Source organism: Cydia pomonella, chromosome 10 (genome assembly GCF_033807575.1).
Source record: "Cydia pomonella isolate Wapato2018A chromosome 10, ilCydPomo1, whole genome shotgun sequence".
Taxonomy (NCBI): domain Eukaryota; kingdom Metazoa; phylum Arthropoda; class Insecta; order Lepidoptera; family Tortricidae; genus Cydia; species Cydia pomonella.
In genome coordinates this window covers 8,815,362-8,887,450 of record NC_084712.1, presented here as the reverse complement: position 1 = coordinate 8,887,450, position 72,089 = coordinate 8,815,362, and the positions used below count along the sequence as shown (strand labels likewise).

The 72,089-nt window shown below is 38.1% G+C and overlaps 4 protein-coding genes across 4 annotated transcripts; 1 reads left to right on the top strand and 3 right to left on the bottom strand.

The window, feature by feature from the left end:
• Window positions 1-771: 771 nt before the first annotated feature.
• On the bottom strand, window positions 772-5,554 carry LOC133521746 (uncharacterized). Its single transcript, XM_061856814.1, has 2 exons — window positions 3,906-5,554; window positions 772-821 (listed from the first exon to the last, which is right to left on the bottom strand). The coding sequence occupies exons 1-2, from the start codon at window positions 5,545-5,547 to the stop codon at window positions 772-774; spliced, it is 1,692 nt and encodes a 563-aa protein (XP_061712798.1). The 5' UTR covers window positions 5,548-5,554.
• Window positions 5,555-18,220: 12,666 nt separating this feature from the next.
• Window positions 18,221-27,854, bottom strand: LOC133522017 (hemolymph lipopolysaccharide-binding protein-like). Its single transcript, XM_061857190.1, has 6 exons — window positions 27,232-27,854; window positions 21,170-21,283; window positions 20,713-20,850; window positions 19,901-20,092; window positions 19,348-19,602; window positions 18,221-18,551 (listed from the first exon to the last, which is right to left on the bottom strand). Exons 1-6 carry the CDS (start codon window positions 27,317-27,319, stop codon window positions 18,355-18,357), a joined length of 984 nt encoding a protein of 327 aa, XP_061713174.1. The 5' UTR covers window positions 27,320-27,854; the 3' UTR covers window positions 18,221-18,354.
• Window positions 27,855-28,485: 631 nt separating this feature from the next.
• On the bottom strand, window positions 28,486-44,664 carry LOC133522019 (uncharacterized). Its single transcript, XM_061857192.1, has 4 exons — window positions 43,890-44,664; window positions 31,905-32,022; window positions 30,402-30,570; window positions 28,486-29,852 (listed from the first exon to the last, which is right to left on the bottom strand). Exons 1-4 carry the CDS (start codon window positions 43,943-43,945, stop codon window positions 29,671-29,673), a joined length of 525 nt encoding a protein of 174 aa, XP_061713176.1. The 5' UTR covers window positions 43,946-44,664; the 3' UTR covers window positions 28,486-29,670.
• An 856-nt stretch (window positions 44,665-45,520) lies between these two features.
• LOC133522018 (C-type mannose receptor 2-like) lies at window positions 45,521-56,511 on the top strand. The gene is made up of 8 exons (XM_061857191.1): window positions 45,521-46,020; window positions 46,355-46,468; window positions 47,692-47,832; window positions 47,934-48,128; window positions 48,858-48,991; window positions 49,363-49,483; window positions 50,016-50,781; window positions 56,451-56,511. Exons 1-7 carry the CDS (start codon window positions 45,963-45,965, stop codon window positions 50,195-50,197), a joined length of 945 nt encoding a protein of 314 aa, XP_061713175.1. The 5' UTR covers window positions 45,521-45,962; the 3' UTR covers window positions 50,198-50,781; window positions 56,451-56,511.
• The last annotated feature ends 15,578 nt before the right edge of the window (window positions 56,512-72,089 follow it).

Here is a 72,089-nt window from a genome sequence, read left to right as displayed (position 1 = left end):
CCCGGTCAAGAATGCCCCTCCGCGCCCAGTCACCTCACTCCCGTTATCTTTTTCCGCCATCGGGCATGACGTCACCAGAATAGTCAATGCACTTACTAATTTCGGTTTAGTTTATTTTCCAAATATAATAGAACCTTACACTCGACCATCCTGATGACGTGCATGTCCCCAGGCACGTATCTGGTGAAACCAAAACCTTACACTCGGCGGGCAAGGACATTCCAGACCTAGAAATTGTTTTACATTCAAGATAATTTTATAGAGAACTAAATCAATCAATTCAATTCAAATTTTATATAAACATAAATTCATCATTATATCATTCATATCTAAATAAATGTAACGAATATAAAACTAGTATATATATTTTTTTGACATAATTATCTATAACAATTTATATTGATTTTAATAGCAATTTCCTGTTATATAAAAAAACATTATGTAAGTGATTATCTATTGGAATAATAATTATATTCATTACGATTTACCATGTATCCAAGTATCTATATAATTAGTTAACTCTCTATCATGGAAACTATGCACATGGAACTAAGAAACTGAGTAAACGAGTAACCTTATAACTAAAAGAAATATATATAACTAATTATCCCTGCTGCTTTATTACCAAATATCATATTAACCTTGTAACCAAATATCCTTGTAACCAAAAGCCTTGTAACCTTGTAACCAAATATCCTTGTAACCGTGTAACCAAATAACCTTGTAACCAAATATGCAATCAAACATATATCCAGATTTGTTCATCTCGTTTCAGGTCAAGCTAAGCACGCCAACCATTTCCGCGTCTTCTAGCACTCGACCTGAAACGAGACAAAAAAAATACATTTGCGATAGCTAGTTTTCTGAATCGTCTACCTCTTCTATGTAAGAAACGTCGTTATCGCTTTCGTTATCACTATCGATTTCTAGTGAGGCTATATGTATCCAAGGGCGGATTCTGTCCGCAGCCACTGTAGTTTTTCGTTTGTTTTTCATGCCTTCATATCCAGAAATAGGAGCTACCTTATAACGGTCGTTACCTAGTACCTTAACGACTTTAAAGGGCCCCTCGTATGAAGGCATAAGTTTGGTACTCTTGCCATTATTTTGGAATGCAACTTTAGTAATTTTTACTAAATCGCCATTCTTATAAGAACGCGCAGGACGTCTACCCTGATCATAACGTAGTTTTTGAGCGTCTTGAGCCTTGTCAATTCTATCCTTAACCTCGCTACGAATAGACGTTAGGGACAATTTATTTTGTGTCTTATCTGCAACTTGATTTAAAACAGGATTATATTCGCTTGTCATTTCAACCCCGAACATAACTTCAGCTGGTGCCCTACCGATCGTCTTCTGCACTGTATTGTTTAGTCCCCACTGAATTTTCCCTAATTCCCTATCCCATTCTCTCTCATCCGTTCCAAGGCCCTGAGCTGTCAACGAGTCGAGGATCGTTCTATTGTATCGCTCGACTTGGCCATTTGCTCGCGGGCTGGCCACTGCGTTTAGGACATGTTTGATGCCTCGATCTAAACAAAACCTTCTGAACGCATGAGAAGTGAAGCACGAGCCACGGTCACTAATGATTCGATCAGGCACTCGGAAAGTGTCGAATATGTCCTGCAATACCCTTATAACGTTCTGAGTTTTCGTGTTTTTGACCGGTTTTATGAATAAAAACTTCGTAAATGCATCTACTACGGATAAAATATAAGTGTGTCCCGTTTTTGATCTAATGAAGGGCCCAAGATGGTCTATATGCAGCGTATGAAACGGTTTTTTAATCTTTTCTATAGGATGTAAAAGGCCTTCCTTTGCATTTGTACCCTTTTTGGCATATGCGCACTCAATACAGGCTCCTACATATTTCTTTATAAACTTTTTCATCTTTGCAAACCAGTAATTTCTTCTAACTCTATCTAGTGTTTTTTCAAAACCTACATGACCTATATCATCATGATTACGCTTGCATATTTGCCATCTAGCGCCCTTCGGGACTACCCACCTCAAGCATTCTTTATCACCGCCTATGCATCTAAATACTTTATTGTCCCGTAAAACGTAATTTGATTTAATGTATTCTACGCCTTTGGGGTCTAGATTACTACTGATAGTATCGCGGATGCGGCAGAGTTCCGAATCACCCATTTGTAGCGTAAGAAGCCAGTCATCATCGCAAATTGTCATGACAGAAGGGTATTGTTCGGGACATTCGGTTTCTACATCGGTAATGGGATTCAAATTCAATTCAAATATACTTTATTCATGTAGGCCTAGCAACAAGCACTTATGAATAGTAAGACAGTATTACATATAATTATCTTAATCTAATTATCAGAGCAATTTATTGATGTTGTAAATATTATTCCATATATAATACTAATGAATATAATTCATAGATCAAATTTAATACTAAAACTTTCACAAAATACAGTCATACAAAAAAAAATGTATAAAAATACTTGTCTAGATTGTTTCTAGAATAAATTCTAAATGTCAAACAAATATAATAAAAACAACAAAGGAAATACATGCATTGGAATATCCATTTCATCATCATTATTCAAATATAATAAATAATTAATCATTTCGAATCACAATTAATCCCATGTTGTTTTATCATTCATGTAGTCTTGTGTGGTATAATAAGCTTTAGAAATAAGTTTACGCTTTACATGATTCTTAAATTTATTAATTGGTAACTCAGTAATATGGTTTGGAAGTTTATTATAAAATCTCACACAATTACCCATGAATGATTTTTTAATTTTATGGAGCCGAGTGAAGGGCACGGCGAGCTTATGTTTATTTCTAGTATTAATATTATGAATGTCACAATTTTTCTTAAAATCGGCAATATTTTTATGCACATACAGAATATTCTCATAAATGTATTGACAGTGCACTGTCATGATGTCAATTTCCTTAAATTTATCTCTCAGTGAGTCTCTATGGTTCATTTTATATATTGCTCGAATAGCCCTCTTCTGCAGAACAAAAATGGTATTTATCTCTGAAGCACCACCCCACAGTAAAATACCATATGACATGATTTCTAGATAGCGCATCGACGTGTGCCATTTTGGTTCCTGCCCTATACTCCACCGTGCATTGAAATTCCTGCAGTGCTAACCACCACCTGGCGATCCTAGGTATAAGATCGCGTTTTTCGAACGTGGAGCGGAGAGCACTACAATCGGTGACTATCTTAAATGGCTTACCTAATAAGTACACTCTCAGTTTTTTAAGCGAGCATATCACGGCTAATGTCTCCAATTCATAGGAGTGGAAGTTCCTCTCCTCCGGGGTAGTTTGGCGACTGTAATATGCCACCGGATGAAAAGAGCCCCCACTCCCCGAGGGTCGTTGTAGGAGAATTCCGCCGACGCCTAACCTACTCGCATCTGTGTGCAGTTCCGTTTCTGCAGTAGGATCATAGATTGCCAGTACAGGCCTATCAACTAACTTTTCTTTCAACGTTTTAAACGACTCCTCTTGGTCGTTTCCCCACTCCCATATAGCATTCTTTTTAAGCAATTTTGTTATAGGCTGGGCTAACTGAGCAAAACCTTGTATAAATTTTCTAAAATAACTCACAAGTCCAAGAAATTGTCTAGCATTATGCACATTTTCGGGTCGTGGGAAATCGACCACACTCTGGATTTTTGCTTTTCCCGGCCGCATGCCAGCTGAACTAATTTCAAACCCTAGGTAGTTGATTTCGTTTTGTAGGAAACTGCATTTAGATAAGTTAAGCTTCAAATTAGCCTTTTTTAGCGACAAAAGGATTTCTTCTAACCTACTTAAACAGTCCGCAGAGGTCTTGCCAAAAATTAACAGGTCGTCAATATATACGGTAGCTTTATCGAATCTGGCCGGTCCCAGCACACTGTTCATCATACGTTGGAACACCGCTGGCGCATTTGCCAGGCCGAACGGCATCCGGTTATATTCGTATTGGCCATCCGGCGTGACAAACGCTGTCAAATGCTTACTACCTTCCGAGATTGGTACCTGGTAGTACCCGGACATCAGATCCAACGTGATAAACCATGACTGGCCGGCCAAACGAGCGATCTCGTCTTCTATCACCGGTATTGGGTAGCGTTCCTTTACGGTTATCGAATTGAGTAGTCTGTAATCGACGCAAAGTCTGACGCCACCATCCTTCTTTCGGACGAGTATAATAGGACTAGCGTAATTAGATACGGATTCTCTGATTATACCAGCTTGTAACATATCATCTATCATCGCACGGACCTTCTCACGTTCATGATGTGACAGTCTGTAAGGTCTATATACGACCGGTCGCTCACTATTTAACTCTATATTCATTTCGGTCGTATTAGTGCAACCTAGACTAGCTAAATCAGAAGCAAAGCAATCTTCGTAACAGCTGAGAAGTTTGACGAGCTTGTTTTTATCATCTTCGGTAACATTTTTACCTATATGGAGTTGTTTTTCATCAAACGGTGATGACGCGGTTTCTTCTACAGTTATTTCATTTTCGTACTGGCGTACTGTTGTACCTATATCCGATAACCTATATACCGCCTCTACACGCTCTGCTCGCGCAAATACAAAGTTTTCTTGTAGGTAACAAGACGCAGCACAGGGCATAACCATTACAAAAAGGTTACCCTGCTTCACCTCATAAATCCCGCCACAAACCAAATACTGATCTTGAGGTTTCCCTACCACTTTAGTATTTAACACAACGTTGCCACTAAACTCTGTCCCAGTGGCGGCTCTTACGCTAGCTACCCCATATATCCTGTTACGTGCTACAATTCTTACTCTCTCTAACTTTTCATCGACACGCTCTTGTAAGTTAGGAAGCTCTGTACCTATGTGTAAAAATTGCAACTTATTTGCATCTTTGTAAACCACGATATGTGGTTGTTCAGAGTAAGTCTGACCTATGAGCATCGACTTTTCAAGCAGACTATCATTAACTACCCTACACATAACGGTGGCGGATACGCCATCAATTGTTATGGTCAACTCCGCCGATCCTAAAGACTGTACGAGCTTATCACCGAAACCTATCATCGTAATAGGAATGCAATCATGAGAAAGCCCAAGATGAGAGAAACTGGATTCTCGTATAAGAGTGACTTCGCTTCCTAGGTCGACAAAGGCTCCCACTGTCTCACCATTAACTTGTACTGATTTTCTAAATTTGTCAGACGGGTTAGATCCGTATATGCGCATCACTCTGGGTACAGTGTCAGCCTTTGTCGAACCAGAGTCTGACTTTAGCCTACACATCTCTGGTTTATGGCCCACCTTTTGGCACGTACTACATTTAACTAAAGGCTTAGGACAGCGAGAATAAATATGCCCTTTTTCCTTGCAGTTATAACAAAATATGTTAGGATTTAATTTCGTGCTGGCTCTACTAGACGTCTTCTCATCACCCCCAGTCACGCTCCTATCCTTAGGCAACGACATATTTACGAATGATTCTTTATTATTGCTTAGTAGAAATTTAAGAAGCTGATCGGGTTCTTCACACCGTAAAGCTAAAACACTAGATCGCATAGTTTTATCTGTGATACCATGAATAAGGCAGTCGACTGCTCGCCTACCCGTGATTTCGCACTGATTAAGCAACGCTAATTTCTCGTAAAAGTAAATTTCCATAGATTCTTGGTATTTACTCCTACGTTTCAACATGTCTTCTAGTAATTGCCCGTAGTTTTGTTCTGATGGAAATGCGTTAGCCAATTTAGTTTGCCATTCGTCCCATGAAAACAAAATTGTATTAAGGCTCTCAAACCAAGTCTTAGCTAACCCTGTCAGTTTCTGCATAGCAAAATGTATAACCGTCTTTTCATCCCAGCCGTAAACTTTAGCACACTCGTTGACTTTTTTTAACCACACATCAATCCTTTGATTTTTTTCGGATGGGTTAAATTCTGGAATAATGTTTTTGTAGTCGATATTTCTGATAATCGGAATTTGGCTTTGTGTTGTCGGCTGAGACGGTAAGACATATTTAATTGATTTGATTATTTTGACAATATCATTAGAAGAGAAAGAAGGACTACATGACCTTTTATGCCGTCGATCGATGCTCGTGGAATCCCTTCCTGCCCGATCGCGCGTTGCTCTGGGGCCCCGCTCTCGGCTGCGGCTGCGCGGCTCGTGGCTGATCCCGGCTCTCGGTGGTCGGCTGCGGCTGCGGCGCTCGCGGCTTCGTCTTGACGTCGAATTGCGTTCGCTCCTCCGTGAGCGGCGCTCGGCGTCTTTTTCTTTCTGCAGATCCTCCTCCATCTGCCGAATACGCTCTCGCTCCCTCTTTAGAGCCAGGTCTCGCTCCCTCAAGCGGCGGCGGTGGCTGCGGCTGCGGCTCCTGCGTCGTACATACGTCCCACTGCGCCTCGATCGGGAGCGATCACGCTCTGGAGTCACTAAGCTTCGGCGTTTCCCATATTCTTCATCCATTATCTGAAACTCGTCGCATACAGTAACATTAGTACCTTAACTAGGGAGGTAGGGAGTAATTTTAGATGACTAGAACTTTAAGATTTCTCTTTTCTCTTATATCTCGAAAACGGTGCGTCTTAGCGCAAAACTAATGAAATTTTAGCTCCCCTGTGATACCCCTGTTGACCTTAGGCGCGATGATTGACAAAACAACAATTTAGAAAATCCTAAGTTTTCCAAAAAAAAATTTTAAGTGGTTACAGCATTCATGTAGGTAGTATAGTATCTTGAGGTACACCTATATCTGCGTTTTTTTTTTGTATCACCCGCATATCAGGTGGCAGGCGTAATTCAGATGTTGTATAAAACATGTGTTTTATAAAACACGTGGCTATCACGTGATCGTAATCACTAATAAAAATATGCAGGAACAGGCGATGTCACAACTTAACCCGCAGTTTATCGAAATAAAAGTGTTTGTTCTAGAAATCGGAGTCCTTATTGCATTTAAATATATTTTACACAAAACTATGTAAAATATACCAACCTAACTTTACACTCGTGTCCAAATTACCCTAGCACCTTATTTAGCAAAGACTCCTTATATCATATTTGATATAATATGCATTATTAACAGAATATACATGTGAGCGAGTACTTACGGAATTTCGTTATCCCACTGGCTGACTTGTAAACAACCTCGGAAATAATGAACACTTGTTGTGATGAAGATAAATTATATTTCAAGCTACCACTTGTAAACAACCTCAGAAACAAATCAACACTTTTTGTATTACAAACTATTTTAGTCACAGACGTCCGTTCGGTTCCGTTCCCCGGTCAAGAATGCCCCTCCGCGCCCAGTCACCTCACTCCCGTTATCTTTTTCCGCCATCGGGCATGACGTCACCAGAATAGTCAATGCACTTACTAATTTCGGTTTAATTTATTTTCCAAATATAATAGAACCTTACACAGCAGTAGTGCTCCCTTCTCGTCTCCTCTTGCGCTTCTCCGATTGGATCCGAGCGGTGCCGAATGACTTAAACTGAGTATGGGGAAAGTCCCATACTCAGTTTAAGCCATTTAAATTGAAACCAAATCATTTCGAAAATACAGTTGATTTTCTTGTGTATCACGTTTTAAATTTAAAAAAAAAACGAAGTTTCAATGTAACCTCTGCTAAAAATGGAAATTGTTCTTTAGGAATTACAATGGACAGGACGACGCTAGTCCCAAAATACCCTATATTTATTTAATTTATCCTCAAAATACGTTTCTAAAATAGAGCAGACTAGCATTGTAGGTTAGACATACAATTTTTAATTAAGTGATTGAGTCGGGGATTTATTGGAAAATAACTACTTAAATATTTCGGAACAAATATTTATATTTTATTATACGTCGAACAAAGTCCCTCGACTTTTCTTGATATTTCTGACACAAAAGAATAAGTCGCTCACAAAGTCAATCGACTGTATACAGGTTGTGAATAATAACACCAGCAAAAAAATGAATTGTAGGTTTCACTCCTTAAAGTAACCAACATTTGTTCAGCGACTTCAAAAAATGATGAAGTAATTAGTCGTTTTTGAATTTTTCATACGTATTAAATATTACCTTCAATATACGCTGTCATCAGTGTAATTGACGTTGCTTGATAAAATTCGCAATACATTGCGTCTTAACCTCTCACGTGCTTTTGGCAACTGTAGTTGCCAGCTGTCACCCTTATTTTATTATTATAATAGAAGTCACTGAAAAATATCAAGCACGTGAGTGGTTAGAATAAACTTTATAGTGTTCTAAAAATCAAAATACAAGTTACTTCTAAAAGTTGCTGATTTGCTGAGCATATGTCAGTTAGTTTGAGGAGTACAGCCTACAGTTGAAATTTTTGCTCGTGTTACCGGCCACACCCGGCCTAGAGTATATATAGGAATCTAATAAAGGTATTCAATCTAAATAATACCGTCAGTAGCCCTACCAAAAATTTGTTTAAATCGAGCAACAGATTTCCATGACCAAGTTCCTCTTGAGAGAACTCGTAAATAAACTTCAGAAACCTGCTTCATGGAGTTACTACAAGAACTATTGCATAAAAGAAAAGTAATTAACCGTGATTCCATTTTTCACCTTACGGTAGTGAAACAAGCAATCCTCATATTTTGACTCGGGTGCAGAGGTTGTGAAATTTGGGCTTATAGAGTTAGATTCTTGGCTCTACATGAGATCTGATAACTTTTTGACAGTGCGAGCTTTATGGTCTCATCTTGGCAACATTTTCATGAAAATATTTTTGGTGGTATACATTTACCCAAATATCATTTAAGCTAGTGCAGAAAACCTATAATAGGAGAAAAAGTGTGTCATGAAAGTTATATGAATTTCGCACAAGCAGATCCACCTTTATGACGAAAGATACATAGGTAGGTAATGTAACTAGCTGATTAAAAGTTACCCATATTGCAAATTATACAACAAACTTTGAAAAATATTAAATATTTGAATTCAACATAGCCAGTACAAATAGTAACGACAAATTCCGATATTTTTCTGGGACATTTTGTGCTTCGAACAGGTCAGTCGCTGTCTACGTAGTATACCTACATATCACCTAAAAGCAATTTTCACGTGTCACTCCTCATCAGATATATCGTGATATATTCAATTACAGATATTGAATGCGTGTCATGTTTGGGCTACCGTGCCAGCTAAAAAATAGTTTCAGTATTTTTACAACCTTTATTAGTATGTGTTATTCTGTTACTGTCAAATCTTGGAAGCTAAATGTGACCAACTTCCCTATTTCCGATTGAGCTGAAAATAAGTATACACATATAAGTTGGGTGACAATGCAATATTATGGTACCATGGAGCTGATCCGATGATGGAAACAGGAGGTAGCCATCTGTGATGAAACAACGCATCCTAATTGCGTTAGGGGTTTTTAGAATTATCTTGATGTGTATTAGATTAGTTGCCTATATAAATCGGTGGATCGGTGGGCGGATAGAGTGGAGGCTTCGTGAACTCGGTGTCAGTGAAAACTGGCGTGAAGCCGCGCAGGACCGGGTAAAATGTAGTGCTCTTTTGTTGAAGACTAAGACTCATTTTGGGTCATTGCGCCAAATAAGTATGTAAAGAAAAGTACAATCAGTGACAAAAGCTGCAACTGCAACTGTGAACCGCTAGAATACGTAAACACTTATAAGTATCTAGGTATGCACATTGATCACAACTTTAATTGGAAAACACACATCAATGTGGTTTGTTCAAAATTACGCTCAGTAATGGGCAAAATGTACTACTTACATAAATTAATTAGTAAAAAAACTATGCTTGTAGTATATTATGCACTAGCGGAATCAGTGATATGTTATGGACTTAATGTATATGGCAGAACCTTCCAAACGTATATTGAGGAAATTAAAAAGCTACAGATACGATCACTCAAATACTTATTGGACAGCAAAACTAAAAATAATCTGAATAAAATATTACCTGTGACTCAAAGAGTACAATATTTGATAGCTATAGATAATTACTATAATAATAAATTTAAAGTGTTTAAGAAAAGCAGATATAGAACAAAGAATATTAGAATAAGGAAATATGTACAACATTTTGTCAAAAACTATTATGGTAGAAGAACAGATAAATTTTTGGTCCCAAAAATATATAATGATATAGAATGGTTAAGAGAGGAAAAGAAATATAGCATAATGGAAGTAAAGAACAAATTAAAAAAAATACTTTTAGATAATTTACCTTGACCTCAGCTAACGTGTATTATTATTATTATTAGACTTGTTGTTTTTGCATAGTCTATCTTCTTGTAAAATTATGTACTTGTATAATTTAGGGCATGTAAACATAGAATGATAGCAACTTAATCCCTTAACGTGTCATAAAAAATATAGTTTTAAATTTGAACTCAAATAGCTGTCAATAGAGTAGAAGATTATATCAGCCATATACGAGTATATACGAGTATATAGGTTGCATATGCGGTAAGGGGTTAAGTACGGTACCTTTTTAGGTGCATAAAAATGTAAAAAATGAGCGCTGTCTCGCCAACAAACCGCATAAGCAGTTTGGCGAGTAACTTTAAAATTGATTATGTATATGTGCCTTTGAAAAAAAAATGAAAAAATAAAATGAAATGAAATTTTTGCCAAAACTTTTTTCGCCTAATCCCCCTCCGTCAACCGTCTGATAAGGAACTTTATTCTAATAAATTGTACGGAAAGTCTACTATGAGAAAAAAGTATTACAGGAGCAATTTTAAACAAGGTTTTGATTGTTTGAATTGGTAGCGTAGTGTGCAAACGTATGCCGTACGTCAGGTGCAAACACTAAAACGTGCTACTTCATGTGTGCCACGCTATGATTTAAAAAAAACCCTTATTTGTCTCTAGTCCTGAGATGGCCTCGAATATATATGCAGTGCCTGCGTATACACTTTTGACTCAAAACCATAATTTTGAGTTTCGATGGCGAGTATTTAAAATACCTATTACATTCATACCGACGCCTCATAAATATAGCTAGGATCTAAAAAAGACTTAGGTAATTACTTATGTTCATTGTAAACTTGAAAACGGAAAGTTTTTTCACCTACTTTGTAAACCTACCCTCTCTTCGGCAGTCGGGTCAATTCGCTGATGAGTGATCAAAATTGTTTATTCTTTGGAAAGAGCCCTAGCATTGATCTCATATTAGATAAACATTTCTAAGTGTTTCAGCATTTATTTTAGATGCTTTTATGTTTACCTTGTTAGAATTTAAAACAGAATATTTTATGTAATACATAGATGAAAAAAATTATAAAAATAAATACAAACCCGAAATTACCGAACTTCATTTTTTTATAAAGATAAAGTTTTTATACTTGCGAGAATACTTATGGGTCTCCCCAAACCAGTCGACGCGGAGTCGGCTTTCGCCGAGTGTTTTACACCACACTATTCGCATTTAACTGATCGACCGTCTCCGCGGTTGGACACCTGCGTTTAGCAGTCTCATCCTCCTTGCGGCCGTAGAGAGCTATCGCAACAGTTGTAAGCGACGGTCGGCTCTCCCGTGCTCCGTCCTGCCGTCGAGACGTCAGACAACAGACAACACACGTACAGCCGTTGAGTCCGACGAACAGATGTAAGACAGCGGGTGATCGGCAATCGTAAATCTCATTTTTGGAGACTGGTTGTTAGTAACACCTGAGTTTGAAATTGAACAGACCTGTAAGATTATTTTCCTTGTTATTTGTTACATATTATATAATAACCTGTGATGATGGATATTTTACGTAGACGGGCATGGAAAAAAAAGGCTTACCAGCATTTTTATCGTAGCCTACTTGTTGGAAGAGCTAGAACAGCAGCAAAAGCGGAGGCGACCGTGGGTTGATTCTTTGTGGCAATATAGATCACTATACTTAGAGTCAGACACGGCATATAAACACTTATAATTACCGACTAATATTATTAAATGTTCCTCCGTCATTATTACTTCCGTGTTGTCAGATCTATTGCAGATTTTAATGTGGGTAATAATTCAAATGAACAAATACAAACGCATCAGTAGCTACTTCGGCCGTCATCGGCTCTGTTCGGCCGTCATCGGCTCTGTTCGGCCGTCGTCAGCTATGTTCGGCCGTCGAAGACGCTGAACGGCTTCTGCCACCTCTGACCGGTCCTTATCGTAGGTACTCGGCCGTGATCGGAGCCGTTCAACTCTTTCCGGCACCGTACGGCGGTATAAGGAGATTTATGAATGCGAACGTGTGCGGTAGGCTGCAAACAGCGTCGTACGAATGCGAACAGCTTTACGGCAAAACGCCGTTTTCCCGTCGAAAGACGTCGTTTCGCGTGGGCCCAGCTGATTTACGACTTATTCGCTCTTATTGCGTTGACATAAAGCTTTTTCCGTACGCGATTTGCCGAAACGGCGTCGACTAGTTTGGGGAGACCCTAATTCTAGAATTACATAGGTGTTATTTTATAGTGATAGTGTAGTGGCATAAAACGACATTTTACAAAAATATTATCTACGAGTTATTATAATACATTTAAATAAAATTTAAAAAAGGGTTCCTTCAAAAAACCAACCCACTAAAGAGCACAAAATAATCTATATATCCCACAAATGGCAGAAATTAGCTTTACGACGGGATAGGGACTGGACAAGAATAGGGGTGGTGTTATTTTATTTGTCCTGCGGTGGTGTCATTGTTCCATTTTTATATATCACTTGTCTCTATGCCCCTCACTTCCGCGCCCTACTGTACTAGTTGTCGTTGCTAAATTTATAATACAAGTAACAGATATAGAAATAGGTTACTTGAATGTTCATATCAAATTTCAAGGAGGACAACAACAAACGTGAACATTCTGTATCCTTTTCAAGCAAATAAATGATTTACTTTATGAATTCTAATCTCCATACTAATGTTTAACAGTGTTTGTCTATTCCTTAATTAATATCATATAATATCATTTGTATATTCTCATTTGTATTTGGTCTCGTAATTTCGTTATTTCGACTTTACGAGACCAATTCGAATGAGTTTTTGTGCTCACCAGTTGGCGCTACTGTAGATGGTGTTGCAGAACTGTTCAACCTCTTCTTCCTAGCGTTGTCCCCGCATATTGCGACGGCTCAAATGAGGCCGGGGAGGGGGGGGGGGGGGGGGGGTCCGCTACACCTAATCCCAAGATTTGGCGTAGGCACTAGTTTTTACGAAAGCGACTGCCATCTGACCTTCCAACCCAGAGGGTAAAAAAAACTAGGCCTTTTTGGGATTAGTCTGGTTTGCTCACGATGTTTCCCTTCACCGAAAAGCGACTAGTAAATATCAAACGATATTTCGTACATAAGTTCCGAAAAACTCATTCTCACCTCCGGATGGAAAGTCGCACGCTCTTACCGCTAGGCCACCAGCGCTTTTTTTAGCAGTTGCAGAACTGTTCAACAGCTCTCAAAATTCTGCAAAGCTTATTCAAAACAAATTAAATTAAACAAACGTTATCATACATCACAAAAGTATTTTAACGTAATTTGTCATGATCGAGAAAATAGTAACTTTCTCGTCAGCATTAGAAATGCTTAACTACTTAATATTTATTTATCCACATGCTAAGTGTTTCAAAGTACATACGTTTAAATGATCATATTTTCTAAGCACGTTTGGAATCACGAAGTATAGCCCAAAGCTCATTAATCACGGTTGTTCCTGAATAAGGATATAGTGAAATAAAACACGTTTCTTTCGAAGGTCCAATTATTCAACCAGATCGGTCATTATGGGCCGAGTGCCCGGGCTAATGAGGACCCTTTCAGCAACAAATTCATGGCTTTCACTCTTAAGGGTATGCGAGGTAATACCAAAGGTACCAAATATAATGATCATGTTATTATCGTTGAGAAAAGTGACGAGTAGGGGAGAACAGCCTTACATACGCAAGCATTTCTGCTACAGCTGGAACGGAAACGTTTCGTGCTAGCTCGGTCAGTAAAAATATAGCCTTACATATTTTTACGTTTCTTGCAAATGTAACCCTGCATACGTTTAACATTTAAATTACAATCGTGGTTAAATGGTTACTAAGAATTTATTCAAGTTAGCAACTCAGCAGTAAGTTTAGCGAACTTAGCAAAATAGCGCCTATGAAATTAGCAACTTGAGGTTTGCATAGTTTTGTTTCACACACACTTTCTGAACACAACCGCACGCCGTTTCAAACGAACCAGCATAATTTGATCTTACTTAATTGTATTCAAGCCCGGATAATCAAAAAACCCAACTATTGGTGTTATGAATATAGTGTAATAACTCCTCGGACCTGGCGAAACTAAGTATTTAGAAGCTAAGTAAGTATTTATAAATTTGAATGTAAATGTATAGGTACTATTACTAAATGTATATGTATACTATTAGTAAATGTATACTACTAGTATTATATGATCTGTGCTATATCTAAATAATTCATCTGAAATAGCAACCGAGTGAGTGATTTTGTATTAAATTAGTTATTGTAATTTATTTTCAATATATATATATATACCATCTCTATAAACGTAATATAGTGCTGAATTAACAATATCATTTAGGTTCAAGGGAAAGTTTGTCTGTGAGTGTGACGTCATAAGTAAACAATGTGTTTTATTGTAATCTTTTCGCAAATGTTTTTTAAAGATTTTTGTCAGCACATATTTTATGGTACAATCAATGAAAGTATCTATATATCAATCATGATAAATAGAATCACGATAGAATTGACAAATTTCAAGTAACTGGTTGGTTACCTTCCATATTTATCTCTTACTCGTACATCACTGCAAATGTTTACAAACCCGTGACGTCACAAACGGACGCCATGACAGTAACGAGCGGTTTCGCGCGCGATTTCAAGTAGCTTTAAAAACTCAATTATTATAATATATAATTTAGCTGAAATATTGTGTTTTTTGGAACCAATACAAGTGTAGATACCGACAATCTTAAAAGGGATTTCCAAATTAATCATCATGCCTTTTGTACCCATACGTTACACTTAAGGTCACATTCTAATTGTGGCAGTCTTGAAACGCAGCAATGCTGTGAAACGCTACACTGTTCATTGGAATATTACCTTTGGGTATGCTGGTTCGTTATAAGTAAGACTTACCTATAATTAGACTTGCGCTCGAACAAGAGCCGGCGCAGGATGTCTATCAAAATATTGACACATTAGCTCAATAGTAGCTTATGTGAATTGGCCCATACATTCTAGACAAAATACACGATATTTGTATAGGACAGAGCTAAGCGTCAACTATTAGAAACTAAAACGGTTTGGTAGTTAGCTCGCTTAAACGTCGTCAAATAGTATTTAAATGAAAGGCCACTAACTTAAACCCTTGCACATATCGTGTATTTCCATTGCTTGATAAGAACAGGCGAGTGGAACGTGAGTGTAAATTTATTCAATGCCAAACTGGAAATATATATGCAAGTCTTGCGTAATCTAGTCTTTCCGCACTTTTAGTATGTCAGATTTCAGATTGTCAGGGTTCCGTACCAAAAAGGTACAGAAAGAACCCTTATAGTGCGATTCTCATCGCTTAATATCTTGATAACCACTTAAACTATCTTACCTGGTTATGAATGCTTACCCCGACACATTGAAGGTATTATTTAAATTTATTTTATTTATTAGTATATTTGTAAATATTTTGTAAATATGTTCTATATGATATGATTTGCATGCCTTCTGGCTGAATGCGCTGATACCAATATTGATTATGTCTGACAATAACATCTATTATGTACAGTCAGCATCAAAAGTAGCGGATCAAATAACGTTTCAGAAGTATCTACCATTCTGTAACAACTTAACAAAAAGTGATGTCTTTAATATAGAACAACTAAGACTGTAAAAGATATACTTTTGAGCACGAATTTTAGAAATTTATCAATATTTGGAAAAGTTATCCGGAATATCAGATACTTTTGGCGCGTTGTTTCATCAGCTACTTTTGATGATTCAGATTCAGATTCAGATTTTTATTGGTAATAAAATACAGATTTTTACACGTCAAATAAAAATACCATATTCTTAATTTAAGATAGACTTAAATGTGCGGTAAGTATAGCTATAATTAAATTACAATTTCAAAATGTCAGTTGTTTACTAAATGTCGGGTAAATAATCGTAGAATAATGTTATAAATTGATTTAGAACTAATAACAAAATGTCAAAATATCATCAATTAATTAATTTAAATTCCAAAAGAAGGATGCGTACAACATTTACCTACTACAAATTATCCCATAGGTATTTCGAGTTCGTTTATATCGTAACAGGCTAATTTAATAAGTAAAGCCTTTAATTTATTTTTGAAAATTGCTGCTGTACGTGCATTTTTAGCAAATAAAATTTTGAAGTTGAAGTTATTTTTTTATTAACTATGGAAAATGCTCAAAATTAAGAGCGGGCAAAATTTCAAAGTCTAGTGACAGTAGTGACTAGTTCAAGTGGGGTATCATTTGAAAGAGCTCAAATTGCACATTCCAAAACATTTTTTTTTTTCATAGTGTACTTATCAAAACTGTTTTATGAAGGAAAATGTGAATTAAAAATACCATCCTTCCCCTTATCTCTGAAGTTTTTAAATTAAGATTTTTTAGGATAAATTTTATAGGAAAAATATAACCAGACCTCTATCTTGGTAAATTGTTTATAACAAATACATTTCCGCATTCAGTTTGCAATTTAATCAACTTTACGTGTGTTTGTTGAACTTGAAATTTCTATGAGATTACATTAACGACATCTTGTTTCAATATAAAGTGTTCTTTTATTTGAAATCGGTTCACATGATAAAGAAATTATATACGATAAGATAGGTACGTGCACCAACCACAAGAAGCCATAGATATTTGCCGATAGATAGCGCTGTACACAGTTATACTTAGTATAGTTACCTACTTCTCATAAAAAGTCTTTCGCCTTCATAGTTACGCAGAATAATTCAAAGTTTATATGCAACCCTCGATGCGCGAGTAAAACGAACTCGTACTTGACCGGTTTTTAAGAAAAAAAATGCTTAGTCAAATTTATAGACTTGCTCGTTACCGTTCATTACTACAAACTATCTAATCTGAATTGATTAATCACAGTGTGGGAAAATTCTAGATCTGGATCACTAGGATAGGAAAATCCTAGATCTGAATCACAAGACACAATTAGATAAAGACAATGGTCAAATTATCGTAGTGGAAAACATCGGAAGAGGCCTCTGGCCATCAGAAGGATTTTCGGTTAATACGGCGATGACGACTATGAAATAGCGCATTTCGAATAAAGATAAGATAAAGATAGTTTATTTTTCAAGAATGCATATTACAATAAATTTATTTAAAGCTACGCTGGCTCTAAGCCTACACATCTGACCCGAGAAGATTTAAATCGCTTCTAAATTGTAGGAGGGCATCACAATATGGAACCGACAAGGAACACGGCGGGATACATCTTTTCAAAACATTACGTCTTATAACTTACATTTTTTTTACACTTCGTCGGTGGCAAACAATCATACAGCCTGCCTGATGGCAAGCAGTCTCCGTAGCCTATAACTAACATTTTTAAAATTAAAAAATACAATTTATTTTAATATGGAATAAAAATAACCTAAAATAAGATACAATAGGTACTTTCTTATAGAAATTTGTAGTGCTACATTGCTAATCCAGGACGTTATCATTGCCAAACATCCCTATCCATAATATAACCGTTTATTTTGTAACATTCTTTGGGATATTGTGTAAGTTTTCCTTACAAAAATCATTATTTCAAATGTATACAGCGACAGCAGAGTTAGAATATGTATTTCCTATAATAAGGTATGGTATGTGGTATAAATTTCGCATTTCCCCAATTTGTTTACGGACGTGCTCACTGAAATGGGGGTGCGAAACTTTTTTTGATAAATCTAGTGAAATATGCCGGTTCGCGTCAACATGCTGAGCACGGAGGGACATTATGAATTTCGGTGGGAGCATTTAAATTGCCGTAAGTACACATTTTTTATCGGCCATGTATTTGTATTTAGAGAGCATCGTAGGTATGTTTTTTTATATCTAGCGACCAGTGGCAGGTTTAGTAAAGAGAGTGTGTCTGTGTAAGAGTGTGTATGTGTGTGCGGGCGTGCGTGCATGTGCGTGTTACAATTGCTGGAGTCCACGCAACGTTATAATAATTTGACAGAATGGAATAAACGAATGGAAAAAAGAAAAAAATGATTTATTAATATTGGAATTTTATTGTATCAACCATATTTTCATAAATTATAATAATTCCCGATATGTTCAGTTGAAGATTTTTTTTTACAAATTAAGTTTTAATGATAATGATATATTTGTAGTTTTTCCAATGTTTACTCATAATAATCGTAGTCTTCCAGGCTATCCGGTGTTTTTTCGCAAATAAAAGGTCTAACCATTTCACACTTCGTGTTAGCCAGAAGCCCATCCCTAAACACAGTCCCGCAGGGTCGGTTTAAGTTTGACGTCGTATCTGCTGATGGGTAGCCGTTTACCCACTTATCGTAACCTGCGGCTTTCAGTGTTTCGCCTGTAATCAACATACAATGTAAGTAGCCTGTTGAGGAATATACATGAAACAAAAAAAATCCATTCCTTATAAACGGTGCATTTTATCGAACATTCCCATATATACTTAGGTACGAGTACCTACTAAAATGTTATAAATTTATTTATGTATTTATTTAAGAATGGTATGAGAGACATATTTTATTATGCCAAGGCCAAGAGCAACAGTATGACTTGCCCCGGTGTGCACCTTACCTAGGGTTGCCATACGTCAGGATTTGGGTTGGTCCTTTGTCAAGATTACGAGCAAGCGAGGTCCCTAGTGTCAGGAATTTTTTGAAAACTCAACTAACCACCAGATTTACTAGAAACTAACAAAAAGTTTGGAGTTTGGCAGAGGAGAGGGAAGGTTATACTGTAGCTACAGCCTATGGTGGCGAGTTAAGAGGCTAGTACTTAACCCACGAAAGGTGGCAAAATCGAGTGTTTAATAACGATAAAAGATTTTTAAACATTTTGAAATACAGAGGTCTAGTTAACGAGTCCAATAGGGGAGAGAGATTTTCGAAGAAATGGCCGTCCAGGAATTGTCAGGATTTTTTGGATAACGTCCGACTTATGTCAAGATATTCCGTTTGTTTATTTTACATATCAACCCCATCCTTACCCCACCTGCTTAAAATAAAGATTATTTAAAAGTTAGCACATTCATTTGGTTATGCCCCTAGCATAGATGATTTTACGCACGCATGTGGGGAAGTATTTTTCAACAGGGAGAATTAAAAGAGTGGGTTTTTTTTTTATTCAAAATATCTTACCGTGAATAGTAAACCATAATCCTCGCCGGCCCCAATCAGATACTCCAATATGAGCCATAGACTTTTCAAAGTTCCCTGGCATGACGCTGTCGGGATATTTGACGTACAAATCCCTAATTACTGAAGCTTCCAGGTTGCTATTAATGATGGCAAGGTGTCCACCCTCCCCGGAGCAAGCAGCAAAGGCCTGAGTCCAGTTTTGGGGGAAGCGGTGGAACTTGTAGCAACTGCCAGTTTTTACATTCAAGGCGTAATCTGTGTAATATTAAATTAGATTAAAGGCCTGTTTCACAATGTCCAAGTACAGTATTGGATAGCTAATTGACAAATAAATAAACTGCCTGTAAAGACTTCCTGCAAAACTTACCACTTTATCTACCAGTTAAGCTTATTTGATAATTGTAAAACGCCAAGGATTTTATTCGTCAGATAAGTGGCAAGTAGCTTATTCAGGACTTTACTTGGACATTGTGAAACTCCAGCACAGTTTGACAAATTTGAAGAATTACGAGTAGCAGTGACGAAATATGTAAATAATTAAATTAAATAATACCAGAATCAATTGTGCCGCAAGCATTTGTAACCAGCTTAGTTTTTTTCTTGTAGCAAAGGAAAGGGTAGATTCCATTACAGTCCACATCCGCAAGGGTGCCGTTGTGAAACATAGCGAGGCAGTTCTCTTTGTCTCCAAAATTGTCAGGTTCCCCAGGAGCCCAAGACACGTTGATTTTCGAGAGCGGAGTACCTGAGAGCGCAATCTAGTTAATACGAAGGCCTCTGAACCATAGATTACGACTATCTTCATTTATTTATTATTCGGTCCTCTTTCCATTCTGATTATGATAAAATAAATAATGTGTTTCGTTCTACTCCAAAAATTTAAAAGTCTAAAAATGTCACATTGTTTAGTGGCATATTTGCGGATTCGCGATTGAATTAGACGGAATTAATTAATTATAATTCAAGTTCCAGATTTCACTTGTCTAATTCTTACGTACAGCATATATTAGGTATATTAGACGTTCATTTCCTACAACATTAAATCATTCTGAGTATTCACATTGAGATGAGACCACTTCGTAAAATCGGTATACACTGTGATCGGGGATCCGCCTAGAGATCTGAGCAGATATCTCATTAATTTGTTTAAGATGCTCCGAAAGCAATATAATCTAGTGTTAACATTAAATCGTTTTATGCCAAGGATGGCATTAATGCTCAATTTACTAGCCTTTTTGTCTTTAAACACCGTGGTAGATAACAGCGTTATTTTCGTACGATTCACACGGCATATATCGTATTTAACCGTGATCCGCAGAAGACAGGGAGGGAAAATAACCGTGTCTAAATTATTCTTATACGAACCTTCAATAGTGTAATAGTCTCCTTTAGAAAACGTAGAATGGATTCCTGTATACACGGCGAAGGAATTCTGCAGATTGGCTGACAGGGCCTTCATCGTATTGTTAAGGTTTTCGGTTTCGGGAGAAGCAAGGACAGCACCTAAAATCATTAAGCATTATTGAAATTACTGTTTTTTATTGATAATCCATGTTTAGTACCTAACAAATATACTTACGTACGTGCGTACTTATGCTAATCTGAGTCATAGACTCATGAAGCGTAAATATATAGGTGGTAAGTATTAAATTAAAGCAAACTTTGGAGAAAAAGTATAGTTGTTAACTCGTCGATAAAAAAAAACTATCTTTACCAGCATTATAACTGGTAATTCGTTTTGCCCTTAATCAAGTCTTGCAAACTGCATTTCGCCCAATTTTGGTGATTGAATAAATAAAACTTGTTCAATTCAGATACTAACCTTCACGGAAGCATTTTAACCATGCATTATTCCAATTAGCAGGCACCTCATGCAGCTTGAGCCAACCTCCGGCCTCCGGGTAGTAAGAGTAGTCACTTCGAAATTTTCTGCCATCTACAAGTACAGCAATAACAGTCACTATCGGCCCGATTTGAACTTTAAGTGACGTTTCTTTAAACAAAAACGTCACTTTTTTGTTTAAAGAAGAATCCGATCCATATCGTTGACAGCTGTCACTTGTCACGGTCGAATAAGCTGCGTAAACAAAAAAGTTTTTAAAATGTAACAAATAAATATTTTAGTGTAATTCATGAGCCAGTGTGATCAATGACTACTAACTACGCTCCGTGAGTGTTATTTACTAGACTTGTCTATCGATAAAGGACAATATCGACCGAAATGAAATGTGAACTTGGATTGTTTGTTGTCGGTAAATAAATGTGGAATTCAGTGGATAGTGCCATTGTGGAGTGTGTAGGACCTTTTTACACCCGACTGCTATGTATATAAACAACAAACTGTGAGTAAATTTTTGAAAAAAGAACAAAATTGCTTTGTGTGGGCCGTTTGTTGCTTTGAATATTGACAAGCACACAGCGATCACACGACGGACCTATCAGCTATGACACCTGTAACTCCATCTAGCGACAATCTACAGCACCGAATTACCATAGAACAATAAACTATTTTAAGCGCCATCTAGTACCACAACGATAAACTAGCTACTATCCGTTAAAACGACAGCGCCTACGCACAACGGGTGTTCGCTTATCTACTCTGACAATACATGAACCAAACGCAAGATGGCACCTGCATGCTCTAAATGTCATGAAAGTATACAAAATAATGAATTTCTTGCTTGCAAAAACTGCAAACTAGTTTACGACTTGCTATGTGCACGGAAATCGACAAAGACTTTTAGATATATGTCTACAGAAAGCAAAAAGGCATGGACATGCTTACTATGTCGGACAACACAAAAAACATCTACAATACCTGGCACTAGCAAATCTGATGCGCAAAATGTTACAATACGAAAAAAAGCCTTTCCCAATAACACGAAAAGCACTCCGGTTACAAGCCCCTCATCGGTGAGAAGCAGCCCTTCAGCTACTTCCTTAATAAATACTCCGGCCGTCAGCCCTGTTAACAGCGCCAGAGGAGCATCAGACACAGACGCCTCACTGGCAGCTAAAAACCTTTCGGCTTCTCCTTCATTGAAGCCGGATGACAGCCGTCAGACAAATACTCCAAGTACACCGGTTTCAAGCACCTCGCCGACAAGAAACAACCCTTCAGTTTCTCCCCTAATGTATCTTGACAACAACCCGTCGGAGAAACTCCCAGGTACACTGGTCACATACACCACACCGACAAGAAACAACTCTTCAGGTTCTACCTTAACGGATTCTGACGACAGCACAATAAGTCCACAAGGCTCAAGTACCTTGCCTGGGAGAAACAACTCTTCAAATACTCCAGTGATAAAAACTGACGACAACGCTCAAAACAGCTGCAAATGCATCGCGAGCACCTCACCAGCTGGAAATTGTTCTTCCGTAACACCTCGCCCTCTGAGTTTACTAGTAAAGGCAAAGTCAATTGAATCTCTTATACATCCAGAGTCCATGCACAACTCCTCTATCAAAAGCTCTGAGGATGAGCTGTCAAAAAGCCTGGAAATAACAAATGATCCAAACATCGTAACGGAACAGAAAGAGCAAATCCGAAAACTGAAAGTTAATTTGGCAAGCACTGAGCAAGAACTACATAATTCTATCTTTGAAAAAAATGAGTACATGCGGCAAATAGAGAAGCTAACACGCGAGGTTTGCACACTAAAAAACATATGTAGGAGCCCGTGCAGTTCAAAAAAGGACAAATCGATGTTAGTGTCAAGCTTTACTCAGAGTCCTGTAAAAAATGCTTCCTATATAACACCTAAAAGCCTTGAGAGAATTTTATACTTGGAGTCCCAGGTAAAACAATTAGAAAGTGAGCTTCTTAAGGCACAGCTTGAAACGCGCGCTCTAAATGAAATTATAAGGAAGTTGGAACATGGACTATCTCCTCCAGCTTTGTCAAATAAACAAAAAACAGAGATCTACACGGGTAAAAGTAATAGGCAAGCACAGAGTACAAACAAAAATTACACCAGAGCTAGCAAACAAAACAAACTTTGTATCATATCCAGCTGTAAGAGATATCGGATACTACAAAATATGAAAAATAATCACGTTCTTGAAAAATACCAATGCTGCCATTACATCACGCCAAATGTAGGAATTAACATACTGTTAAAAAGTCTGAATGAAAAACTAATCGGGTACACTCAACGCGATGTCTGCGTAATCTTAATTGGCGAAGTAGATTTCTACAAAACTCATGACTACAACGTCATCATTAAAAATATCCGAGATATATTGCAACCAATCATGAACACAAATATTATAATAGCTGCGCCTACTAACATCCATGGATCACTGCTATACAACCGAAGGGTAGAACTTTTTAACAACCTGCTATGTCATGACATTATGACCTACAAATACGCTACCTTTCTAGACACATGGCTAAATCACGACCAGTTCTTATCTCGATCTGGAAAAGTTAACAATAATGGAGTGCAAAATATTCTCCAAAACATAGCAGATATAATTGTAAATTTACCGTCCAAAAATAGCCCGCAGAAAAGTACCACAAAAAGCTCTGACAATGCAGCTTTTTTTCGAATAAGTCCATCGCACAAACACAACACCCGGCCAACCCTGTCCTGACACGCGCTGCAGTGAGGGCCCCTAGCCAAGCTATCCCCACAATAAGAAATCATAATCACTTAATCAACATATGGCACCAGAACATAAATCGACTTGCGAACAAAACATACAAACTTGAATGCGAGCTCCAGATTAATAAAAATGTTGATGTGCTATGCCTGACCGAACATTGGCTACGAACAAATCAGGTATCATCAGTAAATATAATAAACTACAGCCTACGTGCGTACTACTCAAGACCGACTCGCCATGGAGGAGGAGCCTGTATATATGTGAAGTCAAATATTTTAACCATGGAACGAACTGAAGTAAAGGACCTATCCTACCTCCGAACCTGTAATTCAAATGATAAAGAAGAAAACAAGCTTATATTATTAATTCACTTAATGCGCCTTGATAAAAATTTTAGGAATAATCTACACTCAAAGTTGAATTAAATATTTTTCAAGACGCCGAACCGAAAAACCTTGGGCTAAGATCGAACTATTAGCAAATTCGAACTCTAAGCAAGAAGAATAATTACGTCCGGTCTTTTCCATTATTTATTTTTTAACGTTTGTAACACACAAATGACACGACTGAGCGGTTACTACTATATGGCAAGAGGGGCGGGATGAAATGGCGTCACACATTGTATTGCTAGTGATGTAAAATAACTGCTATTTTGGTAGCAATGGCGATCATACGATCCTACCTTCTATCTGATTTTACCTAGGTATACCTTATGTTATAGTAGTAGGTACTTAGTAATAGTAAACTCTTTATTGTAAAAGAACATGTACTTAATATAAAAACTTTTTACAAAAAAAGTAAACCGACTTCAAAAACTACTTACTACTTTACTTATATGTGGAGTAGCTAATGTATTTTAATTAATATGTTGTAATTTTAATTTCTTTTTTTATGTTATTTGTGCTAGTTATGTAAGTTGACATTATTATTGTGGCAAGTTAATAATAAATGTATCTTCAAAAAGGATAAAATAAAATATTATCCTTTTTTAAGTATAAGCGTTACCAACTGATATGTTTGAAGTCGGCGCCAAGCCAAATTTTAAAGCATACCATGATTTTGGTGCGATTCAATAAGTATGCGGCTATATAAGTATGTACAATATCTTAACCTTTACTTTTTTCGTTACACGACAACACTGCAATGAACATAGTTTCTAATTTTCCAACTGTCCATAGCACGCAAGTGTGGGATTGTGACTGAGTTATTTCCAGTCCCAGAAAATTTCATTTCAAAATATAAAACAATTCAAGGATCGTCTTCAGGGCCTAAACTTTTTACTTTCGTGCCAAATTTTACCTAAATCGATTCAGATGTTTAGCCGTGAAAAGATAACAAAGAGACAGGCAGAATTCATTCCAATTTCCAAGTTCCTTTTACTACAGTTGTCATGAGATTTATAGACATAAAGCTGATTATTTTTACCGGTATTGTTACTATTTGGCTTGGCACCGACTTCAAAGATAACGCATTAACTTATAAAAAGATAATATTTTATTTTATCGTTTTTGAAGTCGGTTTACTTTTTTTGTAATAAGTTTTTATTCTTCCGTTTTTAGTTATAAGACATTGTTAAAAGCGTGTCGTGACGCGTGACGCATGAATGAAAATCACAATCATGTTTAACACTAAACTCGTTAACTTTAATAAATAATCAGGATTTTCCTCGAGTCCGTCCGGGAAGTCATTCCTCTGCCACTACTCTAAATTGATCCTCCGCCCCACCACTGACCCAATCCCTCAACCCTACAATTACTCAACCTCACAGAACATCAACCCCTGATCACTGAAACCCTTGACCCTGAACCACCAAACCTTTAACCACCATTCCCCGACCCCTCAACCCCGGACCATAACTCCTAAACCTAACCCCCAATTCCTTAACTTCCAACCCCCGACCCTCCTACCCGATTCCTCAACTCCCAACCCCTCAGTCCCCGACCTACTCACCGCCCTCTCAACCCCCTAACCTCTCAAACCCTGACTCAAGCCCCAATCCCTCAACCCCCAACGTCAGACCCCCGTCTACCTTCACCACCACCGTCTACCTCACAAACCTCTCACACCTACCCCTCACCTCTTATTTCCAACACTACCTACATTAGAAATCATAATACACCGAATTAAAAGAGGGAAGTTCCACATAATGACCCGTGGTCTTCATAATCAGTAAGTAGCCTTACCACGAGTATGACACTGACATATTCGCTGGCGTAACTTACTTTTTATGCATTCCTATTATTATTATTTTTCCTATTAGTGCGAGCGAGATGTATAGGAAAGTAAGTTACGAACACGTCAGCTAATACTGGCTATTAAATCTATCTATCTATTTCTTTATTTTAATATGTAGAGTCAAAATCGTGGTAAGGCTACAGTTGCACTACATCAAATTAGTAGTTTTCGAGAGGAAATGCTTGAATTGCTTAAAAATATCATCATAAATATCATCAAAAAAATCATCATCATCAGATCCACTTCATCAAATTTATGGTTTTTGTGAGAAAATGCTCGATTTGCTTAAGAAAACACACAAATCACCATACCAGTGCCTTTAAAAAATGAGGAGTTCTCTCAGTTCCTCATGGATCCCATCAAATCAGAACCAAATTAAAATGGAACCAACTTGGAAGTAACTACTTTCAAACAAAAAAAGAATTAAGTACTGAAATCGGACCACGGGTGTCAGAGTAATCAGTGAACATACATACAAAAAATTGCCATAATCGAATACAGAACCTCCTCCTTCTATGAAATTGAACCGGTTAAAAAGTATCTTAAAATTAGGAAAAGCTAAGTACAAAGGCGAATTTATATCCCTTTAAGGAATCTCTATTAGTTAACCTTTGAGTAGAAAGTAAGAAGAGGGCGAGAAATGCAGCAACATGACCTACAGCAAGGTACCGGAAAGAATAAAGTATATAGATACATACAAAATTCATCCGATAAACATACATTAATTATTTATTAATATTTCACAAAAAGGAAAAGGTAAATTACACAAAAAAATTGATAAAAGTGAAAAATAATAATAAGCAATTATACACACCATGATTTATTTAAGTATTAGTTATTTTATTTAATAATTTCCTATAATATTTATTTATTTCAAATTTCGTGTTATTTCAGAATCGTTTTAAATTGTATGAAAACAACTGAAAAAACTATCGTATATAAAAAAAAATGTATATACTAAATAAATACGGAAAATGGTATTATTTTAGGGTTTTAGAGATATTATCTAATCGTAAAATAAAAGAATATTATACTCACCGGTCCCATGCAACAAAAAGACAAAACATAAGTTGACAATAATAAACACTTTCATATTTATTACTGATCTACTGACTAGTGCAGACATAAAATAAAGACACAAACTGTTCCTTTTACACACACTCAAATGAAGTCCAACAGTCTAACTGATAATTTTGGTAAATGTTGACCTGATGCTCGTTATATACTGATTCGTTTTGGAAAAGTTTTTCCCCTTATCGCTGACTGACTGTTTATACTTACTTACTTCAAGGTTAATAGAGATGACATTTGAAAGTAGGGTAAACTCGCCAGTATCTGGCCACTTGAGAGACTGTAAGTTCATGTTTAATTAGTGAGTACCTACTTAATTGTGATACTTTATTTGTTATTTTTGTAATAGTCAAGTATAAATAAAATAAAACTAAAATAAATAAATACTAATTGACTAGGTCGAACGGTAAGCTCAAGAAGGCTTGTGTTGTGGATACTCAGACAACGATATACAAGTATACAGTATGTATCTCACCGTAAAGCAATTGCTCAAACCCGTTAACATTTAGGTCATACTCGGCAACTTTTACTATAGGATTAACCCCGAAATCGCGAAAAATAAATGACTGTCCGATAGGAAATTTCAACATCAGACTAGCAAAATGTATGAAACAGTCAAATCTTTTTCGCGATTTCAGGGTTAGTGCCATAGTAAAAGTTGCTCAGTATGACTTAACCATTAATGGGTTTAAGTACCTAATTGCTTTATGGTACGTTCAGTTACATATGTATACTATACACAGTGTAACACAAGGAATCCGAAAGATTTTAATCACGCACTTCTGAGGCCAAAAGATGGAAAAACTGTTATATGACTTTAAGTACCTAAATTTCGGCAAAAAAAAAATTTTTTTCTAATTTTTTAATGTATTTGTACATGAAAAGTAAATTTTACGGCAAACCTGGCTCGGAAAATGAATTTTTAACTTTTTTTTGTAAAACCTTGGTTTTGCAAAGGTTACTTGTCGCTTTTGGACATCTATCAATACGAATATTTAGACTACGCCCCATAATAGCATCATCGCCATCAAAAAGGCGTTTTGCACTAAGTTGCAGCAAGTTTTTTTTAATTGGTATTAACTCTGTAACTAGGCAAAATCCAGAAAAGTTTATATGACATTTTAGCCTCTAAATGTGATCAGGAATGCACTGTTAAAATCGTTCGGTTTCCTCGTGTTATACCGTGTATAAATACTTAAATGTTAATAAAACACCTATGACTCGGTTATGTTAAAGGTATATTTTGCTGTTCATTCCTCTAGAGCAATTTTATTTACAAAATAAAATATTTTTTTGTGAAAATTAAAAGTAAGTATGCTCTTTCAATAGTAATTAGCCGCATAATTTTGTAAATGGCTACATTTGGCTAAATTTAATAGTATTTCAAAGCTTTCAGCATAAAGTAGTAAGCCACTAAAAATACGTGTATGAAGACCATTCATTACGTTTAAAAAAAATCTTATACAAATTTACACTAGTTATATGATTCCTACTTACAGTTTTATAGTACAGAACCTAAAATGATGGTTATAAATCCTTTCAAAGTATCTGTAGTCTTTGTAAAATATAATGTTTTATCTTTTTCACTTAACTGAGTGAAAGCTAGAAGTGAGATTTCATTAAACGAATGCCACTGTTTTGCATGCGGCCTATAACTGCAATAGTTTAACATTTCTTGAAAAACTTATTTCTATTATTACTTCTTGAAGTAAGCAATTTAAAAGTTATAATTTTGTAGTCTTTTTATTCTTGCATAAATGTAACAATCTTAAGTAAACCGTAGTTAAATAACAGATGGATAACTGTCAATTACCCGTGTTTATGGATTATAACGATAAGATAAGGTGTTTATTCTTTATTTGAACTTGAATTAAGGAACGAAAAGTAAAAAAACTCACATCTCAGTCAAAATCAAAGAAGAGAGGATATGACTAAGTGAGAGTTCAGTTTTTATTATCTCAGTAGTTTTTAGTTTATTTACACAAGTACTTTATTTAGTGTCACCGCATGCTACAATTACTTAAAGTGAACGAAAGAAAAAAAATGTGTGGGTATGTCAGTGTCTATGCCATGGTTAGAGCGATAAAGTAGCAATTTATTTCCAAGTTCTTAAATAGGCTTATAATAGTTATAAATGTTATAATATAACTACCATAGTAGGAACTAGATCGCAATAGTTTAAATAAATGTTACGGACGCGAAGAAAAAGTACATGATCATTTCCATAGATGTATAATACATACGGGTGACTTTCTATTGAAGTTTTCGATTGCTTATTGACTTAGCACTTGTCAATTTAGTTGTAATTTAAATGTTATAATTCGGCAGTAAATTCGGTAGTTATGGTGACAGCCTTATTGGTTATCATAGCGAGATGCGTAAGAAAAGGTCCACTCTGTACGTTCATCAGTCATACATGATGCGCGACTCCTGAAGACCACGTACGCGCCGATCGAATTCGCGCATGTGCACGCGGCGACGAGCAGCGCGTTCCGCGTCTTTCGGCTCGTAGTTTGAGCCGCTGCAGTCGCAACAGGCTCCACAGCTACAGAACGCGCAACAAGTTTTACCGATTAATGGTAGGGCGCCTGTAAAAAAGAAATATAATTACTTTTTGACTAGGGTCAACTCATGAGTCCGTTAGAGGTCAAGGCGTTCTATCAAATTCAAGAGTGTTTATTATTAAGTTTCATATACCAAACCCTAGGAACAAACAAAGGTTTAAGTTAAATACAGAATAAGTATTCGGCCTCTCCACCTGTTATAAAAACTACAAAGACTACAAAGTAAAAGAAGTTTATTCGGTTCTTAACTTCAGATCCGGAAATTTAACTTACGAAAAAACATAAAAGTTTGTTGTATAGGTGTATTATTTAAAACTTTAGCTGTTCTAAAATGGTCTTGACTGTAAAGGTTTCGAATGTCAAAAGCAAGCAAAAGATGATGACGCTGTTCGGCACCATAAAGTTTTTTAGGTAGGTAACTGAATTGTCAAACGTCGGTAACCTAAGTAGCGGATAATGTATACAGCAGTATAGCCCCATCTAAATTAGCCTTTGATTCAGTGAAGTCCTGACCTATCTGTTTTTTTAATTGTGTGGCAATAAATGGTATCTTATTCTTATTATTATTCTAACCAAGTTCAATAGCTTGAGCGACAAAGTCCAGATAAGGCGTCTCCACAACAACGTCCAACGGGGCCTGGCAGATGCGCACGACATTGGGTTTGCGTTCTGCATAGCGCTCCTTAATATTGAGGTGTTTGCTTCGACCGTGGAGGGGGCACGGGCCGTTGGGGAAAACTTCCTGGTAATTTATAACATTTTGATTATTTTTATAAATAACATTCAGATGTCTCTGACCCTATTAACCCTAGAGAGTATACATCTCTGTTATATTGTCACAGTTTATTTTAAGATAAAATGTACCTATTATTTACTCATTGGCTTTTGTATTTATAGCGTTTGCTATGTATGTCACAGTAAATCTTGTATTGGCTTATATTATAAAAAGTTCTTGAGGTCTACTAACAGAATATATTTTTCAGTTTTGAACGAACTATGGCAAACATTTGGTAACTCCAGACCCCAGTCAAATATCTAAGATACTTTACAGGATGAAATAATTTGGAAATCAGAGGAAAATTTATAGACGTACGATGAAACATAATGACGCTCATACTTAATTGAAGAGAGGGCGTTCTAGGAAAGTAAAAGGCTATTAATGAACCTTACCTATATTATGTTTCATGTGAGTAAGGTTGCCAGGGATTTCAATTATCCCTTAGAAATCAAAACCATGGATCGTCAAAATGTTTCATAATATACCGGAAGGTTGAGACGGGAATTTAACAAATCGGGGCATAAGCCGCTCATGCCTCGAAGCGTAAACGTGTAGCTGTATGTGGCTATAATATTTGAAGTGATCCCATAGGTACAATCTCCAGTATCCTATCATGAAATCCTAAATCCAGGATACCCTCGCCTAATGACAATGGGGTCACTATGAATGGCGTTTCAATCAAAACATATTTTTTTATTTCTGTCTAGCCATCTTCGAGAAATTGAAGAACATGTATAAAGAAAAAAAAACAAGAGAACCTCCTTTTTTTAGGGTTCCGTACCCAAAGGGTCTAACGGGGGGCCCGTTTACTGAGACTTCGATAGTTAGCCAGTTCCAATTTCTACATATTATGTATTTCTGTTGCCGCTATAACAACAAATACTAAAAACAGAATAAAATAAATATTTGTCCCATACACCAAACATAATTTTTTTGCCGTTTTTATAAATAATGGTACGGAACCCTTCGTGCGCGAGTCTGACTCGCACTTGCCTGGTTTTTTGTCTGATACTACTGATACTTTGGGTAACCTCAGGCAGCAGATCCTGCAACATGGGCTAGGAAGGGGAAGTAGCACTATATGCTCGCTTGCATTCGCATGGCTCTGCTAATTCAACCAAAGTGGCAGCTAGTCGGTAGAGTATGTCAGCGTCGCATCCCTCCGGGTAAGCCTCAAAATCGAAAAAAACAAAGTACCCTCGCAAACCAGCGTATTACGCAACAACCAGAACCTCCTTTTTATGTCGGTCATAAATAGGTTTTTAATTTTACAATTAAGATGTATAATTGGTTCTCACTCTAGGACGTCGTCGGATGCATTCAGGAATCGGCTTCCTCTCCAGCAGAAGTTCTTCTGAAGTCAATTGGACTTGACCCTTCCATTCTCGTCTTCTATTCTTGCATATAGGGTGGCACCTGTAAATGGAATAGACGCTTCAGTAATATACTATATCATTAGTGTTAACGCGAGGAATGCCGAAGGACCAGAGGAAAAGCGCAGTCCAAGAAATACAGAGGGACTATGGCTATGAGAAAACTAAAAATGAGAATAAAATTAAAAAGATGTTAATTATGAGGCCGACCGTACCTGGGTATAGATTCCGATTTGTTAACGGCGGCCGCCGTATTTAATTTTTGGTTCGTTCTTCTCTCTCCTTACTCCTTCACACTCACGATTATCACTCTCGTTTATAATAATTATTTCATCGTATTATTTTATTCATATTATCAGGAAAAAAGTATATTGATTTTTCACTTCATTGACGTTGTCCAACCATTCACATGTATTTAAATTTTTAGCTTCTTTGTTTTGCGTTTAAGTAGGTCGGCAAAAAGGCGGGTGATATGAGAATAAAAATGAGGTTGAATAGAGTAGATAGTATGAAAGAAAAGCGAGCGAGATGGATGAATATGAATGATAATGAATGAAAAAGGGCGCGAACATTTCCCCCCGACCTTAAAGGGTTCCTTTAAAGGAAAGAAAAACTAAATATAATAAATAATAACCCTTATCATCAAATTAAACGAACATTCACAATAATATAGCGAAATAATGAACTAAAGAAAAAGTATTATTCTAACGAAGTATACTCCTATTAATTATTGGTTAGGCAGAGGGCATAATCGCACGACAGGACGGACGAAACTTCCTTTATTTGTCCTGACAGTGACAACGCGGGTTGAGCCGTCCTTCGAAGGATGTACTGCCTCTACGACGCCTAAAGGCCATGAAAATGGCGGCGCATTATCTACTTTTATGACAACCACTGTACCAGTTACGATAGGAACTGATGGCGTGGTCCATTTAGCTCGAGACTGCAACTGATGCAGATATTCTGCACGCCAACGTTGCCAGAAGGACTGCACTATCTTATCCAGAAGTGCATGTCGGTCACGCAAATTACCTGACTCGACCAATGGAGCAGGTAAGGACAACAGCGGAGCAGTGTTGAGGAAATGAGCCGGGGTGAGAGCTGAAGGCTCAGCGGGATCACTACTCAGAGCTGTCAGTGGTCGCGAATTTACAAGGGCCTCTATCTGCGCAAGCGTAGTCAGAAGCTCCTCATATGACAGTATTTGCGTACCGATTACCTTGAAAAGGTGATTTTTTACTATTTTCACCATGCTTTCCCATGCGCCTCCGAAGTGTGGAGAAGCGGGAGGAATGAACTTCCAATCAATGCGGTTCTCCGCGAGCTCCATCTCCAAATGTGGACGATGACCGTCTAAAAACTTGTAGAGGTCACGCATGTAAGAGTTGGCACCGGTAAAATTAGTCCCATTGTCCGAATATATGCATTGTACGGGGCCACGCCGCGCCAAGAAGCGCTTTAAAGCAGCCAAAAAATTGGCGGTACTCAATTCCGTCGCTATCTCGATATGAAGGCAGCGCGTCGTGAGGCAAGTGAAAATGCATAACCAAGCCTTGCGACTCTTGACTCCTCTGCCTCGAGTAGGAGTGTACTGCAAGGGACCTGCATAATCACACCCCGTATGTGTAAACGGTTTATTCACTTGATTCACGCGACAGCTCGGTAGGTCTGCCATGAGCGGGAGAGACGATTGTGGATTCGCTCTGAAACACGTGTTGCATTTGGCAACGCGGTCGCGAATGACACGACGAGCCGACAGTATCCAATACTGAAGCCTAAGTATAGTCATTAATGACTCAGGACCAGCGTGCAAATGCTTTCTGTGGAAATAGTCGACGATCATATTGACTACATGATCACGTCGTGGAAGCACAATTGGGTGTTTCTGCGAATATTTCATGTCAGCATTTGACAGCCTGCCTCCAACACGAATCAGCCCGTCTTTATCTAAGAATGGTTTAAGCTTTTGCAAGGCAGGTGAGCAATACCTTTTGCTCTTTATTTTATCAATGTCGTCGCTAAAGTGTTCACTTTGCAACGATGAAATAATTTTACCCTCAGCGAACTCTAGGTCATTTCGGGAAAGTGCTGAGAAGCGCGGTTTCGGTTTAAGAATGCGGTACACGTATACCACGATGCGCAATAATCGAGACCACGACGATATTCGCTGAGCGAGTGAATAAAGTGGTGACTCTGACACATCCGTAGTTGCAGCGTGTGCAAGAGGCTTAAGCTCCGGCACTTCACCGATGGACTCTCGATCGAGCTCCCTTAAAGGCCATTCCGATGGATGCTTGGAAGCCCAAGCCGGTCCCGTGAACCACAAAGGATGGTCCACGAGCTTAGAAGGCGTCAGGCCACGGGACAAGCAATCCGCGGGATTTTCTAAGCCCGCCACATGATGGAAGCAGTTGGCCGGAATAGCTTCGATAATCTTAACTACCCGGTTGGCAACAAACGTTTGCCAGCGGTGGGGGGATGACTGAATCCAGCAGAGAGCAACTTTCGAGTCTGTAAACGCGTAGACCTCGTTAATGTTATAACGAGGTTCGAAGTTATCTTGCACCTTCCGCATGAGCTTTGCCAGGAGGACCGCAGCACACAGTTCCAATCTCGCGACGGAGACTGTTTTAAGGGGACAGACCTTTGACTTGGAACACACCAGCCGAACTGCCACTTCGTCTCCCTTTAGAACCTGAAGGTATACGACGCCTCCATATGCACGCTCGGATGCATCACCGAAGCCTAAAAGGTTTATAGTACAACCCTGTGCTACTCCAAGATGGCGCGGTATTTGGATTCCATTGAGCTTTGGCAACTCCGAACAGAATCGTTCCCATAAATCCACAATATGGGGTGGGGGAGTCTCATCCCAGTCGCATTTGATCAACCAAAGCTCCTGGATGAGGAGTTTTGCGTATAAGACAACTGGAGCTACTAAGCCCACGTTATCCCATAGACGTGCCACTGCGGACAAGATCGTCCTTTTAGTGCACGTTGAGTCTGGCTCTGTCACCTTGAAATGAAAGTAATCACCAGATTTATTCCAACATAAGCCAAGGACCTTTTGGGAGACCCCTGGGTCGATTTCAATGTCTACGGAAGCCCGATGCGAAGCAGGTATTTCGCGTAGCACGGCGTCTGAATTGCAGGTCCATTTCACAAGATCAAATTGACCGCATTTGAATAAATCAATCAGCTCCTTAGCCGCGGCGATAGCAACAGACTCATCCTGCTGCTGCGAGTCATCTGACATAATGCTAAAGCATACGTCATCCATGTATGTACAAGAGGACGCGATCGCCGCTGCCGTTGGGTACTTATGCCCGTCGTCTACAATTAGCTGACGGACGACGCGGAGCGCGTGATAGGGACTCGACTTCATACCAAAACACACGCGATTAAATTCGTATGTGGTAATGGGATCTGCCGGGCGGAATCTATATAAGATTCGTTGAAACTTGCGTTCCGCTTCGCGAACACCAATCTGTAAAAACATTTGGCGACAATCGGCCGAAAGCGCTATTTTGAATAAGCGAAAGTTCAGAAGGATTGAAAACAAATCCCCTTGAAGATTGGGCCCTGAGTGCAAAACGTCATTCAGCGACAGACCTGTGCTTGTCTTGCTACTCGAATCCAGGACCATGCGCACTTTGGTCGTTGATTTGTCCTCGCGTATGACAGCATGGTGAGGAATTATGTATGCGACAGCTGGAGAGGCCTTCATGGAGATAGTTACCTCCGATATGTAACCCTTACTGACGTATTCACGAATGATATCGTCATAGGCGGCACGTAACACACTCGATGACTCTAGCTTTCTTTCAAGGCAAAGAAAGCGCCTCTTAGCAGCAGAATGCGACTCTCCGAGCTTGAACACGTCATCTCGGAAAGGCAATGCGACAGTATATCTACCATTAGCGTCGCGCGTAGTGGTGGCGCGAAAATAATCCTCGCATTCAAGGTCATCTTGACTTTGAGCGGGCGGAGCGGATATTTCCTCAAGTTCCCAAAACCTTTTGAGAAGGTTGTCTGTGGAGTCTTGAATGGAAGTACAACATGCTGAAGTATATTTACGCGGTGACTGTAAAGCAGGGACCGAACCCATTAAAATATACCCCAATACTGTCTGAATAGCCGGTGGCAGATAGTCCACATCGCTTTTAACAATGTGCGGCAGTAACAAATGTGGAAATATAGTTGCACCCACCAGTACATCAATTGCGACGGGCGTATCCAACGTGTCGTCAGCCAAAGGGAGGCCATGAACATGTGTGAGGGTTGACATGTCAACCGGCACTGATGGCAAATCGTCGGTGATGCGATCGACCACAAAACTCGAAACGTCAAAGTTGACGTTTTCGTCGAATCGCGAAAATATTTTAATATCTGCGTTACCCTTAACAATTTTTTTAGTTTTTCCAATGCCAAATACAGCGCTTGGCTTTTTATCAAAATTCAAACCTAAGCGCTTACAACACTCCTCAGTAATGAAGTTACTTTGTGACGCGGTGTCAAGTAAACATTTGACGACTTGCGTGCCACCCTTATTATCGCGGACGATAACCTTTGCGGTGGACAGCAATACCGTATCACACGAAGATGTTGAGTTTTGTTTTGACATCTTATTGTTAGAGGCCGCTAGTGCTTGAGTCACGATAGACGTGTTACAAGATGTGCTTTCCGGCGGCGGTGAAGACGACTTAGCTACGGCGCTCGCAGATACACTTGACACATCAGACGTCGTAGCTCTTTCATCCTTGTCTTTGTCAAAATGCAACAGAGTATGATGCTTTTGATGACAAACTCGACATTTCACCTCGGAATTGCACTCGCGGGTGCGGTGTTTGATACTTAGGCAGTTAACACATGCCTTAAGCTCTTTAGCGCGTTTGAAGCGTTCGGAAGGCGTTAAACTGTTGAGGGACGGACATTTAAATAAATGTTCATGAACAATATTGTCACAAATACATTTAGTAGTGCTCGCGCAAGCAACATAACTTTGTAGTTTTGGTGCGGCACTACGCGGCTGAGACGACTTAACACCTTTTTCGCGCGATGGATTTGCTGCGGCGGAGACGACGACGGTGCTTGGTTGCACATTTTGATAAATCCTAAACTGACTCTTCATAAAATCTGTCAAATTGCGGAAGGTAGGCAATTTCGTATCTCGGTGTAACATTTCAAATGCTCGAAGAGTTTCCTGGTCTAGCTTCTTTAATGCCATATGAAGGAGCATGAAATCGCATAAATCATCGAGCTTAAGCGACTTAAGCGCATTCGCAGCTGTGACAAACTTATCGATGAATGTTTGAAAATTAGACGAGGAAGCGGGACCATTAATCTTTAAATTGAGCATTTGATCCATGTAGGTCGAGGCAAGAGTGCGCTTGTCTTGAAATCTGTCAATTAGACTATCGATGATAAGCTGATAGTTTTCAGCGCTCGGAGTTATACCCGCGATGACGGCTTGAGCTTTTGGTGACAATTTCCCAATAAGATAGAAGAGCTTCTCTTCATCAGTTAGCGACAGATTTTCGTGCACTCTGGATTTAAAACTAGCGTAGAAAAGCGGCCAGTTACGTATATCTCCATCGAACGCTACCAGTTCCATCGTTGGCAAAGAAGGTCTGGCTCTCTCCACTATAGAAGGCAGCGAAGAGGCCGGCGGTGCGGCTGGTTGCAGCCGCTTAACCACTCTCCTGATGCGGCAGTACAAATCTTCGAAGGCTATAATCGGCTGATAATTAGGGACAGCAGCCGCCCTAGCTCTTAGCAACGTACGATTATACTCATTAACCACCTCTTTGAACTCTGATCGGAGTTCGTCGATAGTGTCAGCAGCATCAAGGAAACTCTCGCGACTGGCTAAATCGGTATCGACAACTAGCGATTTTTTGTAAATACCCTGGACGAGTTCAAAGAAGATATTGCGTTTTGCTTCAAGCATCGACAGCTCGTCTTCATAATACGCGCTGTCGACGCTTTCGATATTTCTTGTATCTTTCGCCATAATGCAGGAGACGGGTTAAGTAGTTTAATTTTATTTATGCGGTAAAACAATTTATGTTCCTATGAATAAGGATTAACTCTTATAAACGTATACCTAAATTGCGGGTGCGATTAAGAAATTATATTTAGGTAATTAATTTATAAGGGCGGCGCGGCGAATAGTAATACTCATATAAATAAATACCTAAACTGCGGGAGCGATTAATATAGAATAATTTAGGTAATATTTATAAGGGCGGTGCGGTGCGGGAGGAGAACGATTAGCAATGAATGTATGAGGAGAGAAGAGGGAAAAGAAAAGAGAATCCGGTTCGAAGACCAGAAATGTTAACGCGAGGAATGCCGAAGGACCAGAGGAAAAGCGCAGTCCAAGAAATACAGAGGGACTATGGCTATGAGAAAACTAAAAATGAGAATAAAATTAAAAAGATGTTAATTATGAGGCCGACCGTACCTGGGTATAGATTCCGATTTGTTAACGGCGGCCGCCGTATTTAATTTTTGGTTCGTTCTTCTCTCTCCTTACTCCTTCACACTCACGATTATCACTCTCGTTTATAATAATTATTTCATCGTATTATTTTATTCATATTATCAGGAAAAAAGTATATTGATTTTTCACTTCATTGACGTTGTCCAACCATTCACATGTATTTAAATTTTTAGCTTCTTTGTTTTGCGTTTAAGTAGGTCGGCAAAAAGGCGGGTGATATGAGAATAAAAATGAGGTTGAATAGAGTAGATAGTATGAAAGAAAAGCGAGCGAGATGGATGAATATGAATGATAATGAATGAAAAAGGGCGCGAACAATTAGGGTAAATACTATGTAACCAGATTGAAGACTTGCAAGTCCAAGCCTCACCACACACAGCAGCAAGTGACGTCCGAAAACCGTGCCTGTATTTGCAAACTATGTTAATAATAAGTTTAAACTAATTTTCTTATGTCGTACGTATGAGTATGGGTACGACTGTTACATGTCCAGTAAACGTAAAAGTCGTACCCATACTTATGGTATTCCGAAGGGATATGCAATTTTCAATAGGAGTAGGTATGCCTAAGCAGTTTAAGAAATCTGTAACTAAATCGCTATTAAATAAATGTTTTTTATTCCATAAGTGACTTTCTGATCAATGGCAAATACGAGTTATATATTGTAATTTTAAAGGCCTTAGAATAATTTATTCTTATTATTTTATTGTTATAGTTATTTAAATTATTTGATTTGATTGCATGACATGATATATTATAATTTTAGCATGCTCAATTATGAGTAGAGTACACTGTACTGCTAACTTCATGTCACCATCTACATACCTACTGTATTCTGGCAAATAAATAATTTGTATTTGTAAACGGTAAGACTTTTTAGGGTTACCCAAAGGGTATTACTAAGACTCCGCTGTCCGTCCGTCCGTCTGTCACCAGGCTGTATCTCATTTGAAATTCTCAGTTCAAATTTTCACAGATGATTTATTTCTGTTGCCGCTATAACAAGTTCGACTCGCATACTTGTCCGGTTTTTTAACTATACAACATAAGCACTCTGCAATCGGCTTTAGCCGCAGGTTAAATGATACTCCTAAATTAAAACAGTATTTTACGCAAATGAATACGTTCATTTTACTTGTCTAGCAAAAATACCAACATAACGGCCAATGACCGGATAGTTTGGTTCCGGATCTCTCCGGATACAATTAGCTGTAGCACAATACCTACTATTATTACTATTTTAAGGTATCACGCCTACAAAGGTTTCAATCTTGCTTATTATTAATCAGTTCCTCAGAATCAATTGTACGATTATTTGTAAGGTAATAAATATAGGTCAGCATTTCCCAAACTACGTGTCGCGACCCAGTAGTTGGTCGCGTCGGGAGTGAATGTTAAATGGGCCCTGATGTGGAAACCTGAGCATTGCCAGTAATATTTTATGCCCCCTTTAAGACGGGCAAGAGTTGGATCCCAAAAATGACAGTTTATGTTAGGTGGGTCGGAGCCCAGTCAACTTTGGGAACCTCTGATATAGGTGACTATTCAAATCAATGAACAAATGAATCAATGAACTCTAAAATTTCCTCAGGTCAACCTAAAACCATACCTTATGCATTGCGTTATTGGCACGTAACAGCATGACAGCTGACATACATAGTATGATTTCAATCCTTAAAACCCGTTTTTCGCATGTTTAGGTACTCAGCATCAACTTAGAACCGTTTTTAGGGTTCCGTAGTCAACTTGGAACCCTTTTAGTTTCGCCATGTGCGTCTGTCTGTCCTTTGCTTTGGTGTGAGGCTTCGTTCCGTGATCGTAAGTGCTAGAAAGCTGCAATGCAATGAATACATAAACCATGCATGGCGACAGAACGATAAAATAAAATCTACAAAATGGTTTTTTATTTGTTTAAAATTCGTTTCTACTTACCTATTTTTATTTTTCGAAGTAAACTCATTTATTTAACACAGTAATTGAAATTTAATTGTTGTGGCAAGGCAACTGGTGTTCCATTTTATCTAATTTCTACATTTTCTTGTCCAGCTGTACGCAGTAATTAATCATCGCTACCTACCTCATCAAGTTGGTGTTCGTTGGATTTGTCTTGAAACTCTTGAGTAGAAAACAGTCCATGGCCGTGTACAGTCGGGTATAATAAATACTTACTGATAGTAACAAATACAAATCCTCTTTATTGCACAACCTCAGAAAAAATGTACATGGAAAGACATATAATACCTACCTACATAAAGATAGAGGTAACCAACAGGCGGTCTCATCGCTACAGAGCGATCTCTTCCAAACAACCTTGAAATAATACTTTTTTGATTTTTGAGAAGGTATCATATTTCTATATTCATTAAAAATCTGACAAAATAGGGAATATTACGAAAAAACTCTGCATAGGGGGCCACTAGCACATTCAAAGTGTCTCCTGCGATATAAAAAAATTAAAATTTCGTTATCTGCCTCTCTATCGCTCTTGCATATTCGAACGATAGAGAAGGACATAACGAAATTTTAATTTTTGCATTTCGCGGTCATCATTATTGGCCTTTGCGTCTATTGCAGACGATTTATGGTTGAACGCCGGAGAGACACCGTTTTTGGTGGCTGAATAGACCGATGCGAGACTGATATGGTCTACCACAGGACTGACAAGGGAAAATTGCGGAAATCGGCACCGAAACGCCATGTCGTCGTTTTTGCCGCTTGTCAGCGAGTGCAGCGAACCAGGTCTCATCACAAAACTTGCGACCCTCCACAACGCGTTTGCGGCACTCCGTCCGCTGTCATGCGAGCCTCTCCCAGTCTCGATGATCGATATGGAAAGCAATCATGTCCCTCTTTGCGCAATCTTTAAAGCGAAGCATGAAGAAGAGAAGGACGGAGGAGGAGGAAAGAGAAGGAGGAAGGAAACAAACCGCCTTGATACATCAATGTCATATTTATTCACAACAAATTATCTAGGAAAACTTGTAAAAACTGTTTAAACTGTATATGTATAAGTTACTTTTTGGTTAAGGATGTGCGCTAGAGCTGCACTCTCGTGACAGAACATTGCAGTAACATTCCCTATTGAACAGCATTATTTACGATAAATTACATTCAGGGTTAACCTTTCCGTTTCATAGAACCTGTATGATCTTCATGTGAGAAGGGGTCGCGATTTCCTATCGTAATATTTTAACATAAAGGATGCGACCCTATGATGTCGGCAACGGATATTACCTACTAACGGACTGGCAGGAAAATTAAGTCAATATAAATAAAACCGGTCGAGTGTATGCCGGTATAAGTACAGCCTGCCATAAATAATGTCTTACAAAAGGAGGCGTGTAAGACGTTAAACGCATAAATCAATTTTGTATAAACTTCTTGCCTTGCCTTGGCAGTTGTGTTTGGCTACTGATTTAATGAAAAACCAATTTTAATTAATTATAATATATAAATAAATATTAGGGGATGTCTTATGTAGATCAACCTAGCCCCAAACTAAGCAAAGCTTGTAGTTGTATGTGTACTAGGCGACGATACGGCAGGGTCACTACCCACTAGGCCAGACCGGTTGATACTTAGTAATTTTAACCATTGTAACTTAATTTAATAATTATATACGTCGACAGTAATGACGAGATGACAAATGTGAGTATTTTATGTAGGGATTCGTTTTAAACTAGATGTACGCATCAAGGTTCTCTATGATCTGTGTCTAAAGTAATGTAAACTAGAATCTCATTCCATCAACGGAGCGGCAGCTGACGTTCATGGCGCTTCATGATACATTTCCATTAACCACTCTATGAGTTATCGCCTAAGACGAACTTGGTCATAAAAATCCGTTGGTGGTTGGGTATTGGGGTTACTATAAAAATATTGAAATTACCTTTTTGACCCTATAGTCGGTACTAACACGTGCAATAGTGTGTGTGAAGTGAATTGAAGAGATGTGGTACCCCAGAACTAACTACTACTACTACTACTTACTACTTTTATTTTTCATCTCGTTTCATCAAGTTAGATACCTATTATTGCTGCGACTGTACGAACCTAATGGATTTATTTATGAAGATGCAAAGTAAGAAGGCATATAGTCTATTTTTTTATCCCGTAGACTAAAATGACATTCCATGTGTTGCTGGTTTTTTACGTCTTATAAATAGTGATGTTCTACAACCGGTACTAACCGAAAATAAACTATTGGGAGTTACTTATATAGGCATGTAACACCATTTTGAGGCATTTAGAAAGTTTGTATCCAGGTCTAAATACAATATTTCTAATATTTAAAAGCGATTTTATTGTAAGATTAACAGTCACCTCGAAGCTAATAATGCAATTTTTAAAAGTTTGAGTGAATTAGTAGTGAGTATATTTTATTTACCTATTGTTTACTTCCTATCATGTAGTGAGTAGATTTCATTCATTGTTTATTTTGAATCTAAAATTATTTTAATATTTATCGCTTATTCACAAACCGAAATCAAAGATCAGCACTATTTGTTTTAAGCTGGTCACATTATTTCTACGTTTGACATTTGTGGTTGTCATTTTAGTCTACGGAATAAAAGAACAGACTATATGATAGGATGGGAGGACTCTAGTGCTATATGCCTGCATCCGTGAGGGATAGAACATACGCAATGCGACAAAATTAAAAACACATTTTAACATTCCTGATAACACACCAAAAACAACCTATGTAATTTGGTCGGATTATTTGTTGCCCACCATATACCATTCTCAAATTTACGGTGGGGAATAAAATAATGAGACTGTGACATGTTAATATTTATCGCTTATTCACAAACCGAAATCAAAGATCAGCACTATTTGTTTTAAGCTGGTCACATTATTTCTACGTTTGACATTTGTGGTTGTCATTTTAGTCTACGGAATAAAAGAACAGACTATATGATAGGATGGGAGGACTCTAGTGCTATATGCCTGCATCCGTGAGGGATAGAACATACGCAATGCGACAAAATTAAAAACACATTTTAACATTCCTGATAACACACCAAAAACAACCTATGTAATTTGGTCGGATTATTTGTTGCCCACCATATACCATTCTCAAATTTACGGTGGGGAATAAAATAATGAGACTGTGACATGGAAAAACAATAAAAGCGCTTTCTCTGCTACTCCTACTGAAAGATATGTAATTCCGTTCGGCCATTTGCCTCCCACCGCTCATGCCTGATCCAGTAATACTAGCTTCATGTAATAAATAAGGTAAAGCTCTTTGGACTTGGAGTAATTGGAAGAAATCTCCTTTAAAGTAATGAAGTATTTACCTACATATTCTTTATTTATTTCAAGATACATGTTCAGAATTGCGTGTCATTTACAAATACTACAAAGCACACAAGATAAAATGAAATTAGGCAGCAACGTACTTGCAAAGACCCTCGACCTTTTTCGGATCTCTCTTGGTTTTTGGCAACGTAATCATTTTATTTAGCGTATTCTCACATTACATTATATTACTTATTTACAGTCATTGTTTTGTAATGATTTTGCACTTTTGACATTGAATTATTTTTATTAAGTGTCGGAATGACATAAACCATAAAGTAATCTATGGTTTACTAAGGTACCTATACACCTAGAGGTACCTATTATACTAGTGTAGGTACGATAATAATAACTTGTCATGCTAAGGTTGTGGGCTAAGATGGTCGGCTCTTTATCATTTGTCACCATGCCTGTCACGTTCTAACAAGTATCTATGTGCGAAAGTGACAGGCATTGTGACAACTGATAAAAATGTAACCATGCTGCCACTGCAGGAGCATGATGGACATGATGCTCAGTGTAGGATTTCGTAGTTACCATTGTCTGAACAGGCCAAACGAGGGATATTAATTAATAAGTATCAAGTAAATGACAAGCATACGGGAGTACCTTTGTAGCGCTTTGTACGTCTTTTTACGAAGAAGACAAGATTTTTGCAATTACTCAAAAAAGGTTAGACCGGTCATGTTCGCTATAGTTTTCATTGAAAGTATTTACTAAGTTTTTGTTTCACGATTTTTTTCATATGTTTTGGACCCATGGTTTAAAGTTAGAGAGGGACACATTTTTTTTTCTTTTGGAGCGATTGCTCCTAAAATATTAATTTATCAAAAAATGGTTTTTGGCTGGTTTTTGGAGACCCGTATTCGTTTTAAAAGACCTATCGAACGATACTTCATACAATTAAAAATATCATTTTGCATTTTTTTAAAGTTTTTATTTTACCGTTCTGTCGCCATGGATGATTTATGTGTCCATGCTAAATTGCAGCATTCTAGGACTAATGATCACAGAGCAAAGCCGAGGATGGACCCGACGGACGGACAAACGGACATGGCGAAACTATAAGGGTTATTAAGTGACTACGACCCCTAAAAATATAGATTACATTTTTCTGTAGGCTAAGGTGTAGGCAATGAATATTGAACTCAGCCTCTTGGCCTAGTCGGTAGTGACCCTGCCTATCCTTCGTTTTTTTAGCATTAGAAAGAACTTGGTAGAAGTAAGCTTGAGGTTTTAAACTGGGCACTTTTTGCGGTACAATTTTGAAGTAAATTATGAGTATTGACCATGCTACATTAGATCACTCCATAATTATAAATAATAAAAGAGTTTGACAAAAACTACACGCTTATTGCCGTGGAGTTCTGTCTAATGCTTAAAAAACGAAGGATAGAAAGCTGGAGCTTCCGGGTTCGAATCCCGGTAAAGGCATTTGTTTGTGTGTTTTTCACGGTTATTTGCTCGTGTATAGTTACACGGTATAAAAATGGGTTTTTATGGTAGCATATACAAATAAGTTACCATAAAAACCCGTTTTAGTGGAAACGCGTTTTCCCTAGTTAATACTAGTTTTTTTTACGTGTCGCCTCAGTGGAAACGCGTTTTCACTAGTTAAAACTAGCTTTAACTGAATCTAATGGTGAATTATTAGTACCGAAAATTAGTTTTGAGCAAAGCACTGTGAAAACTAGATTTGTCTGATAATTCACAGTTTTAAAACTAGTTTTCCCCAAGACACTTTGCCAAAACTAGTTTTAAGTGAAAACGCATTTTCACCAAGGCGATACGGAACACTAGCATTAACAAGGGAAAACGCGTTTTCACTTAAAACTAGTATTACGGTAACATATTGTCGTATCTAGTACCCACAACACAAGACATATGGACCTTACTGTGGGCCCTGTGGGGCTAGGTCGATTTGTATACGATTGCCCAATATATATTTATTTAAATTTGCACATAGGTAGGTATTTAAGTCAATATATTGCTGAAACAATAAAGAGACGAGGATAAGCAGCATCCTGTTAAATGAACAAAGATAACAGTCAATATTTCACTAACTGCGTATGTGCCGGCTAGCAAAGATCGTAATAAATAAACCTAGAATTAACTTTACGAATAACATAACATTTAGTTCATTAAAATAACAAATAAAAAGTGTACTCGAAGAAATGATTATATTTAGTGTGATTTCCATAGCTTTTTGTTTATCCGTAGTAGTTGTAGCGCGTAAGTATTTTATTTTTTATAAAATATATGAAGTGTAAGTGAAGTTTGAAATGTATGCAGTAAAATGATAAAAACACATGAGGCGCAATTTATCAAATTAATAATGAAAACCTTTAAACGTCGATTATCGTACACTATGTTCATGGAATTTTGTACTGATTTGGGTGATTAGCTGAAATGACGAAATGTGAGATCCAATGTGAAAATTGGACAATATATCTTGTAGCTATTAGAGAACGTTTTACCAGTAGTAGTTATGTTAATGGGTAACCTATATGGGAGGAGGGGGAGGGAGTAGGTCGCATACACATAAAGGACTCTGATACTTTGACAGATGGCAAATTATTCCGGTTTGACTACGACTACTACCAGGAGGCAGAAGGCTGGATGAAGTTACACCAAATACCGGCAACATGGCGGGATGCCAGACTAAGATGCTTTAGAGAAGGTACGCTCCACAATCTGAATTTTCCCTAGACTTAACAGTCTAAACACCGTTGAAAAACTTACAGCATGCATTTTTTTTTCGTTCTTTATAGTTTGCATATGTTGGTAACAGTGTTGGCCGAAAGTTAATTAGAATTAAAAATATTGAATATTAACCATTACAAATTAAACCCTAAACCGTAACGAACTATTACAGTTTACGGTTCAATTTGTAATGGTTTTTTAATTCTAATTAACTTTCGGCCAACACTGGTTGGTAGTATACTCAAATATGTTCATTTTATCTACACCATTCGTTTAAATCAAACAATAATAAAATATGGTAGTATTTTTCTTTATAACATCGGACTTACTTTGCAGTTATTATTATTATTACAAGCTTTTATTTAACTTGCCATGAGCTGATCTGCTGTAGACAGGAGATGGCCATGGGAACTCGAACTTTGTGATAAAACGATGCAAACTAATTTTGGTGTTTTGGTGGTAGGATGTTGTGTGTTAGAATTGTTGCGATGAGTACCTAATAGATGTCAGAAAAGTACAGTCAGCGTTAAAAGCTTGCATTTATTTTTCTCTCTTCTTTTTGTTAAAACTTGTCGTCGACACCGTTTTATCGCGATGGTCAAATTAAAAAATATAATACAAAAATTTAATCCATCTATTTTACCCGGATCGTGGCGTTCGCGGCATCCAATTATCACGGGCTTGACATACTTTCAGCGTCTTAGCCTCCAATATAGCTCGGCTTATCCACGGATAAGATCGACGCTTCGTTGGGCACTTACCGATCCTATTTCTGAAACAAATCATACAAGTCGCGTAAAGTAAGGACTACCTTCCCTTCAGACCTCTCTTTTTAAGACATCACCTCACTGCGTTAGTTAATATCTAAAACGAAGCAAACGTCACAAGAACATAAGGCAAAAGAATCGCGAGTAGCTCATGTCTACTGTACTCGTATTTTGAAATGAAATGATAATCTTTATTTCAGGCAACTAGTAGCCCATAGATACATACCTTAAAACTAGCATACATATTTAAAAAATATATATTTTAAAATTAAACACTATAATTCTCAGTATTCGATGTAAAACGCAATCCCGTAGAGTCAGGGAGACCGCTGAAACTTGACACCCTTCGGCCAAAACTCCTCCTTGGTGAAGGTCGCTAGACGTTCAGTCGGATCACACTCCACAAACAAATCATATCAAATTTTGTCATCAGGTGCCGAGCTAGCCTCACCAGAAACGGAAAACCTCCGGCATGCCATGCAGAGCATATGTTTGAACAACCAAGCAGTAAATTGTGGAATTTTTACTGGAATACATGCTACGTACTCTAAAGGAGATTACAATTCAATTGACGGTAATCTTACTTATATTTTTCAATGCTTTGTTCAGACACGAGGACTTATGAGCTATTTCATTATTATCTTTAACTGTCTTGATCGATTATTATATTCTTAGGTACCCCATTGAATCGAATCCCAATCAACTGGGCACCCGATGAGCCAGACAACGCGGATAACAATGAAGACTGTCTCCTCATGCTGCCCAACGGCACCATGGCTGATGTCAACTGCTCCGACGTCTTCCCATACGTTTGCTACAAGAAGAAGCTGCCCAACACGGCGGTTAACAACTGTGGGACCGTCGATAACAGTGAGTTTACCATAATGTTGTAGGTTCATTCACTTTTACTCTCTTACAAGTTACGACTTACAAGATTTTACAGACGTACCTAACTTATCTTTGTAAGTTACAATTCAATCTTAACTTCTTGGTTACAATCTATTTAATTCATCTTAGGTAAACGTTCTAGTACTCGACATGCTAATACCTAAAATATGACACGCTGCTGGCACCTCTATTAACAATCTTGCAAGTTGGTTGAGATAACTTGTACTTAGATCAGATCAGATTTAGATTAGATCAATCAGATTAGATTAGAACAGATCACTCTAGTATACCTTATAATATATTTTTAATAGGATTTACATTGTAATTCTTCAACTTCTTAACTTCACAAAACAAATTTATTTTCGACAAAAAGATTTAACTAATGAAGTCAGGAGCTTCCTTAATCTGTCTGCGATTTTAACAATGGACATTCTGAAAGTTTGGCAATACCGTTTATTCATTTTTATTTCAAGTCCGGTCTGTTATTCGATCCGGTTTGTAGTTTTCTGTCATAATGATATACAATTGTAGCACTGATTTGACAATTTTTATAATTTTATGGACATCTTTATAATGGACTGTTGTAGGGCACTATCGAATGTAAAATTTTACATTCACACTTTAAATAAATAAGAAAGTAATCTTTCATAATGGGCTACAGTCACTATGCGTCCAGTGAAGGCAAAAATTGTGACAAACTCATATTCACAGGTTACGCATTGGACACCCGTACAGGCAGCTGCTACAAGTTTCATGCAGAGCCTCAAACGTGGCCGCGCGCATTCTCAGCATGCTCTGGTGAAGGTGGCCATCTCGCCATTATTAACAGCGAGACCGAGGCTCAGGTGAGATCTCATAAAAAATATTTATAAGGGTCCAGAAAACAGAATAGTTCCTGTCTACCAAAAAGAAAGATTCCTATCACTTAGAAAATTTACAGGTTTCACTAGACTTATATCGACCGGGATATTGACCGTGATTACCGTGGTATTGTTTTTGAACTCCCGGTATTTCGACGCAGTATATTCCGGTCAATATAAGTCTAGTGAAACTAGCCGTGATTCATTCAAAACTGTTATTATCAGGTTTGTCAAAAAAAAATATTTTGTACTTCAGGTGCTTTTAGGTCCCTAGTATTGTCACCACTCCCACATTATCATCATCTAATTAGAGTTCCTTTCTTTGTTTGTATTTATATGTATTTAACCATGTTCAGGTCCTCAGAGAAATCTATGCGCAGTACCCGCCCGGCAGCCTGCCTGGCAACTTTATCAAGCACGTGGTTCACATAGGACATACAGATTGGGAAGAACACGGGATGTGGATGACCATTCATGGTTAGTAATGTCTACTTTTATTGTCAGTCAAATGACAATTCAATGACTGAGAATAAAATATCAGTCAGAAGGGAGGAGCCTAAGCGATATCTTACCGAACAAATCATTCTGCCATTTTTTGCAGGGGGAAACGTGCATTCAGTCGCACTTCTCACTCACTACATACAAAATCCAATCTGTAATGCCAACACAAATACATAGAAAATGACACACGTCAAAGACAAATCTTGCACACCTCGATCTCTTTTTGTGTACGGGCGAGTCACAACATGCACCGCCATAGGCACAGTTGTGCCAATGCTTTGGCAGAGGGGAAATAGTATGAACGCCGTCTCCCTTTGCTGTGTTGCTGAAGATATGTACCGTACCGTACATCATAAACTTTTACTACGGCGTGACAACAAGTTCCATATTTTGGCTAATAGTCGGCTTGAAACATTCTGATAGCTGCTTACCCTCTGCTACTTAAATTGTTTGTTAGCGGTTACCATTTCGTGCTCAGTCTCTTTACTAATGCTGTTTAATTTTCTAGGACAAACACTAAAAGAAGCGGGCTACGACAAGTGGGCAGGGGGTCAGCCGGACAACTCCAGCTCTCAGTTTTGCGGAGCCATGTTCAACAATGGCCAGCTCGACGACGTTTGGTGTGATCGCCCATGCCCCTTCATCTGCGAGAAGAAACCGGACAGCTTAATGGCTGAAGATGATTTTTAAATAGGAACAGAAATACTTTTTACAGTACATATGGCGCTAATTTACAGCCATAGTACGGTAACTAGCACTATACGTGCGTATGTCGAAAATTTAAAGGACCATATGTACTGTAAAACGTTGTACAATACACGTGCGAAAAGGTAATTTTGCACAATTGTATCGTAATGGAACCAAGTATAATAATCTTATATCGCCCAAATCGAATGCTTAAAGTGTATTTTGTTATTATGTGTGTTTTTTCGTAACATTGTATTTTTATATGTTTTGTAAGTTCGCAGTGCCAGTAATTCTGTAATGGTGTGTAACTAATTTGAATTAAAGAAATATAGAACAAATTATACTATGGAAATAGAGTCCGTTTAAGTTAAGTCGGTACGAACTATAAAAACAATTGTGGATATGCCATTGAACGTCAAAGCTTCATATAAATAATTAAGTATGAAGTTTATTATGACAGAGTCGCACTTTGTCATCGCAGTCCGTGCAGAGTAAGCTTGTCCGACTCTTCTTACATCAACACCAAATATTTATATTATTTACTCCAAAATTACATAAAACTGGTAAATGGAAATGGACAATAATAGGTATAAAGACGCATAATTGTGATCGTTCCGTACACCTTTATTCACGGAATCCATTATTGGTGGGTATTCGGGCGAGGAGACCAGGTTCGTCGAAATAAATGTTGTTCCGAATAGCTTTTCAACGTATAATCAACTTCAGTATTAAATTACACTTGTAACACAGTATTTGATTAGATTAATTACGATTACAATTAATATGGCGTTCCACCGTAGCACGTGAGGCGCGAGCGCAACATGGCGACCTTCAAATCACAACTGTCCGTCTCAATCAGCATGGCCGCCACCCCAGCGCTCGGTGTTACGTCACTTTGACAGTTCTAACGTTTCGTTCAGAAATCAAACAGACGACACTAGCGTCATCAAGCCAATTCTCTTGATGCGCCGTCACGGCCAACCCTGACCGTCGTACGCCCTCGTGCGATTAGTCACCCAATGGAGCATCTGCAAAAAAAGAGTAAAGCTTCAACATCTGTTCGCTCGACCACTCCTGACTGATAAGACGAATGCGTGGTTCATAAGTCGCTAATGTCAAACTCAGGCGTGGTAAGCCTGCTTACACAAATTTATGATCATCTCAGAACCGACTTAAGCTCTTAGGTGTGGACCGGGCGCTCACGGCCCTTTCGACCAACCTACTCTTACTTACTTAGTAGCCCGGGCATTCTCAGGCCCTTTCGACTGACACACATCAACACATGGCGTGAACCGGGCGTACTGGGCCCCTTCGAACAGCCTACCCTAACCTGCGGCGTAGACCGGGCATGCTAGGCCCCTTCGACTAGCCACCATCATCATGAAGCATGGACCGGGCGTTTGCAGCCCTTCCGACCAGCCTTGAAAACACACTCGTGACGCGGACCAGGCATCTAAAGCCTCTTCGACCGGCCATTACCAACACTGACAAGATTGTGGCACAGGCATACACGGCCTTTTCTGCCAGTACCAACACCAATGGCCCATATTCGGCAGCTTACTACTGACTAACCTGAATACAGAATATAAGTTATGTACAAGATCCTAATAAAGACTACTCAATTTTATTGGACTTACTTTTATTTGCGCGCTCTTCCTTGTTAAAGATGACTAATCGATCTTCGTTATCTGAATCAGAGAGGGTGTTTGAGCCAGCAGTCATGGTGCTATCACTAAACACCGAGAGTGTATCACTGTCGCTATCGTCATGGTCTACTTGTTCCCTATTAATCGCCGTCTCGGCCTCCTCATTGTCTATTAAATTATTAGCAATTTCAACCAAACCCTCAAAACCCTTCGGCACTAAACGCAGATTTTCGTGCGAATATTTGTAGACACGATTACTACCAGTGATAGCCCTCAACTCATATCTGTCGTTTTCTAGTACTTTCGTGATAACAAAGGGTCCGCGAAATTTTCTGGATAACTTAGTTTGATTTCGCTCACTACACTTTATAAAGACGTAATCTCCTTTCGAAAAGGCTTTTACTTGAGCCCTACCACGATTAAAACGTTTGACATCAGCTAGGGCTGCTTTTTGGATACTACGCGCGGCTTCATCTCGAATTTCGTTTAAGTTAGCGCGTTGGGGAGGCTTTATATTGGGACAGGTTTTAGAAAGGCCTAGTGATTGGGTGCTTATGCCAAACATAAGTTCAGTTGGGGTATATCCTGTTGTTCTTGAACGTGTACTGTTCAGTGCTAATTGCACGTTGTCAAGCTCTTCTCGCCACACCTTATTGGAATCGTTTTCTATAATGGTAAGGAGACTTTTTAAGGTGCGCATGATACGCTCAACCTGACCATTAGCTCGAGAAGAGCCGGTCGCTATCAGGTGCAGTTCAATGTTGTGCTCGTTGCAAAATTCTTTAAAACTCGAACTAATGTAGCACCGCCCCTGATCAGCTATGACTCTTTTCGGTGCTCCAAATAATGAGACAGCCTTCCGCAAGGCTCTCACGGCACACGCCGCATCTAGGGACTGAGTATACTCGAGTAAAACGTATTTTGTAAAACCATCGATAATGACTGACGCGTATTCTTTTCGATCGCTTTTGCCACTCAGTTTGCCCGTGAGATCGATGTGTATAGTGTGCCAGGGTACCGATATCTTAGGGATGGGGTGCATTCTTACTTGTTGAGCTCCTGATGGTCCTTTGGAGGCCTTGCACACTATACACGAATCGACGAACTTGCGGACATTTTTTGCCATTTGTGGAAACCAGTACTGCTCATAAATCTTGTCTAGAGTTTTGTCATATCCTAAATGTTTGATTTCACAGTGAACATGATTAATAAGAGTCCAAATAAGTGATCGTGGGACAATAGGCAACCAAGAACTCATCTTATTACGTTCAACCTTCCTGTAGAGGATTCCATCACGTACGTCGTAAGTATGAGCTAAGCCTTCTGGAAGCTGATTATTTATATGCTTACTTATTAGGTCCTGAATTTCGGGGTCACGTTTCTGTTCTACTTGAAGCCAGCTATCATGAAGTTCGACAAAGTTAACCGCTTTGCAGCGAGTGTTTCCACTCTTATTAAACTCGCAAGTGTCATTAGCCGTCGTCGGTGAAGCAGGGAGAGGGTTTCGGGACAAGTAGTCAGCGTGCTCCATATTACGACCTTCTTTGTACACGACATCAAAGTCATAGGCCTGTAGGTACGCCCACCAACGGTGGACTCGAGGAGATAAGTCAACCTTGGCTTTAGAGGCTTTTAGGGAATTGCAGTCGGTGAAAACCGTAAAATGCTGTCCATAAAGGTAGTGTCGGAAGTTCTCGATAGCGCGCACCACCGCCAATGTTTCCAGTTCATACGAATGATATCTAGATTCCACCTCGGTGGTGCGACGACTGAAATAAGCAACAACATGTGGTACATTATTTTCCCTCTGAATTAAGATACCCCCATAGCCTTCCGAGCTCGCGTCTGTATGGAGTTCTATCGGAACATCGGGATTGAATATAGTCAGAACCGGTTCGGAAGTTAATATTTTCACGATTTTACTATGGACCTCTTTGTGACGGTCGGTCCAAGTAATACGCCCCTTTAACTTTGTGAGCGGATAGAGCGGACTGACGAGGGTAGCAAACCCGGGAATGAACCTCCTAAAATAAGACGCTAACCCCAAGAATTGTCGGACTTGTGTAGCTGTAGCTGGAGCTGGCGCGTCAACGAGCGCTTGTATTTTTCGCGGGTTAGGTTTTACCTCGCCAGCTTTTATTGCATACCCAAGATACTGGACTTCAGTTTTCATAAATTTACATTTCTTAATGTTGAAGGAGAAGCCGGCTTCAGAGAGCGCTCCTAAAACAGCATCCAAACGACGTAAGCCCTCGGTAACATCTGGTGAAAAGCAAAGCACATCGTCCATATATGCAAGCGCTACATTATCTTTAAGAGATTTCAATGCTTTGTTAATGCAACGCTGGTAGACAGACGCAGCATTTCGTAACCCGAACGGCATTGTCAAGTACTCATATTGACCTTCCGGGGTCACGAAAGCAGTACGTTCTACCGAGTCAGGCTCTACTAGTATCTGGTGATAGCCAGATGCCATATCTAGTGAGGAAAAGTAATAGGCACCAGTAAGGCGATCTATTTGATCGTCAATCCTCGGCAGAGGATAGTGCTCCGGTCGTGTATTCCCATTAAGCTCCCTATAATCGACGCACATCCTGTCAGAACCGTCCTTCTTTTTCACCAACAGGATAGGACTCGCGAACGGAGAAGAGCTTTCGCGGATAACACCAGCATTTAATAGTTCTTCTACTTTGCCTTTGACGATGTCTTTTTCCGCGACGGATAGCCTATACGGCCTACGTTGGACGGTTTTATGTGGATCAATCGGGTCAATTTTTAAACAGCCTGTTTTTACGCGACGTGTAGGGATACCTTCAATGAAGTATTCGCTATACTTTTTCAAGATGTCTAATAACGCTTCTTTTTCCGCGCCTACTAGATCCGTATCGATCTCGCCTAGATCAAAGACTCGTGTACTACTACACAGATTTGCTTCTTTACGGATAGAGAACCTAAGGCAATCACTATCGATTTCGGCATAAATACCCAGTGCTAATACATCTCTGCCTATTATAATTGGTTCCGGCATCACATGGTCTGGCACGACATGAAATAGAAGGGGTAGGGTGATATCTTGAACTACCACCGTGCTCATGATTTGTTCAGTACAGCTAATATTATCTCCTATTCCTACTAGACAGAAGGGGTCATTATGCTTTGTGCCGGTCAGCCTATCTTTAAAACTACATTTGATCAATGAGCAGGCAGCACCTGTATCAAAAAGGAATGAAATAACCTCACCAGACGATGTCGACAGGGTACCTCTGGCTGACCGCCGCTCGCAGATGTGAACCTCCTTGCGTGCAATCGTCTCACTCGCTGATTTCTTCTTTCCGTCGGGGCAAGTGGTGCTGATGTGTCCCGGCTTTCCACAGGTGAAGCAGATCTTCTCTTTTTCTTTGTCTGGTATCTTTGTGGCCTCCTTTGGTTTTATGGAATCGCGGCGCTTGCGGCAGTCTTCAATTTTATGTCCTCGATTTCCACAAAAGTGACAGGTGCCAGAAAAGCGCGTGTCCATCGCGCTATTTGAACGAGTCTTCTTTGAGTCCACTTCGTTGGTTTCATGGTCATCGTGGCGTCTCTTGAGTGATATACCGCCCAGGATTCTGCAAAGCTGGGCTCTTGTTGAAATCACGTGCGAGTTCAATTCTCTGCGGATTAAAGGGTCTTTCTGCGACAGAACCGAAATAGCAAATCCTGTGACGACTTCTTCATTCATATCCACCTTTGGAACACGTTCAATAAGATTCCATAGACGCACAGCTGCTTCCGTAGCGGATTCCTTGCTTCCTATTTGAAACTTAAGGATATCATCAAAATAGTCCTGCATTAGCATCTGACGGTTAAATCTAGCAAGCAATGTTTCTTTTATACGGGGCCATGTTAAGTCATCAACCTTTAGTGAGGTGAGGCATTTAGCGGCGCGTCCCTTTAGAGCATGTGTAAGAGCTAGCAGTAGCTCAGGCCCGGCCAGATTACGGCTATTAACTACGAATTCGGTCACGTTGCACCAACCTTGTATGTCTGCGTCGGTTTCGTCTGGGTCAAACTTGACAAACTTTGCCTGAGCATGGACTGAAGGTGTATTCTGTGTTGCCGCGAGTAGGCGAGATAAAAGTGTTTCCATGTTGCCAAAAAAATTTGCACTTCCGTTGTCCGTCCTTGGGGGGTCGACGGTTACGTTATTGGTCCCCTGAATATCAGGCCCTCGGCATCCCACTTCTGATAAAGACGCATAATTGTGATCGTTCCGTACACCTTTATTCACGGAATCCATTATTGGTGGGTATTCGGGCGAGGAGACCAGGTTCGTCGAAATAAATGTTGTTCCGAATAGCTTTTCAACGTATAATCAACTTCAGTATTAAATTACACTTGTAACACAGTATTTGATTAGATTAATTACGATTACAATTAATATGGCGTTCCACCGTAGCACGTGAGGCGCGAGCGCAACATGGCGACCTTCAAATCACAACTGTCCGTCTCAATCAGCATGGCCGCCACCCCAGCGCTCGGTGTTACGTCACTTTGACAGTTCTAACGTTTCGTTCAGAAATCAAACAGACGACACTAGCGTCATCAAGCCAATTCTCTTGATGCGCCGTCAGGTATATTAACTAATCTACAAAAATAAACAATGATAAAACTGATTTGTCATTACCTACTTGGTACATGAGTATTAATCATCCCTCTTCCTGTTGCCAATATTGTTTTATCATCTTTAAAAACTGCCGTGGTGTTCGTCATATAGATAAATATAATTATGTTTGATTATGAACACTAAACTAATCGCAGTTGACAACCCAATAGCTATATTTATATTTTGATATAAGCTTAGCATTAACTTAAAGCATTGGTTAGCTTATTTGTTTCTTTTCCTAATTCAAATCATACCATAGATTTCATTATAGTACGTAGTATACGAATTAAGTAATTTCTTTTGTTATTACCATTACACATGTGCACACCGTATTGCAGCGCGGTCACACTAACGAAAAATGGCAAGCGATTTTTTGCTTGAAACTCCATGATACGATGACGCTAAACAGGAAGTTTTTCTTTTGGATTTATTAACTGGATGGCTTCACGCGCAGGGCCGTGAGCAATTAAAAGTTTGGCGTCAACATAGCGGTAAAAAAAACAGATTTACCACTCAACGGGATCAGAAAGCGTTTTTTTTATTAAAAGTAAATTTTATTTTTTATACTTTCAAGGGAAAACGCTTATTTTATATATTAGTCTATGATTTATTATTTAATAACCACACAAGCTCGTAAAGGCCCTCTTTTTTCATCAAAAACTAATGAGAACGTTGCATTTTATCCAAGAGAGTGGCAAAGTAATTTTCACCACACCAACTGGCAAAGGCCCTCTTGATTGTTCAAAAAGTAATGAGAAAGTTGCGTTTTATCCACATGTGGGGCAAAGTAATCATATGCAAATTTTGAGTCATTTCCTTATGTTAGCTGGTAGAATTGACTTTCAAATGATGATTTTCAATGATAAATATTTAATGACGTTCATTTGGATTTGATTTGGTCTATTTTTTTGGTATTTCATAGTTATTTGTTTTCCTCGCGTTGGTGTGGTGAAAAATGTTGTGTTTCACTCGGAGGCGAAGTTTGTTTAACCCTCGTGCCTTGAAACCCTCGGAACGCTCAAGATTCCACTTCTCGAACCAAAATATTAGCACGAGCGGTTAAACAACAACTTTGCCCCCTTGTAAAGCAAACAACTATTATATAGTGTCTATTAGGATTATTGATTGATGTTCCATTATGAAGATATGTCATTTTAAGCGTCAACTGGAGCTAAGTTGTGATAAAGTTTTCCCTTTAAATATGATAGCAACTTATATGCTGTATACAATAGGGTTGTTTCCAATTTTTTGAAACGCTCGTATTACGTTCTATATTAACTAAAAGTTGCCCTAAAATTCAACTTTTAAAAGTAGTTTAACATGTTCTTATAATCCAAAAGAATTTATTGGGATACAATTCTGCCCTAAGATTTGTAGATGGAAACAACCCTATTACAACATTACTTAGTGAAAGATTAATCGAAAAATATACAATAAAGTGGAACTGCTGTAATACATTTTATACATTGAATTGTTGATGTAGGTTACTAAAACGAGGCGTAAAAAAGGTTTTCCCAAAAGTTTGAAAACAGGATAATGTGAATAATGCATGAGTGAAGTACTGTTAGCAAATTTACGCTTTCGCTTTACAGCTCATTTACTCGTAGTAGCACACGTAAAAGCAGAAATCATTTTCAGAATGTAATAGAAATCAGTTCAATTTTAATGTTACTGCGTCACGCACATGTGGCAAAATTTTATATTTTTGCTGTATCGGACGTAACAAACAGGCAAGAATAAAACAACGGCCCGGTTCGAACTTTATAGACCGCGAGCCAGGAACAGATTTCCATGACCAATTAGCCTCCCGGGCGAAAACTCCTATAGTGGTTAACGGCTATGTATGATGGACCCTCGTGGACGTCAGCTGCCGCTCCGTTGGTGGGTTGAGGAATGGCGGCCATCGAAAGACGTAAAAGAAAATGTTGTCATCGCCTCCCGTTTGATACTTTGTCAGATGATAGTTCAGATGCTATTGTTACTTAAAGAAATCGTCAGCCGGTTGTATTGCGGTGGTAAGAACGTCAGCTGGTGCATGAACGTGTAAAAAAAAAGCGCCTTACACTTTTATGATAGAAAAACAAAATCATGAAACTTTGTATGTAGCATTCCATCAGGCGTTACGACGCAAATAAACGGATTACGCAATTTACACATTACGCATACTTTGCGGACATACAGAACTAAGGCGCGATTTTTTAAATGTTCATGTGAATAGCTGACGGTCTTTCCACCGCGATACAACCGGCTGACGACGTCGTTTTTTTTATTTAAAACAGCATCTAAACTATCATCAGACAAAGTATCAGCCGGGAAGCGATGACTGACGAGATATGCTCCTGGCCCGCGGTCTATTAAGATAATACGTAAAAAAACCTAAAGATACGACATGGATTGCATATGTCAGTGTCAAAAGTGACGTTTTTGTTTGAAGAAAACATACATTTTCATTTTACATGTATAGTTTTATCAACTGCACAGGTAAAACGGAGCGTGTGTGGTATTTGACAGTGCAGTTTCCTATACAGCTTTACCTGGGCAGTTAAACTATACAGCGTGTATTTTTGATACTAACACATAATCAAAGGGCAGTTAGTTTAGGCTGTAATTAACACACTTTCATAGGTTTTATAAAATTTGGACGACTTTATGCAAAAAATAATTATGCTCTGGTAGTAAAGACTAAACTAAAAAAAACTTTCAGAATTCTTTATAGCACTAAATCCTACGTCTAGTTTAAGTTTGAGGTTATATCAAAAATACACACTGTATACCTAGGCAAAACTGCGCCGGCATACCCTAGTGTGTATGGCCAGCTTAAGCAGTTATCGGTTCAGTTTTTGCGAAAATGGTTTCTTGATTCCGGCTGTTCTCTTAGAGGTCTCAACCAATCCAAGTGAAATTTTGTGAACAGGTTGGATGCTAGGTTCTTTTTTGGCGATTTAGTTTTACAAAGTATGGATACCATACCCACTCACATGATTCCAGCAACTAAGGTTTCAACATTTCGCACCTTTAAAATGATCGTTGCAACTCGAGTTGCGAACGGAGTGTATGCGGTTTTTTATTTCTTATCTGTGAAGGGCTGCACAGATATGGTGTAAACATTTATTAAAATACAGAATACCAACGTGACAATATTTAAAAAATGTTTCAACCACATAGACATAACCACAGTATTTTTTATCTATGTTACTTTGCAAGTTGTTCGGGAAAGTGCGAGTGTTAAAAGTTGCTGCGTGTTTTAAAATGCCGTAAGTATTCAAATTTACATATTTCTGTTAGTATTATATATTAAATTACTCCGCGTTTATTGGTCTATTAGATTAAAACTATATTTTAGACCTACTTAATATTGATGACCATAAAATCTCACTTCAAACCAATAACTCTGTAGATTTTTGGCATGTATCCTATTTTAATGCCCTAGATTTCTATGATTACCAAAAATATCTTGAGCAACCTATAGTCATTAAATAGTTCGATTATTAAATTACATTAATAAACAATAAAATGCATTAAATCACTGTGTATTATCCAGGATTAGCGAACAAACCATGTGACGGAAAATTGTAAGTATAAACACAGCAACTGTGGTTGCTTAAAGCATTTTTGCACATCGTAAGGCATGTGGTACACTAGACGTTGCATACGCGTTTTGGGGTGTTTGTTACTACTTACTTTTAATTTCTATTTACTAATATTTCTTATATATATTGCCCGGATCCTGGGGTAGCTTGCCGTTTTTCGTCGGGCAGTGAATGTGTTAAAAGTTCCTATTTCTGTTGAACATCTGCACCGCGCGACTGTTGTGCTCCGCCCTAAATAGGTAGCCATCTTTGTTTTTGACATGGCGCAGGTCAGTTTGCCGGCCGCCGTGTTGTTTATTTACGTTTGTAATCAGTATAATTTCATGTGTTAATAGTTACTATTTGCTTATTGTGCTTAATTTGTTGTGAAGTGTATGTTATGGTGCATATATTATACGTGTTAGTGTAGTTATAAGTTAGTTCGGTTGTTGGTGATCGGCCGTTTTAAAAACACCAAAGTTTAGTAGGTATGTAAATACTCTTTTGTTATTTTAAGTTATAAAGCCACTATCATTGTCATAATTACATAAATTATGTATTTTATTTCAAGGTAATTAGTGTCTTAAACGGTTATTTACTATATTTTTGTACTTCAGTGTCTAAATTAGCCACAAAAAAATCACAAATATAGCACATAGTTACACGCCAGGTGGAGCAATTCGAAAGTTCCTTATCAGAATTTGAATCAGTTTTACTCTGCAATTTTATAGGTGAGCTATCAAGGTGTTTAGTATCAATTAAAAGCTTATTAAGCCTTCTTTAAATTGAATTAAAAAAAAAGATATGTTATCAATTTAGATTTTTTATTAAAAATAGTTTTCTACTATAACTCGGAAATTATTCCTTTGGGTAAACTTCGTGAATTTTTAATAATTATTTTTATTATAACAGCAAATAGCTAAAGTAAGAAAATAAATTTCTTTGCCATTATAAAACCGAAAGAATCATTCCAAATGCTTAAGCAGAAGCAAAGTTAACGATTTTTGAAGATATCACGACACTGTGCCGTCGTATCTGCGAAATGGCAGAGCAATTCAGGGCACCTTTCGTTAAAATCGGAATCATGTGAGTGGATACATTTATTCAGTTCAAAACTCAAAATGCAAACACATACTAGCAAGGTCCAACTACTAGTACTTTTCCAGCGGGTTTTAGTTCAGTACCTATTTTTAGGCTTATATTTCAAGAAAAATAAAATAACCTTTAAGAGCCCTTAATCCTTGGAGCGTTCTCCGATTTCACGAAATAACGCTCGATAGATGGCGTTGGCGCTCGGTACGCGAGCGCCGGCAACGCGACGCGCGTTTCAATGCAGACTAGAATAATCTTGATAGTTTTCAATATAATTTCAAGCAACATTAATTTTAGTGTCATATGATATCATATGGGCACTCTTTATTTTATTGTATATGCACAGTAGTTTTTTTTATGTACACTACTACTAAGTGTACAGACTACAGAGTGTACTATAACCCTTGCTCTTTATTCTGTCTCTTTCACACCAATGGAAAATGAAGAAGTTAGTAAATGACTGCAGGTATAAATAAAGTATATTAGTGCGATAGAGAGACAGATAGTGTTTCGTTGTCGTATCGTAAACAATTGGCATGTTGGCCACACACTTGCTTGGTGCCTAGCCAAAATACCAATCGTTTGCGTATATTAGTGCGATAGAGAGAGAGTAGTGTTTCGTTGTCGTATCGTAAACGATTGGCATGTTGGCTACGCACCCATGCTGCCCAGCCAAGATGCCAATCGTTTGTGCATATTAGTACGAGAGAGAGACAGATAGTGTTTCGTTGTCGTATCAATTGGCATGGTGGCTACGCACCCATGCTGCCTAGTCAAGATGCCAATCGTTTGCGCACATTAGTGCTATAGAGTTTCAGTGTTATTTAAAATCACGTTAGGGTTTGTATTATTATTTTTGACCCGAATGAAGTCCATCCAGGTTCTTATGATGGAGTCAGGTGTTGGTCACCAGAACTCCTAATCTACTCATTATAATTCCATCGTGCTTGGGCTCAAAAGATTTGCCCTAACGAACACCATCGATCTAGATGAGGTCCAGGGTCTCATGACGGAGTCAGGAGTTGGTCACCAGAACTCCCCAGAACTCCTAATCTACTCATCATAACTCCATCGAGTTTGGGCTCAATAGATTTACCCTGATGAGCACCATCAATCTAGATGAAGTCCAGGGTCTCATGATGGAGTCAGGAGTAGGTCACTAGAACTCCTAATCTACTCATTATAATTCCATCGTATTTGGGCTCAACAGATTTGCCCTGACGAGTACCATCGATCTAAATGAAGTCCAGGATCTCATGATGGAGTCAGGAGTTGGTCACCAGAACTCCTAATCTACTCATTATAATTCCATCGTGTTTGGGCTACAAAAGATTTGCCCTGACGAGTACCATCGATCTAGATGAAGTTCAGGGTCTCATGATGGAGTCAGGAGTTGGTCACCAGAACTCGTAATCTATTTATCATAAATCCATCGTGTTTGGGCTCAATAGATTTACCCCGACAAGCACCATCAAATTACCATTATGATGAATAGATTAGGAGTTCTGGTGACCAACTCCTGAGTCCATCATGAGACCCTCGACTTAATGACGACCGGTTTGGCCTAGTGGGTAGTGACCCTGCCTACGAAGCTGATGGTCCCGGGTTCAAATCCTGGTAAGGGCATGTATTCGTGTGATGAGCATGGATATTTGTTCCTGAGTCATGGGTGTTTTCTATGTATTTAAGTATTTATAGATATTTATATATTATATATATCGTTGTCTTAGTACCCTCAACACAAGCCTTATTGAGCTTACTGTGGGACTTAGTCAATTTGTGTAATAATGTCCTATAATATTTATTATTATTATTATTATTATTAATCTAGATCGATGGTACTCGTCAGGGCAAATCTTTTGAGCCCAAACACGATGGAGTTATGATGAATAGACTAGGAGTTCTGGTGACCAACTCCTGAGTCCATCATGAGACCCTGGACCTGATCTAGATTGATGGTGCTCGTCAGGGCAACTCTATTGAGCCCAAACACGATGGAGTTATGATGAGTAGATTAGGAGTTCTGGTGACCAACTCCTGACTCCATCATGAGACCCTGCACCTCATCTAGATCGATGGTGCTCGTCAGGGCAAATCTCATGAGCCCAAACACGTTGGAATTATAATGAGTAGATTAGGAGTTCTAGTGACCAACTCCTGACTCCATCATGAGACCCTGGACTTTATCTAGATTGATGATGCTCGTCAGGGCAAATCTATTGAGCCCAAACACGATGACGTTATGATGAGTAGTTTAGGAGTTCTGGTGACCAACTCCTGACTCCATCATGAGACCCTGAACCTCATTTAGATCGATGGTGCTGGTCAGGGCAAATCTAATGAGCCCAAACACGATGGAGTTATGATGAGTAGATTAGGAGTTCTGGTGACCAACTCCTGACTCCATCATGAGACCCTGGACCTCATCTAGATCGATGGTGCTCGTCAGGGCAAATCTTTTGAGCCCAAACACGTTGGAATTATAATGAGTGGATTAGGAGTTCTAGTGACCAACTCCTGACTCCATCATGAGACCCTGGACTTTATCTAGATTGATGATGCTCGTCAGGGCAAATCTATTGAGCCCAAACACGATGGAGTTATGATGAGTAGATTAGGAGTTCTGGTGACCAGCTCCTGACTCCATCATGAGACCCTGGACCTCATCTAGATTGAAGGTGCTCGTCAGGGCAACTCTATTGAGCCCAAACACGATGGAGTTATGATGAGTAGAGTAGGAGTTCTGGTGAACAACTCCTGACTCCATCATGAGACCCTGGACCTCATCTAGATCGATGGTGTTCGTCAGGGCAAATCTTTTGAGCCCAAACACGATGGGATTATAATTAGTAGATTAGGAGTTCTGGTGACCAACTCCTGACTCCATCATGAGAACTTGAACTTCATCCGGGTCAAAAATAATAATGCAAACCCTAACGTAATTTCAAGTGAAAATGCGTTTTTCAGAAAATCGGAGCCAAATAACACTAAACCTTACTCATAGTGTTGTGTTCCTGCCGGTGAGTAAGGTTGCCAGAGCTCAACGAGGGGCGGGAGGGGGTTAGGGTCGGCAACGCGCATGTAACTCCTCTGGAGTTGCAGGCGTACATATGCGGGCCGTATGCTTGTTTGCCACCGAGTATAAAAAAAAGTAACACTGAAAATCCATCAATAAGCGAGTCTGTTGTTAGGCATACTGTAAAAAATGAACTTTTATTAAGATTTTCTAATCGCAGTATATAGCACTTCTCGGAACTCCGTAGCTGATTACGAACGCAACGAATGCCTGACAATCGAGCACAGGTCCGTCCTCTAAGCGCGCTCCGCGCGGACTGAGAGCGGGGCGTCGCTGTTGCGTGATTTATACGTGTTTTAAAAAAATATAAATTTACGGCAATGTAGGTCCCATAGTTACGATTTTTTTTTATAGGTTAACATAAAGTTACAGTTTGCTATAATATTATTTTTAAAGCAAAATATGCGTACAATTTGCGGAAATAAAATATAATAAAACCCTGTTTTCGCCAAAAAAATGAAGAAAACTCGGAAGGTATTTTATCAGTTTTTTCAAATGAATCTTCGATTGTTAATCATTCCAGCCCCTCGTACGAGATATGTTGAATCAAATTGTAGTCATTCATGTACCAAATGATTCTTGTTTATAGCAAAATTGAGAACCGAAACGCCACATCTCACTGCAAAATTTGGAAAAGACTCCCAATAAACCTCATTAAAAAAGAGGTTTAAAAGAGAAAATGAAAATTTGAACTGTTGGAGCCCCTAGTTTAGGAAACGATTATTTAAGTACGTTATCAGTTTTTGAATAAATACTAATAGTTACGTCCTAATCTTGAATGAAAAAGGAAGCATTTTACAAAATACGCTCGTCTGTAGGAATAAGGCCTCTTAACTTGTTATGTTCACCTTTTCAGCAAAGACAAAAGAGCAACTTTATAATACCTACGCACATTGTCAGTCAGTTTTGAGTAGGTTTAGGAAGGTCAAAAGAAATGAGCAAAGTTTGACAAATAAAACGGGAGCGCCTGCAAAAAAACTTTCTTCAAGCTGATACATCATTGGATTAAGTAGTATTTTAAATAAATAAATAAACATTATAGGGACGTTCTTACACAAATTGACTAAGTCCAACGGTAAGCTCAAGAAGGCTTGTGTTGTAGGTACTCTGACAACAATATATATAATATATACAAATATTTAAATACATAGAAAACATCCATGACTCACAAAATTTTATATAGATGGGAGTCTTGGATTTCTAAATGGCAGGCTTCCTAAGTACATCTTACTATTTATCTGGTAGTATAGCTAAGTAGTCATGAAAGAAAAAGCCAATCGGTTTTTATCCTCCCTTTTGTTCTTGTAGTGTCTTATAACATCACATATAAAATATTAAGCTCTCAGCAAAATGGAAGATAGCCTGGTTTCATTTCAATATCAAACCACTGATTTACAAATCTGTTTTATACTCTTCTGTGTCAGTAGAATTGAATCAAAAATATTATTTAATCAATATTTCGTAATAAAAACGATTCAGGATTTGAACCCGGGACCTACTAACTAGGCTAAGAAGATGCCGTGTATTATTTTTACAAGCTTTTATTTGACTCGCGATGTATGTTAGTATGTACCTAAGACCTAAATATGAAACTATGTTTGTCAGGTCAAATATTGCAAGTTAAAGTTGACCCACTTTCCGACTTCCAATGAAGCTGAAACTTTGTATATTTTATGTAAATCTGATGACAATGCAATATTATGGTGACATGGATCTGATGTTGGAGATAGGAGGTAGCGATGGGAACTCTGTGATAAAACAACGCAAACTAATTGTGATTGGGGATAGAATTATATCGATGAGTATTTGTTGCCTGTGGTAAGAAACGTAGTCAGCGATAAAAGCTTGAACCAAATATGTAATTTTTGCCAGACACATAAAAACGAGTATGTAAACGAGTAAACGAGTATAACCTACCTGTAACGTGATTTATTGATTTAACTTTTAGAGAAATAGTTTGGGTCTTGTAAAGTTTAAGTAATATAAGCACCTTCACCTTCACGTTATACTTTTATTAGGGTCGCTTTGTACCCATTCTGGTCTTCCTAACTTGATGAAAGGACTGTATTACTTTCCAACATCAAAGAACACGTAGAAAGCTTTTATAAGATTAAAGTAGGAACCGATGGCATATAAAGTTTTCCATTCAAACTATTCTGAATAAAACAGGACAGGGACGATATTATAATTCCCTTGCCGAGCAAATGATCTCAGGTGAAGAATTTAAAATACTAGAATTTCTACACAGTCACTACCTATCAGTGAGGCGTTTAATACTCGCCTGGGCAATGACATATTAAATATATTAAAACGGGTTACTCATGTATTTTAAGTCGAAAATCTCTCGACATGTTTCACTCCGTTTTGAGGAGCATCAGTCAGTCTGCGCCGGTCCGCCAACGCGAGCTCCCGATGATGTCCTCAAAATGGAGTCAATAATGTCGAGCGATTTTCGACTTAAAATACGCGAGTGACCCTGATTAATATATTTAATATGCCTGGAAACTGTTATACAAATAAAGGCCGGGAAATTAGGAATTCTCGGCCAAGTAGTAATAGACGCGTATAGGCCGTTAGGGATACTATGCTGGCAAACCCTTTTCTCGTGTGTATTTTTTCAAACGATAGCAATAAAATAAAAATAAAAACCTTATCGAAAACAGATTGAGTTATGACCCCTGATATATATTAGAGTGCATATTCAGATATTTTTGGAGTATCTGATGGCTACTACTGTAAAACCTCAATATACTCAACGTCGTTTTGAAAATCATTTTCATCTTCTTAATAAAACATGGGGTCTGTTCGGCAACGCAACGGCAGTTATAACGAAATGAAAATGAAAATCTTTATTTCAGGCAATTAGTGGCCAATAGATAAAAACCTTAAAATTAACATATAAATTATAACAATATATTTTAAAACTAAACACATTATGGTTGCGATGCATTACGCAACCTCGCGCAGTGTCAGGGAGCCGGCCGCAGAACGGCCAAAACTTGACACCCTTAATATACCTTTATAATACTTCTTAAAAATTATACATTAAAATAATTCTTGAATCGTCTGAGAAAACGAACTTAGACGTAAAGAAAGAATGCGAAATTATCGCTTTTTATGTTAAGATAGGATTCTAAACGTTCGCTTAGACAATTTCCCTCTTTAGCGATAATAATAACAACCGTACACGTTTATAATTTTTTTGATAACATAAATAGTTTTCGTCGAATTTCCGTAACTTTGTTAAGTATCGGCTTTGATTAGGTAAAGGTTAAGGAAAATGTTGGATCACATCAAAACTTCATCCGTTTAGTGCTTAATGGCAATGAACAAATAATACAATATAATATAACGACAGTAAAGAGCGGGGTTAGTATAAGGTTATAGGTGAATTGGTGAAAAGGATAATGGAAGACCGCTTCTCCATAAAAAAGTAGTCCTCATTTTCCTCTCTGGATATTGACATTAAGGAAAATAAATTTAATACAACTTGGTGTAAAGCTACTCCTGGAAAGGACAGGAAAATGGGTCACCATTTTGTGTGGGGATGGTCGTCCATTTTACTCTTAAGCACGACGAGTGGTACCAAGAGCAACAGTGTCAGGTCCATCTAATGCCCGAAACCTTGTATAGATTTTACGTTAAAAAAGCGCAATTAATCTCAGACACAGGATTTTGAGGATAACCGCGCTGTATCTACGATCAAAGAGAAATGTCGCATTTGTTAATTTTATTAGGGTTGACATTGACAGTCATAAAAAAGATCATTTGAAGTGATGATTTATATAGCGTGTATTTTTGATACAACCGCATAATCAATGGGTAGTTCCCTACAATTATTTATATATTCAGGAACGATTCTATCTATTTGTATATGCATCGTAAATTTAACTTTACTTTATCGATAACCGATAACTTGATTACTTACATTCAAATTTAGAACATCTTTGAGAAACGAAGAAATTTGATTTGGCCTCATTTTAATATCAGTCGAGATAACGTTTTATTTGAAATAAAATGTCAGTCGCAAACAATTTTGACAAAGTTAACATGTGGGGTTGTCGTTGAGATTTAAGAAGACGTCTTGCGATTTTTTTTTGTGTTTTGCTCACTAACGTTGTTTAAAGTGATAGCTTATTATGCAGTGAACTATCTTGGAAGTGAGCAGCTAATGAAAACCTACTAATCTTGCAACGCGTTTAACCATGTTTTAATCAACACCCGGCAATCCATCGTGGCTTTTAGTTAAGTCCAGCTATATCTTTACTAAAAGCAACTACCGAACAACGTTATGCTCTACGAGCAGACTTTAAAAGCGACTACTGAACAACGACACTTGACATTGGCAAAATCATAAAAGATTGGATGGAGGCCATATCTTAAAAGAAGAAGTACAAATTTCACATGTTACTTGATATCGGACGATACGACAATCGGCCCCGACTCTAGTTTGTGTCTGAAAAAAAAAACAACTGATGCATGACATGCGCGAAAAAGTTTGCATTTCCGCAATTTAACGTTTAATTCGTTTGTAAGTATAAAATTACTTTGTTTTATTGAAGCTAATGATATCGATGTAGATAAAGCAGTATATGTAACTTTACATAATTACGCATTAAAATACTTCATTAATTATGTAGCAGTCACATAAACTACTATAATGAACACACTTTTAAAGGTTATTTTTTAAACGACTTTTATATTTTCATGAAAAAATAATTCACCAAGCAATGTATCCTCTCTATGTACTTTGTATTTCGCGACGTAATTAATAGATACATTGTAGGCAAATGTTATGTGATATAACTACCCCAACGCTTTCCTCTTGTTAGCTTACCGAATGACATAAAATTTGTTAGCCTAAAATATACACTGAATGAATTCCATGGTTCCCGGTAAACTGAGAATGGCTTGATTAGCAACTAAAAGGGCACTCACGGGCCAGATAACAAATGGCAAGCTGTCAATGCCCGAGGACAGTGCATTAACATGTCACAGAAGGGTTGACAGTGATTGATTCAGCTGCTAGTGACAGGCGAATTTGAACCTAATTGTTTTGCAAACATTGCAAGTTTCAATAGTCGATGGCACACCCTAACCGCGGCTATTTCTTCGGGTAGAGGTCGAGACTTTGAATAAACCTTTGAAAGTGTTTACGGAGACTCACGGTCACATACGCTCATTCATTTGCAAAATACATATAACTCAGTTGCAACCTTAGGAATCCTATCTTCTTTCTATCTTCTCTTAGAAATTTTATCCTAGAATGAATTGAGTTATACTATACGTCTCCTAAACGTGGACGCAATTGAAACCAAGTCCTCGTATACTAAATTAGACTTTGCGGTACTTACCCAAAAGTAGATAGATATATACGGTTTAGATATCTTGTTGACCGAAGCGTTAGCGAAGGTCTCTTTTAACCAGGGCATTTTGCTTTCGTATGTCCGACTGTTCTTCTCTACAGGTCGCAATTATTTAGCGGTTAGAGCGTGCTATGATTAGGTAAATAGAATTTGTTTGTCGATCTAGTTTTTGAATTTTTTTTAATGCGGAAATTTGGCATAAAGGACTTAAGCGCCAATAGCATCAATGACGCGTAAAAACGCGTGATAAGCGGGCATCTCGCTCGTTTCTTCCTAGAACGTGCAGAATGTGAAATGAGGTGCCCTGAGGTATTTTCTTTGCGCTACGACATGGGATTTTCACAAGAAGAGGGTATTTAGGGTTCTCAAAGGTCGGCAATGCTTAAGTGGCTCCTATGATGTTGCTGAACAACAACATGATGTTGCTTATGTCCATGGGTGACGATGACCGCTTTCCATCAGGCGGCTTGTCTGCTCGTTATCTGACTATACTATAACATAAAAAAGTATTCTTCACTTTTAAATATTTTAAGCTTAATGCAAGGTCTACAGCTCACAGAGCTACTAGTAAGTATGATCGATGTTTTGGGTTTAAACGTTAATGCCCAAAAGGCTTATCAAAACTACCGCCGTTATGAGAGTTGTGATTCCCCTGACATTGCATAACCTGTCTGACGGTGTCCCGCCATTTGTCTCCGTTTTTGGCATCATTAAGTGCGGTTAGCTACATACCGTTTAGAGTATGCGGATTTCGTCAAACCAACTGTATGATCTGTGATCACAAGAATTATAACTACGAGTAGTTTCTGTTATTTAATTTTTCTTATAAACGGGCCGAATTTTATTTAGTTGTCAATTTTCTTCCGTCAGTTTTCGATATATACAGTTAGTAGGAGAGTAGCTGTAGAAAATTTGTTCTATAGATAAAGTTTCCTATTCGGTACAATAAAAGCGAAATTCCCTCTCAGAATTAGTTCTTCAAACCAGCTAATTTATTTTCGAATTTAAATTAAAATCACCCCAAATGCACCACACTACGCCACGCGCACATGAACGCTATTTCTCTCGCTAGTAGTTTAAAGGACAACTACCCCTAGAGAGCCTCCGTGAAAATCGAACATTAGTTATTCTTTAGGCTTTTCTCTCGCTTGAATGAGCAAGAGCGATAGAGAGGCAGATAACGAAGATCTGATTTTCCCTTACCTACCTACTGTTCATTTGAACAAAACTTAGCGTGAAACAAGTTTGATCGAACAAGTAAGTGGATTCAGCGAATCGGTTAACTATAGTTCTGATTACTTCGACCTTGATAAGATCGCAAATTAAGTACATTAATGCCCATTTTAAATCACAGTCGCAGAATTACGTAAGATAAGATTAACGTGACTAAAGTTATTTTCACTTAAGAGGGAAGTACCTATACCACGTGATCGTCCATACAAAAAGAAAAAACGTTTTTTCAGTTCTAAATATTTTCCATTCTCCATATTTTTTTAGTATGTTATTGACACAATGAAAAACTAAGATTTATAGGTTTTCCTTATTATCAAAATTTGAAAACAAAAAATAATGGGTTTTTTTTTCTAAAAAGCGAAACCTATAAACCTAAAGCGAAACCGTTTTCTTCCAAAATGGAGTTTCAGTAAAAATATACCGTTATTTCGGTAGAATCGAAAAGCTATTCTATCCTCTTAAGTATTATATAAAGAAAGGAATAACTATGTTAAAAGAACTTGTTATAATATAAGCTTTGATTATTGACTACAACTATTTAAATCGTCTTCCATTACTCATTAAGATAATTACAAGAAGCGTAAAAAAACAGTTGTTTTATTCAACTTTCTATGACAGTTCACCATCTGACAAGATAATGCAATATCACAGAATAACTAATAGTACTACGCAATATTACTAATAAGTTACCTGACTTATTTTCTATGCATTTGAAAAACTGAATATTGTATATGATTCATTATCTTAAGATACAATTGTGAAATTTTGGTTGTACAGTCAGCATCAAAAGTAGCGGATCAAACTACGCTTCAAAAGTATCTACCGTTCTGTAACAGCTTAACAAAAAGTGATGCTTCTATATGTAGTACAATTAACTGTAAAAGATAATAATATACTTTAGGACGTGAATTTTAGAGATTTACCTACATTTAGAAAATTTATCCGGAATATCAGATACTTTTGGTGCGTTGTTTCATCCGCTACTTTTGATGCTGACTGTACCAGTCATGCATAATATCATGCAACTCAGGTTAAATGAGTTGTGCTTGATGCTTTCGGCAGAAAATGAAGTTACATGACGCAGTCATATGATATTTTCTCAGTAAAGAGTTAAGATTTTGAAACTTTTCTTTTAGTAGACATACATTTTAACGGTTTTAAAGACGATTTCGACTGGTTATCCACTTATGTTACTTAAGTTGCGCGTGACTCGGTAGTACGGCAATTAAGCTCTAAGTAGTTTTGTCATTACTGTGTTTTTTTTTTCATCC

Excerpts from the sequence above, each read along its gene's own strand:
- LOC133522019 (XM_061857192.1), bottom strand. The coding sequence starts at position 43,945 with ATGATTACGTTGCCAAAAACCAAGAGAGATCCGAAAAAGGTCGAGGGT. Across the intron at positions 30,571-31,904 it reads GCATCCGACGACGTCCTAGA|GAAGTTTTCCCCAACGGCCC; the intron begins GTGAGAACCAAT and ends ATAAATTACCAG. Across the intron at positions 29,853-30,401 it reads CGCTCAAGCTATTGAACTTG|GCGCCCTACCATTAATCGGT; the intron begins GTTAGAATAATA and ends TCTTTTTTACAG.
- LOC133522017 (XM_061857190.1), bottom strand. The coding sequence starts at position 27,319 with ATGTCTGCACTAGTCAGTAGATCAGTAATAAATATGAAAGTGTTTATT. Across the intron at positions 20,851-21,169 it reads GTTAAAATGCTTCCGTGAAG|GTGCTGTCCTTGCTTCTCCC; the intron begins GTTAGTATCTGA and ends TAATGATTTTAG. Across the intron at positions 20,093-20,712 it reads AGACTATTACACTATTGAAG|GTACTCCGCTCTCGAAAATC; the intron begins GTTCGTATAAGA and ends TTGCGCTCTCAG.
- LOC133522018 (XM_061857191.1), top strand. The coding sequence starts at position 45,963 with ATGATTATATTTAGTGTGATTTCCATAGCTTTTTGTTTATCCGTAGTA. Across the intron at positions 46,021-46,354 it reads ATCCGTAGTAGTTGTAGCGC|ATGGCAAATTATTCCGGTTT; the intron begins GTAAGTATTTTA and ends ATACTTTGACAG. Across the intron at positions 48,992-49,362 it reads ACAGCGAGACCGAGGCTCAG|GTCCTCAGAGAAATCTATGC; the intron begins GTGAGATCTCAT and ends AACCATGTTCAG.
- LOC133521746 (XM_061856814.1), bottom strand. The coding sequence starts at position 5,547 with ATGCGATCTAGTGTTTTAGCTTTACGGTGTGAAGAACCCGATCAGCTT. Across the intron at positions 822-3,905 it reads TGCGCCAGCGGTGTTCCAAC|GTCGAGTGCTAGAAGACGCG; the intron begins GTATGATGAACA and ends GTCTCGTTTCAG.